Below are 66,019 nucleotides of genomic sequence, written 5' to 3'. Positions count from 1 at the left end.
AAGTGCAGAAGCCAATATACTTTGTGAGCAAAGTATTGCAAGGGCCAGAGGTAAGATACCAGGCCCTAGAGAAAGCAACCCTGGTAGTGGTGTTCTCAGCAAGGAGACTTCATCACTACTTCTAGAGCTTTACTCTCAGCAAGGTCCTGCAAAAGCCGGATGTTGTGGGAAGAATGGTACGTTGGGCAGTGGAACAATCAGAGTTCGATGTTCAGTACGAGCCCAAAGGCCCTATCAAAGGACAAGTCTACGCAGATTTTGTGGTAGAGCTCCCCTCGGCAGATGCACACCAAGAAGAAGCCAACTTCTGATGGGTGCTCTTTGTAGATGGGTCCTCTAACCAGCAAGGCAGCAGAGCTGGAGTTATCTTGGAGGGACCGAACGGGCTATTGATCGAGCAAGCCCTACGGTTGACCTTCAAGGCCAGCAACAACCAAGTGAAGTATGAAGCCCTGATCGCTGGCAAACTATTAGCCAAGGAGATGGGTGCGTAGAGTTTGTTGGCAAAGGGTGACTCCCTACTAGTCACAGGTCAGATAACATGGGAATACCAGGCTAAGGACCCTCAGATGGTCGCATACCTAGGGTACGTCCAAGTTCTGAAGGGATCGTTTGCAGTGTTCGAGCTGGTACATGTCCCTAGAGAGCAGAATGCCCGAGCTGACTTGCTAGCTAAGCTCGCCAGTTCAGGCAAGTGGGGCAAACAAAGGATCGTCACACATGAAACCCTGAAGACATCTCGAACCTTCACCGCAGATAACCTTATGAGGGTCCATCAGGTCAGTACGTCAAGAGGAGGGAAGAGGAGTCATTGGTCATTGACTCAGGAGACATTGAGAACGCCCAGGATAGTACATATCCAGTTCTTGGGGAGGAATCATTGCAGGTATGCTTGGTCGAAGGAGGAGAAACTTGGATGACGCCCTACAAGCGCTACCTGGCTAATGGGATACTCCCACTGGAACCCACAAAGGCCAGAAAAACAAAGAAAAATTCGGCTAGGTACACTCTCATCGACGGAGAGTTGTTCAGACACGGGTTCATCCACCCAATCTTGGTAAGTGTGAGTGGCGACCAATGTGCATGAATAATGGCAGAGCTCCACGAAGGATATGCGGAAGTCATATCGGTGGTCGATCTCTAGCGTCGAACACCATTTGGGCGGGGTACTATTAGCCAACCATAAGGGAAGATTGCACGAGGTACGCACAATAGTGCAAGCAGTGTCAGCAACATGCTGACTGGCACAAAGCACCACCAAAAGAGCTCAGGTCGATTTACAGCCTCTAGCCGTTTCATACCTAGGGAATCGATATCTTGGGACACTTTCCCTTGGCGATACGACAGATGAAGTACCTCGTGGTCGCCATAGAGTATTTCACGAAGTGGATAGAGGCTGAGCCAGTGGCACAGATCACGGCCCACAAGATCCAGCACTTCGTGTGGAAGAACATAGTATGTCGCTTCGGGGTACCGAAACGATTGGTGTCCGACAATGGCACCCAGTTCGCAAGCCAACAACTAAGCAAGCTATGCACAGAAGTTGGAATAAAGCAGGTGTTCGCATCAGTCGAGCACCCTCAGACGAATCGGCAGGTCGAGTCTTCCAACCGAGTCTTGCTTAGAGGTCTGAAGAGAAGGCTTGAGAAGACCAAAGGGACTTGGGCAGAGGAAGTCCCTAGAATTGTGTGGGCTTACCACACCACTCCCCAGTCCACCACTAGAGAAACACCCGTCAGCTTGGTGTATGGTTCGGACGCGATGATTCCCGTGGAGATCCAAGAAAACTCCCCACGCTTCCCGAACTTCGTGGCTGAAGAGTCCAATGAAGAGAGGAAGGTGAACCTGGATCTGCTGGATGAAGTCAGGGAGGAAGCAAGAATTAAAGTTGAAGCCTTGAAGAGAAGGGTGGAGTACAAGTACAGCTCCAAGTTGAGATCTCGCTCGTTCCAAGTCGTCGACCTGGTGATGCGAAGGGCCCACTCGTACCAGCTGGAGAGCAAGTTGTCCCCCAAGTGGACTGGTCCTTTCAAAGTGACAGAGGCCCTTGGGAATGGGGCGTACAGGCTTGAGACGTTGGAGGGAGGCGCAATTCCTTGTACATGGAATGAGACCAACCTCAAGTTTTATTTTAGTTGAACTTTAGCATTGTACATAGTTTTTAGGGGACATTCTTTTTCCCTTCCAAGGGTTTTTTAACAAGGTCACCCAATAAATTTGGATTGAAATATATTCTCGAATGTTTTGTACAATGCAGTTACGAACCGTTCACTAGCGTTAGAACTCTTGAGGGCGGGAAAGGTAGGTTCGCAGAGAACACTTCCCCCTCGAGTGAGAGCGCCAAGGCTGAACGATATGGTTCGACCAGTGAAATCCTCTTTTTCCTTTGAGCGAAGATGAGGTTAGTTACGAACCGTTCACTTGGGTTAGAAGTCTCGAGAGCGGGAAGGGTAGGTTCGCAGAGAACACCTCCCCCTCAAGTGAGAACATCAAGAATGAACAAGTATGGTTCACTAGTGAAACCCTCTTTCGCCTTTGAGCGGAGATGAGGCCAGATACAAGCTATTCGCTTGGGTTAGAGGTCTCGAGAGCGGGAAAGGTAGGTTCGCAGAGAACACCTCCCCCTCGAGTGAGAACCCCAAGGCTGAACAGCGCAATTCACAGTTAAAACTTCCCTTGACTTTATACAGCAAGGACGAGGTCAGTTCAGAACCATCCCTATGGGTTGGAGGTTTCAAGGGTGGGCAGGATGCCTAGTAGGGAACGCACCCCCCCCCCCTTGAGTGAGAATGCCTGGGGTAAGAAGTATGGTTCGCCAGTTAAAATCCTCGTCCGCCCCACTAGGGTGGGGGCGAGGTCAGTTATGAACCTTTCCGCCTGGGTTAGAAGTCTCGAGGGAGGGTAGGACGATTCGCAGAGAACGCATCCCCCTTTGAGTGAAAACGCCAGGGCTGGGAAGCACGGTTCACTAGTTAAACCCTCCCTTGACTTCATATAGCAAGGATGAGGTCAGATATGAGTTTCTCCTTGGGCTGGAAGCCTTGAGACTGGGCAGGACATTTCACAGAGAACACCTCCCTCCCTCGAGTGAGAGCGTCGTAATGGAGACGGTATGGTCCGGTGGGTGAACTCTCCCCAAACCCATTGGGGACAAATACGAAGTTCCCATTGGATTAGAAGACTCGAGGCGGGGATAGCGCAGAGCGTACCTCCCTCTTGAGCGAGGACGCCAAGGCGTAGACAGCACGGCTCATCGACGACACCAGTAGAACCTCTCCTTACTCAGAAGAAGTAGGAGCAAAGTCATCAGCAGTTCTATCTCTTCCTTGTCTTATGAAGCAGGTTCGAAGAGTGACTATAAAGAGTTCTCTCTCTCCTTTGTGTTATGGAGGTGAGGTCAGGTAAAGGTTTGTGTGCACGCTGCCGCTACCTTAAACCACAATGAAGAGAGTAAGGCAGAGCGGGTGGTGGACAAGTGCGCTACCTAGAGTATGGAAGATCGTCAGAAGCGTTGTTAGTAGAGGTTAGTGCGAGCCACGACAGTTAACGATCAAGACGAAGAAAGCAAACTAAAGCAAGATAAAGATGTAGCAGTTAACAGGCCAAGATCAAGACGGCAGTTAAAGGCAAGCATTCATAAATATGAAAGTATAGAATGTTCATCAACAGGCCAAATACAAGTTAAGCAAGTGGAACCTTAGGCGCGAGCTGCCCATCTACAACCCGGTTCGACGTTGCGACGGGTGAAGTGTCCATCTCAGGATGCACGCAGGCAACCTGAGCAAGGGCATCCTCGAACCCTGCTGCGTAGGCGTCGGTGGCATCTTCGATGAGCTCTGCCTCGATCTTCTTGAAGGTTTCAGCCTGTTGGGCAAGTTGACCCTCCACCCTGCCAAGTTGCACTTTATGGTTGGTGGCCCTCTCTTCAAGCTTAGCCATCTTGGCCTTAGTTTCCTCTGCCTGTTCCTCCAGCTCAATCACCCTGGTTCGGAGGGGCAGGATCTTTGCCTCCAGTTGGACAGCCTCCTGACCCTTGTTGAAGAGCTGCCTCTTGGTATCTTTCTCTGATTGGCGTAGGCTGCTCAGCTCTTAGGTCAGGGCGGTTTCGCGAATGGCAAAGACCCGAGTTTGTTGGGCAAGCTCCTCCTTCATCCTCTTCTCCACCAGAGTCAACTCTTCTTTCATCTTTGCCTCCGTCAAGGCAAGTTCCTCCCTCATCCTCGCCTTCACCTAGCTCGCGAGGGCACTTGAGTTGACAAGGAACTCACCGAGGCCATGGCCCATACGCTCCCTCAACGCGTCTTCGTCCAAATCCTTCGTCGCCCCTTTCTCTTGGAAGCTCTTGAGGGCGTATTGGAGGACAGCGGGTAGCTCAGGAGTGGGTGGCGCTTGGTCGTTTCCAAGCGCGCTCTCCCCATCACCTTCGAGCGCGAGGAGAGGAGGCACTAGGGGATTATCCCTATACGATGGAGGGTGGCCATCAGTGGCAGATTGTTAGGTCGTCATAGTGGCTACTCTTCGCCTTTTAATGATGATGCCCTCCCTAGTGTCCTCATCATCATCTGAATCAATCGCCACCACACCTTTGTTCTTCTTGAGGGGGGCTGGAGTAGGCGAGGCCTGGGCAGCGGCAAGAGGAACCGCGGCAATAGGAGCAGAGGAGGCTGAGGCACCCACGCCATCAAGTGTCCCTTGACTACGGGCAATCACCTCGGCCAGCATATTCCATTTCTCCTCGTTCAGTACCATGCTTGCACCAAGAGGTTGAGAAGATTCGTCAACGAGAAATACAAGAGTCACAATTTAGATCAGTAAATGCATAAGCATGAAGAAACAGAATACACAAGCATGAAAGGCTGATAACAGATATGCACAACAAAGTGGAGAAAGAAGTGAACAGGTACCGATGTAGCCCTTGAGGTCAGAGGAGTTGAACTCGTGCTTGATCAGTTGGGCAGTGTTGACTAGACTTGCAAGGACCTGACACACAGTTCCTCAAGGGTCTTGAGCTTCAGCTGCTCCACCCAGTAAAGGGAAAACCCATCCAGTAGGGTGGGGTCGTGGTCGGTGCAGCACACCCTAAAGAACTTCCCTTTGAAGCCTTTATAGGATTGCTGGAAGAGTGTGAGGAGGACTCTCCCCGCCATTCCACTGAAACTCACCCAAAGGTTCTTCCCGGGGCTCTTAGCCTCGAAGAAGTGGAGGAAGACATCAACGGAAGGAGGGTGCCCAAAGTGATTGCACAGTATGGCGAACGCCCAACTGTTGGGGTGCAGTTAGGCAGGGGCCACATTAATCTCTGTCAATAGGGCCCTCTCGAAGCCCGTGAGTGGTAGACGGACTTTAATCCGTTTGAAAACGGTGGACTAGAGGATGAAGAAGGGTTCTCCGTTGTTGACACGATCATCCGCGAATATGGGTTCGCCCTTTGCACAGGGACGAACCGAAACATAGGCGCCACTCTCTCTCCCAAACACCCGTCCCTTGCAGTCAGGCTCGTCGTCCCGATGCTTCCTCACATCCTCGTTGGAGGTAAGAGTGGAGGTCTCGGCGAGGAGTTCAACGAAGGCCCAAGGGTTTTGGACTTTGTAATCTACGTTGGAAGGAGGGATGGAAGTGGTTTTTGTTCGAGCAGCTAAAACATAGAAAAAAAGAAGGAAGAAACGAGGGTTTAGTGGAAGATGATGGCGCAACTCGAAAAAACCCAGGAAAAACAAAGACTCAGAAGAAAAACAGAGAAAACCTAAAATGCATAAATTTAAACAGTCCCAAAGCAGATTATCGCTTGTATGAGCAACAGAATCGTAAGAGAGGGGCAATCAATGCATAAATATCATACCTTTTTATCGAAGTGGGTTGGAAGTTCTGAGCTTTGAATAAGGAAAGGTGAGAGCTTTCAAAGAGAAGATGAAACGATCGAAAAATGTTTCAGAGAAGTGATGGAACAGTGATGAAGCGCGCGTTTATGAATGCTTAACATAAACGAGGGAGCGCAAGCGGCGTTAAGTCCTGGCCGTTGATCCAGACACGTGTGTGAAGATTAAATCAGGTACGGAGAAGTGTCACTTCGGTGCACTGTTCACGTCCCTTCACACAGTGCCACGTAGGTCGCCACGGGCGAGGACTTAGTCTCTTCGCTGAACAAGTTAATAGCTCGAGACTGGGGGGCTTGTGTACTGACTAGTCCTCGGACGTCGTTGACCGCTAGTAATGGTGGGCCACGTAAGCTGGGTCCCACGAGCGGCATGGGCAGTGTCTCGCGAGCGACACAAGCCAAGGTGTCGAAGAGTGGTCAGACGTTGATCACCAGGATGTGCTGATGTGTCCTCGGCATCAGAGTGAAGGCGATGTGACATCAAACATCGGTGACTCAAACAACAGAGTTGGGCCACGAGAGGTGGATCTCAGAAAGCACACCAGTTATCAGTAAGGAGAAGCCTAGATCACGAGGGGTCCATGCGTGTGGTGTGAATAGTGCATTCAGGCGTAGCACAAGTAAAGAACCACTGGAAGCACTAAGGCCCATGAGGGTTACGTTCCAGGGGTAGACTGCATACATGGCACGTGAACAGCTAGGGCACTCCCAGGACGAATGGCCCCAGAGATTAGGTGCATAAGTAGGTACCCAGGTGGCCATCCCATCAGAGGTTGCACTCCAATAAGGGAGCCTTACACGCTAGATTTCCCTAAGAGTGGGTGATAGCGGCGCTAAGACATACCCTCAAAAACCCTCAATACGGGTGTCGGAAACAGCGAAAACCCTAGACTATATAAAGGATAGTAACGAACCTAACAAGGTACGCAACATTTTACGCGATACACACACAATTTTACACAAAGCTTTTACAACTAAGAGTTTTGGTGTTTCCGAGCCCCAATATTGACTTGAGCGTCGGAGTGCAAACGGCATCTAAGGCGTCCCTTTGTCTTTGCAGGTTCAGATGTTTAATTGAAAAAAAACACGAACGAACACAGAGAGAATTGGACGTGTGATCATCATTAGACATACGAATGCAATCGAGTCAACCAGCAGAAACAAAATATATATATATATATATATATATATATATATATATATATATATATATAATATTATATTAATGAGAAAAAAGGGAACTTCATGTCTTTATATTTTAAAAATAGTAATAAAAATATTGCATACACAGATTGTGGGATTACATAAAATATAGATGATTTGTAATGTATTGGATTCATTAAATGTATGAGTGGAGTATTTTTTATTTTATTTTTTAATTTTAAAATATAATTAAAAATAAAATAAGAATATGATATATATACCGTACATGAAAGAAATTTTTGTATATTGTTATATATGCAGATAATATTAAATATAAAAAAATGTTATTGTTTTACTTTTTGAATAATACTAAAATTATTCTGTACACAAAAATCTTCTAAATAAATTCTATTTTATTTTTAGCTATAATATTCTGAAGGAAATACTAAATACCAGTGAAGTTTTAATTAATTAAAATTATTAAATTTAAATACTCAAATTTAACTTTTTTAATGTGATAACATTAACAAAATTAATTTTAATTTCCAATTTCATTTAAACATAAAAAAAATTAATTTGTACTTTTAATTATCTCGCAGTAAACAAATTACAGTTATTAATGCAGTAATTTTTCAAAATTTTATTTATTTTTAGTATCTATTTTTATAAATTAAATATAATATTTTGTTATATGTACTACGCTCTCCATTACTTTTTGAGCGTCATTTAAGAAAAATATAACAATATTTTTCTTCATTTAATCAAATATTTATATTCACTCTCTTCCAACATTACATCATGTATGATGTAAATCAATTAAAAATTAAGATAAATTATGATGAATCATAAAAGAATAATTAATATTGTCTCAAATATTGAAAAATAACAATTAAATAGGGACAAAATTTGTATCACTGACACTTAAAAAGCACCAGAAGAAATATTATATACAAATTATTTTAAAACACAACCCCTATTATAGAAAAGAAACTAGTAGCTCATCCATTCTACTCTGAAAACCAGATCAAAATGATTATTAGAAATGCTATGACTACGACCTCAAAGAAAGTAGCTTGAAATCCTGTTGAACCATCATCACTTTCTCAGTAACCTCAATTGTGATCACTTGGTGTTACATGACAGCTTCTAAACTACACCTCACTCACTGTTTAGCCTGCTCAAATGATCAACAGAAACTTATTAGCTGTAGCACAAATATGCAATAAATATTCTTAACTTGAGAAGTAGACAATTTCATTAAGGAATAGCATAGTATAAATAAACATAAACAATAGTAATCTGGTCATTGGTCATTCATCCAAATCACAAGTCAGAGCATAAAATATTGGAAATACCCACATGCAAGGTAGCAGCAATTAGTAGTTGTGTTGTGTATATTCTAAGTCATGAATGAAGTTCACATTTGCCATAAAAAGTTCTTAATTAACAAAGAACACACAGCAAGAACATTTAAGTTTTGTTTAGATGAAAGACAAATTTAATGATACCGAAATTCTGTGAGGGTAGAATCACCAAATGCTTTAACTTTCACTGATAACTCATAAGAGGTTAAATCTTGAGTGATATGAAAATTCTTCATCAGTACTGTTCATTAGTCTCAAACAGACAGGTAGTATACTGTGTAAGGAAACAAAAATAAAAGAAACGACAATGTACCTGTGAATAGAGGAAGGTACCAAGAATTGCAATGGCTGCACCAAGAGCATTGACAGGCTGAATTGGTGTGTGGAAGATAAGGATTGAAGACACAATAACCGAAATTCTCTTCATTGTGTTCCCTATGCTAAATGTTAAGGGAGAAATCTGATCAAGGGACATGTAAGATACTTGATTGTACAAGTGGTAAAAGACACTCTGAGCAGCTACCCACCTAGAAAAATAAAACCCAGTTCATCAAGTGGCAATCACAAATGATCAGTAACCAATTTCCCTACAACTATCAATATCATAGCAGGAAAACAATTTTGGCCCATAAAACACTGTCAAATTTTAGAGAGAAAAAACTACATTCAAGGGCTGTAAATTAGCCATGTTTTAGGACATTGTCAATTATTTGACTTGTTAGAAGTAGATCACCTTGTTTGTTCATCACACACTACAGAATGAATTGCTTATTTACATCAAAGAATGTTTCACCTTCTAGAAAACGGTTTCCAATTGCCAGTTCTGAGACCTGTATGGGCACAATGTTTATATTCTACAAACACTTACAGACAAAAATATAAAATTACAGTTCCAACAATTTGAAGAGATAAAGGATAGTAAAATTGGGACCTATCTGAGAGTTGAAGATTAGTTTACCTACCAGACAAAATTGGGACCAATCTGAGACAAGGCTGTTTGCCAGCCTGCAGCCCACAGCTTTGGGCCCTCCACAGCAATGGCAAAAGGTGTGAGAATCAATAGTGATAATATGGAAAGACAAGCATAGTAATTCATTCCACTAACAGACATCCCTTTCATTCCCTTCTTTGAGAATATATTCCGAAAGACAAAGGCCAAATTGGATATCATAGCACCCATAAATCCTGAAACATGTGGTGAGGTCGTTTTAGAGCATTGAACTCACAAAGATCGATGAACTAATTGCATATTTAACACATCTTATCAACTTTGTCCATTATAAGAGAACATAGACACTATTAGTCACCATCTGAATTTCAAACATGAAATTTTTAGTAAGTAGTTTTACCAATCATATTGAAATTCAGCTCCGTCACAGCAGCAAGTGCGCAACCTCCTATAATTGGCAGCAGTGACAGGTAAACCGGCACAGGGAATGCTTCCCCAAGCAAGAACCTAGATACCAGGACACTGAAAGCAGGCTCTCCACTCTTGATGATGTGGGTGAATGAAACTGCAACTTTGGACATACTCACAGTAGCTGCAACATGACCAATTGTGTGTGCCACAGCAACCTGCACACTCAAAATTTGAAATTCCCCAATCAGCACTTCTAATTCACAATTTTATTTCTTCTGCCCCTATTCTCTTCATGCAAATACTGTGAATCTAAGATTGAATATTGAAAATGATTACAGGAAAGAGGGCCTTCCAGAACTCCAGATTAAGTTTTGGAACATCAGCAACCCTTGTGGCCCATGAGATTAACATCATGAGAGAGCCAGCAGCAAGGGACAAAGTGGAAATAAGCCAGGGGTAAGGAAAGGCATTCAGAACCTTCTTGTTGTATATGTTGAAGACAACATTCAAAGCCCACCAGGTGGCAAAATACAAACCAATTTTGAGTCTCTGGGTTGTTTCTGTCCCTGCTTCTTCGTCAGAAAGCTCAATGTTAAGCTCCAGTGGGCGTGACCTGTCTGCTTCATAGGCCTGGCACGCTGTGACCCTCCTTCTGAGTTCTGGTGGCAAAGCAAAGTTGTGAGCGGATGAAATGTGAAGAGGTTTGAGGGAAGACATAGAGGGTTGGTTGGTGTGTTGAAGATTGTGGATAGAAGGTAAGGTGCAGAGTTGAGACCTTGGAGAAGCAGGGTTGGTGAGAAGGTATGCTGAGTACTTCACCATTGCCATCATGATGCTTAACTTGGGTATGTGTAAAAGAAAAAGAGGTGAATTTGTAGGTGAGAAGAGAAGAAAGAGGTATGCGTTTGTTTGTTGATAAGAAAGAGGTTAAAGTGAGAGAATGAGGAAGAGTTTAACGGTTACTGCGAGGGAAGTGGTGAGGAAAAAGAGGTTATTGAACCTTGGAGTTGGAGGGAGTTGAGAAGAAGATACAGTGAGAAAATCGAATACAGTGATGGACTTTTGTTTGCATTAGGCCATCACAAAAATGTCTTTCACCAACTCAACAAACTCAACAGTAGGGTGTTCATTGGATTTTTCAAAATTTAATCGGTAGATATAAAATCTATATCCGATCAAGTTTATTTTGATTTTTTCAAATTCATTTAAAATAAATTAAATTTAGATTAAATCCCTTTATTAATTAAGATTAAATTTATCTTGATCTTGACACGGGTTGACTTGGTTCAACATGGATCAAGGCGATTCGGTCTAGACCCAGACCGAATCAGCTAGACTTGGATCGATTCAGGTAGACCTGAATCTGGGCCGACTCGGCTAGACTTGGACTTGGATTGGTTAGACCTAGACCTGGGCCGACTCCACTCGACCTAGTACCAGGCCGACTCAGCTCGACCTGGGCCTGAGCCGACTCGACTCGATATGGGCCCGGGTCAAATCGGCAAGACCTAGGCTCGAGCTGACTCAGCTCAACCTTGACCCAAGCCAAATTAGCTCTACCTAGGCCCACTCGTCTCGACAAGAGCCTGAGCCCACTCGACTCAACATGACCCGAGTTGACTAAGCTCGATATGGGCTCAGGTCGACTAGGGTCGAACTGGGCCTGGTCCGACTCAGCTCGACATGTTACTAGGTTGACTCTGCTCGACCTGGGTCCGAGCCAACTCGACTCAACATGAGCCAGGGTCGACTTGGCTCGACCTCTGCCCGGGCTGACTTGACTCAACCTGGAGCTTCGCTAATTCGACTCTACTTGGTCCTGGGCTTACTCGACTCAATTCAACCTGGACCCGAGCCGGCTAGATTCGATTTGACTAGGGGATATGCCAACTCGTCTCTACCTAGGTTTAGGCGAACTCAACTCGACCTGGGCTCGATCCGAGCTCGAGTCAACTTAGCTCAACTTGGGCTGGTGTAGATTCTGTTCTACCTGGGCCCGGATCGATTTGGTTGGACCTGGTCCCGTGTCATCTTGGCTCGACTTAGGTCAGATCGATTCAACTCGACGTAAGCCCGATCGACTCGGCTAGACCTTGGCTTGGGTCGACTTAACTCGACCTGGGTCCGAATTGTGGATCTAGGCCAAATTAAAATTCAACCCAAAATCCATTTTGGATAATCCAATTTTTTTTTATCTAATACATATCCATTTAAATAAATTGAACTTAAAATTCATAAATAAAGATTTGAAATTTAGATAAATCCATTTAAATAAATTAAAAAATATTATAAATCTAAATAATTATGAATTAAATTTAGTAATTTGAATTTTTTTCCCTACCATTACTACTAAGCATATAGTCAATGACATTTGCTGGCAAAAACTACTAAAGAATAATCAGAGATCTAAACTAAGAATAATCTACTCCAATCACATAGTTTTTAGACATTAATGATTAAGTTAAACTTGCATTCATGAAAATGATGAAAATTATCTACATCCTTAAACCACTTGTTACAATTCATGATCAAGAATGTACCGCCCTGGTGGTCGGGTGCGATGACGTGGCACCCTGCTACAGTGTAGGCGTGTTGACAAGGCGCCAAGTTGGCAGGTGGGAAGGAAGTCGGGAGGCACGTGTAGTCGCCGATTGTTAAGCTGGCGTGTTCCGATCTCCAGTTTACCAGAATAGGCGATCGCCAGGTTGAGGATGAAGTCGCCAGACGCAGACTCAGGCGACCAGGCAGTCGGAGATCGCCAGAACAAGCACATCGCCGAAGATAAAGGAGAAGCAGATTATGAAGGCGGCCGACGAGACCACAGGGAAGGTGTATGAAGGCCCTACCTCGCCAGTTTCAGTAGAGATCGCACTCCTGAGTTAGCTATGCACTGGGCAGTACCATGCATAGGTGACTTAGCCAAAATGAGAGTAGAAGCAGCGCCAAGTCAGGGAGCCTCCAGATGATGGCACGTGTACAGTTGGATACGAGCCACGTGTCCAAGTCTGTAACTGCCAGGAGAGAGAAAACCACCAGGTATATAAGAGTTCTTAACAGATTTTCTAAGGTACGCACGTTCAGTTCATACACTTTACGCTTGCGAGTGACAGAGCTGTTTGTGAGAGAGAGTTTGCACGGTTCCAGTTCTTAGTATTTGGTGATACCGTCACTGACTTGAGCGTCGGAGTGCGATCGGCCGCAGCGGCGCCGTATCGTTTCTTTGCAGGTTCTTGAGATAGATCCAGAGGAGGAACGGAAGTGAAAAGCGGCGCGCACGTCGATCCTTTGACGAGGCATTCTCCAGCGCTCCGGTCAACAGGCAGGATCATCAGGCGCCCACCGTGGGGCCGTGTAAAACGTGCTCCCATCCACAGCGTGAGTTCGTGGAAGTTTTCGAGGTTTTCGGCGTGGTTGTGTGCTGGTGCAACCGTCGTTCTTGGTTTCTTTGAGTTTCGTTCGGTGAAAGTTTGCGTTTTAAACCATTTGTTTGGCTTTTCGATCGGTGGTTTCGAGTTCTTTCGTTTGGTTGTTTGGTTCTTGGGGAAACGGTGGTTTTTGGTGAAGCTGCGATCTTCTTCGAAGGTTTGCGGTGTTCTTGAGTTCTTGCGCAGTTTCTTGAGTTTTCTCCGGTTGATCGCTGATTCGATCGTGGTTGAAGTGTTATTTGCTGTATTTCTGTGGTTCGCTGAAGTTAATGAGAAAGATGAGAAGCAATCGCTCCAGTCCCGTGGCTCCTGTCGCTGCTGAAGGCGACACCGCCATGACCATGGCGCAGATGGCAGAGATGATGCGCTCGTTGCAGGCCACTGTAGAAGCCTCGCGCGTCGAGCAGGCAAGGATACATGAAGACCTGGTCGCCTCTCGCGCCAGGAACGAGGAGCTCAGCAAGGTAGCTGAGGAGCTGCGTCGAGCTCTTTAGGAGCAGCAGGTTCGTTCTTCTGCTGAAGAGGTGGCACCGTCGACGCCGCCTCGTGTTTTCCCAATGCCTTTCATTCAGGCGATTACCGACACGCCAATTCCCACGAGCGTGGTTCCGGTTAAAGCTGTTTTTACCGGCGTGGAGGATCCAGAAGCTCATCTGACCACGTTCCACACGCAGATGATGCTGTCGGGAGGGTCGGACACTGTCTACTGTAAGATGTTCGTGAGCACGCTCCAGGGAACGGCGATGGAGTGGTTTGTGAGCCTGCCTAATGGCCACATAGCTAATTTTCAACAATTCTCGAAAATCTTTGTCGAGCAGTACATTGTGAATAAGGCACCGCCCAAGGTGTCCTATGATCTGTTTGATATAAGGCAGTACCATGGGGAGTCCCTTAGAGACTACCTCAATCGCTTCGGGGCGTAGATGGTCAGATCGTCGGCCAAGGATGAAGAAATGCTGGTCTATGCTTTCAAGAAGGGCGTGCAGCCAGGGCCATTCTGCGAGGCCTTGATCAGGGCTCACCCAGCGACGTTTGCTGAAGTCAGGCGACTAGCGGTGGCCCACATCGCCGACGAGAGTGAAGTCGCCGAGAAGAGAGGCAGCGTGGCTCCCGCCAGACCACGCGCCCAGACCAGGATCCAGCCGCAGAGAGTGCTGGAAACGGCCGCAGCGGCCAGAAAAGACCAAAGGACTCGCTATCCTTACGATAGGAGAAATAAGGGAAGAAGCCAAGCACGCCAACCACCAGCACGCCAACAGCCAGCACGCCGAGAGTACAATCGCCCGCCTAAGCACAAATTCGTCATGGGACTAGCGGACCTGATCGCTATCCCTAACATATCTGCTAGGTTGAAGGCGCCCGAGAAGGTGGGCGACAAGGTGCTGGGGTCAAAACCGGACGCCTGGTGCGAGTTCCACCAGTGCTTTGGCCACAACCTGGACTCGTGTTTGTCTTTAGGATACCAGCTCGACGACCTGGTTAAGAGCGGGTTCCTAAACGACTATCTGCTGGATAGGAGGACGGGGGGAGCATCGAGTTCCCAGCCAGCAGGTGGAGAAGCCCAGCAACACGAAATGCCAATCCACGGGGAGATCCACACCATTGCAAGGGGTTTCTCAGGTGGTGGATGCACCGCATCGCAGAGGAAAAAGTATGCGCGATCGGTGATGGCAGTGGACATGTTTGAAGATCACTCACCGGAGGTGGATATTACGTTCACAAAGCAGGATCTTCGGGACGTTGTGCCTCATGACAACGATCCCATAGTTATTTCGTTGATAACAGCAGGGAGGAAGGTCCACCGAGTTCTGGTGGACCAAGGAAGCTCGGCAGACGTGATGTTCTGGCCGACTTTCACGCAGCTGGAATTGCCCCTTGACCAGCTGAGGCCCTATGGAGGGTGCTTATATGGATTCGCTGGTGACCAGGTGGAGGTCAGGGGGTACATTGAGCTGAGAACCACGTTTACCGATGAGGCTGGGTCGAGGACGGAGAAAATCAAGTACCTCATCGTAAACGCCCCTTCGGCATATAACATCCTGTTGGGAAGGCCCACTCTTAACAGGATAGGCGCAATTCCATCGACTCGGCACATGAAGGTGAAGCTGCCGTCCATGGAAGGGGTGGTGATCACGATCAAGTCGGACCAGAAAGAAGCGAAAAGGTGCTATGAGAATAGCCTGAAAAACAAAAGGTCCGTGAGCTATGTAACAACCACCCCACCTCCCGGTGTGAAGCCCAGACCGCCGGTAGCAGAGGATATCGCTGGAAGGGATGTAGAGATGGTAGACGCTGAGCTGGGGGAGAGAGAGGCTGGCCCGGAGGAGGAAGAGGCGCGGAATCGCCCCGAGGAAGCGAGGGAACTGGGAATCGCCAAGGCGGTGATCGCCAGAGAATCCAGGCCCAAACCCGTCGAGCAGTGGCTCGAAAAGGAGATCGGGGGGAAAGTTTTCAAGCTCGGAAGATCTCTGGAGGTCGATCTCCAGGACCAGATCGCCAAGGTGATTGAGCGGCATCTGGACGCGTTTGCTTGGTCCGCTTCGAACATGCCCGGGATCGATCCCGACTTCTTGTGCCATCATCTGGCGATGGACAACATGGTGAGACCGGTGCGACAAAGGAGAAGGAAATTTAATGAAGAGAGGAGGCAGGCGATCAAGGACGAGACCCAGAAACTCCTCGCTGCAGGCCACATCAGGGAAGTCCAGTACCCTGAATGGTTGGCGAACGTCGTACTGGTGAAGAAGAGCAACGGGAAATGGCGCATGTGCGTCGATTTCACCGATCTGAATAAGGCTTGCCCAAAGGATTTGTATCCTTTACCAAGCATTGATGCCCTGGTTGATAGCGCTGCAGGGTGCAAGCTGCTGAGTTTCCTGGATGCCTTCTCGGGCTATAATCAGATCAAGATGCATCCCATGGATGAAGAAAAGACAGCCTTCATGACGGAGAGGTCGTGCTACTGCTATAAGGTGATGCCGTTTGGGCTGAAGAACGCGGGGGCCACGTACCAGAGGCTGATGGATCGAGTACTTGCACCAATGCTGGGAAGGAACGTGCAAGCTTACGTCGATGACATGGTCGTGACCTCGCAGGAGAAGAGCAGGCACGTTGCAGACTTGGAAGAATTGTTCACGACGATCGCCAAGTTCAAGTTGAAGCTTAACCCGGAAAAATGCATTTTCGGCGTGGAGGCTGGAAAGTTCTTGGGTTTCCTCTTGACCGAAAGGGGAATAGAGGCCAACCCGGACAAGTGTGCCGCCATCTTGGCGATGAGAAGCCCGGCTACAGTGAAAGAAGTCCAGCAGCTGACAGGTCGGATGGCAGCCCTATCTCGCTTCGTGTCAGCGAGCGGAGAAAAGGGACATCCCTATTTCCAATGTCTGCGGCGCAATAACAAGTTCGCTTGGACGAAAGAATGCGAGGAAGCTTTTGTCAAGCTAAAGGAGTATCTGGCGAGCCCGCCGGTTCTGTGCAAACCACTGGCGGGTACCCCTCTCAGGTTATATTTCGCTGTGACTGAGAGGGCGGTGAGCGCGGTGCTTGCCCAGGACCAGGATCAGGCTCAGAAGCCTATTTATTTTGTGAGCAAGGTGTTGCAGGGCCCAGAAACAAGATATCAGGCCCTTGAGAAGGCTGCGCTGGCTGTGGTGTTTTCGCCGAGGAGGTTGCGCCACTACTTCCACAGCTTCACAATACTGGTGATGACTGACCTGCCCATCCAGAAGGTCTTGAAGAAACCTGACGTTGCGGGGAGAATGGTGAAGTGGGCAGTGGAGTTGTCAGAGTTTGACATTAAATATGAGCCCCGAGGCCCGATCAAGGGGCAAATCTTTGCAGATTTTGTAGTCGAGCTCTCATCAGAGGCGACGCGGGTTGAAGGAGATGGCTTCCGTTGGGTACTCTCGGTGGATGGATCGTCGAACCAGCAGGGTAGCGGTGCTGGAGTCATATTGGAAGGACCCAACGGCGTGCTGATCGAACAATCGTTGAGATTCGCTTTCAAAGCCAGCAACAATCAAGCAGAGTATGAGGCGCTGATCGCCGGGATTCTGCTGGCCAAGGAGATGGGAGCCAGAGTGCTGATGGCTAAGAGTGACTCGCTGCTAGTCACAGGGCAAGTAACAGGCGAGTTCCAGGCTAAAGATCCACAAATGGCGGCTTACTTGGCGTATGTGCAGGAATTGAAGAGTTCCTTTGCCTCTTTTGAAGTGGTTATGTGCCCCGAGAACAGAATGCCCGAGCTGACTTGCTTGCTAAGCTCGCCAGTTCAGGCAAGGGGGGTAGGCAGAGGACAGTGATTCAAGAAACTCTGAAGACGCCGAGGGCATTTGTAGCAGATCACCTGGTCCTTCAGATAAGCAGGTCGACGGAGAGAGCAGCGAGAAGCCACAAGTCTTTGACGCAAGAAACTCTGAGATCGCCGAGAGTTAGAGCTTGTCGAGGAGAGAAGGTGGACGTGATGCAGGTCTGCGCCACCCATGAGCCAGACACTTGGATAACACAGTACAAGCGGTGCCTGGCAGATGGCCTCCTCCCGCTAGATCCAACAGAAGCTAGGAAGGTAAAGAAAAATTCCAGCAAGTATACATTGATTGATGGCGATCTGTACAGGTTTGGGTTCACTCACCCACTCCTGGAATGTATACACGGCGAAAAGTGCACGAGGATTATGGCAGAGCTCCACGAAGGAATATGTGGAAGTCACGTCGGGGGTCGAGCTCTGGCCGCGAGGACTCTCCGTGCAGGCTACTATTGGCCATCCATGAGAGAGGATTGCAAGAGGTATGCCCAGTGCTGCAAACAATGCCAGCAGCACGCCGATTGGCACAAGGCACCTCCCGAGGAGTTGAAGTCGATCTATAGCCCTTGGCCGTTTCATACTTGGGGAATCGACATCCTGGGACCTTTTCCACTGGCGATCAGGCAGATGAAGTACTTGGTGGTGGCGATTGAGTACTTCACCAAGTGGATTGAAGCAGAACCAGTGGCCCAGATCACCGCGCACAAGATCGAATGGTTTGTGTGGAAGAACATTGTGTGCCGGTTTGGAGTGCCTAAGCGCCTGGTATCAGATAATGGGACGCAGTTTGCAAGCCACCTGTTGAAAAAGCTTTGCGAAGGGGTTGGAATTCAACAAGTGTTTGCATCCGTCGAGCACCCTCAGACGAACGGCCAGGTGGAATCAGCTAATCGGGTGTTGTTGAGAGGTTTGAAGAGAAGGCTTGAGAAAGCCAAGGGAAGTTGGGCTGAAGAGGTGCCCCGTATAGTCTGGGCGTACCACACCACCGAGCAGTCAGGAACCCATGAGACCCCGTTTAGCTTGGTCTATGGGTGTGATGCCATGATTCCAGTCGAGATCCAGGAGAGCTCGCCGAGATTCCAGAACTTTGTAGAGGAAGACTCGAATGAAGAAAGAAGGCTGAACCTGGATCTGCTGGATGAAGTCAGGGAGGAGGCAAGGCTGAAGGCTGAGGCGGTGAAGAGAAGGGTCGAGCGAAGGTACAACTCAAAGGTGGTGCCAAGGCAGTTTAGAGAAGGCGATCTAGTGATGAGGAAGGCCCACCAGTACGAGATGGAGAACAAACTATCACCCAAGTGGACTGGGCCGTTCAGAATAACCGAGGCACTCGGGAACGGAGCCTACCGCTTAGAGACGCTGGAAGGGGGGGCGATCCCTCGTACCTGGAACGCCACACACCTGAAGTTGTACTATAGTTGAGAGCTTTGTAAGTAAAGACAAACACAAATGTTATATTACAAATGTCTCTGTTAAAACAGTTTCAAGGGGGCACTCTTTTTTCCCTAAGGAGGGTTTTTAATGAGGCCACCCAATAAAAGAAGAGTTTTCGAAGTATAAGGTGTTTTCAGATTGCATGTGTGCTATTTTCAAAAGTTTTGAAGAAAGACCTTGTCATTCGTACATGATTTAAGGCAAGAAAAGATATATCGCGTGCTTTCTAAAAAGTTTTAAGTCCTCATCGTTTCTCGGCGATTAGAGGCACCAGTTAAGTTTTAAAGTCCTCATCGCTTTTCGGCGATTAGAGGCACCAGTTAAGTTTTTAAGTCCTCATCGTCTTTCGGCGATCGGAGGCACCAGATGGAAGACCTCAACGCCCTCGCGCGTTTTGAGGCAAGTTAAAAGTCCTCCTCGCCGTTGAGCGAGTGCAGGCGAGAAAGAGAAAAAGTCCTCCGTGTTTCTGGGAGCGAGAAGATGTAACTCCTGGGGCAATGTCGAGGCAAGTTAAAAGTCCTCCTCGCCGTTGAGCGAGTGCAGGCGAGAAAGAGAAAAAGTCCTCCGTGTTTCTGGGAGCGAGAAGATGTAACTCCTGGGGCAATGTCGAGGCAAGGTAAAGACCTCCTCGCCGTTGAGCGAGCGCAGGCGAGAAAGAAAAGGTCCCAAGTGCATCCAGGGGGGAGGAGATGTACACCCTGGGCGAGTTGAGGCACCAGACAAAGTCCTTCTCGCCGTCGAGCGAGTTAAGGCCATTTAAAGTCCTTCTCGCCGTCGAGCGAGTTAAGGCCATTTAAAGTCCTTCTCGCCGATGAGCGAGTTCAGGCGAGTAAAAGTCCTTCTCGCCGATGAGCGAGCTCAGGCGAGATAAAGACCTTCTCGCTTATATGCGGGTATAGGCAAGATAAAATCCTTCTCGTCTTGAACGAGTTCAGGTATGGCGAAGAGGGTGGAAGAAGCTTGAAAGGTGGCTAAGGTAGGTTCGAAGAGAGCGCCTAGCCAGCCGGTCTTCAGCTCTGAAGTTCAGGGGGGTAAAGGAAGATCCCAAAGGGCATTTCTGCCCCAGATAAAGAAATGACTTCCAAAGCATGAGGCTGGGGAAAGCTGGTGTTACCAAGAGGTTTTGGCGATCGGGAAAAGTTCAAACGACGGCGAGAAGGTTTAGAGACTTGTTTGATAAAGCAGGTTGGGTGGGACGTTGTTCGAGCCAATGATTAAGTTACAGTTCGCTGCTTGAAGGGTATTCCTGTAACGAGGTTAGTTGCCTTAAGAGTACAAGTTGTCTAAGGTGATTTTTGCTTAAGTTTGAGTTGGCTCGAGGCGGTTACGTCAAAGGTCGCGTTCGCAAAATCACTAAGTTAAATCCGACAAAGTTAAACATACAAAGAAGGCTACAGCGCTTAAAAGAAGTCAAGTGAGAGAATATCCAAGTTCATAGAGCGCTTAAAAGAAGTCAAGTGAGAGAATATCCAAGTTCAGCAATTGAAATAAGTATCTGTTCAAAACGCCTATGCAAAGGTTTTTACAAGGTAAATACAAGTGAAATTATAAAGAAGCAGATGGGGTGGAGTTGGTTGAGTCTTCGGCGGGAACGACCTTTCCATCCACTACTTCGTTGTTCAACGACACCATGCTGAGGTCGAGATCAGGGAATAAGCATGCGAATTGCTCCCGAGCGGCTTCGAACCCAGCAGTCAGAATCTGAGCAGAATTCAGCTTAAGTTCTTCAAATTGCCTTTGAAGTCCTTCAGCCTGTTCCTTGAGCTCTTTGATCTGCTGCTCCTGCTCTTCAACCTGTTTTTGGAGTTGTTTGTTGGTCTCTTGAGCATGAAGAAGGTCGTCAGTAACCTTCTTAGATTCTGTTCGGGCTTGGGCCAACTCGGCAACCATTTTCCCTTTCTGCTTGTTTGCCTCGGCGAGATCAGCCATGGCGTCGTCCCTCGCTTTCTCTACTTGCCCAAGTAGCTTCTCGCGATCAATCGACCTCTGCTCCAGCTTTTGCACCCTGGCGGCGTCAGCTTGAATGTGAGCCTCCAGGTCGCTCGCCTTGGTGCGCAGAGGCACGATCTTGCTTTCTAGTTCAACTTTTTCTTGGGCAAGTTCATGGACTTTGCGGCGAAGGTCAGCAGCTTCCTTGCGCGCAAGCCTAAGCTCGGTATTTAGGGCATCCTCTACTCGGGAGTGTTCCATTTCCGCGAGCGTCAGGCTGAATGCCACTTTCTCCACCTCAACCTTCATTGTGCTGTTTTCGGTCTTGAGGTGGTAGACATCGTCTTGGAGCCGCCTGGTGGAGCTCTCCACAGCCCTCGTTATGATCGATGGGATATCCTCTGCTATGGTTTTGAGTTTGGCAGTCAGAGGTTCCCACATTCTTGTGACTTCGAGGGAAAGGTTCGAAGCTTGGAGAGGCGCCAGGGGGGCTTGTTGAGGGTTCTCGCCGCCACCTTCCTTAGCAGGATCTTCAGTGTTTGCTTCCTGGCGTGGCGACGCAACCGGGGATTCGGTAATTAGAATTGGAGAGGTGTGAGCAACCTCATCCCCGGTCGGAACGTTCTCTGCAGCTGAAGCATTTGAAGGGGGGCCCCCTCCAGCTGAGATGAGAGGCGTAGAGGCACTTGGGGGGTCCTCCAGAAAGTTTGGCTCTTGAGCCTCAGCTGCTGGTAGCGCGGTGGCCAGGGGAATCGCCTGGACTGGTGATGAAGGGGCCGGTGGTGTTGGTGATGAGGGAGGAGGAGCAGGTGTTGATGGTGGTGTTGAAGCTGGAAGAGGGGGTGGGGCAGGTGGTGAAGGTGGTGCCACCCTTTTCCTCTTTGTGACGAGGCCATCCTCAGTGACCTCGTCGTCCTCTTCCTCCTCCTCTTGGACGACTTGGGGGGCTTTTCGCTTTGGCCTTTTAAGGACTAGTTTCTTTCGTTGGGTGGGCTCCTTAGGCGGTGATCGCCCATGAATGATGGCCTTCTCGACCGCCGAGTTGGGCACCGTCTGGGAACCGGTCGCCAACCCGTGGTTGCGGGCGAGCGCCTTCAAGTCAGCGAGCATGTTCTTACCCAACATGGTATCTGCATGGAACGAAAGTGCGTGAGTTAGCTCCAAGGGGAAAAAAAAGATTAGTGTACAAGGCAATGAGACAGCAAAAACAGGCATATGCAGAAAAGATAAAACCAAAGTCTTGTGTGTGTCGCACAAGACGCCCAGAAACAATATCAGAAGCAATGTCAAGACAAAAGTGTAGCGTCCTAACCTATTTGGAATTCCAACTGGTCCTCAAAGAACTCGAAGGAAATCAGGGTGGGGGTCAAGAATGTTATGTGGGCATCTGCCACCCTCTTCCAGAATAGGCAAAGGTTTCGGTCCAAAGCTCCCATGCTATCAGGACTTCTGGGCCTCCTGAAGCAGCTCTTGGACTCCTTTTTCCCCTTGTCCACCCAGTACAAGGGGAAACTGTCGAGGAGGGAAGTGTCTTTGTCATTTGCGCGAACCTGGATGAACTTCCCCTTCCAATCCTTGTACGACTGCTGGAAGATGGTGAAAATGGATCTCCCAGCAATGGCATTCAGGCTGACCCACAGGCGATCTCCTGGGTGCTTGGCCTCAAACAGGAATAAAAACACGTCTACTGACGCAGGCAACCCCAGGTGGGCGCACGTTATCTCGAAAGCTTGGACAAACGCCCAGCTGTTGGGGTGAAGCTGGGCGGCAGCGATGTTGAGCTCGGTTAAGAGTTCCCTCTCAAATCGAGTAAGAGGGAACCTGAGTTTGACCTTCTTGAAGAAAGTGGTGTAGACGAAGCAGAAGGGCCCGTCGGCGCTCACTTTATCATCGGCGCACACTGGCAGAGCGGCGGGGCAAGGCAGCACCATCATTCTCTCATCGTGCTCCTTGTGAAACGATTGGTGGGCCTCGTCCCCATTGGTCAATCGCAGAACCGCTCCCGCAGTGTTCACCGACGAGGTTTCCTTTAAGAGGGTTGGGTTAGCCCATGGGTATAAAGTCTTGAAGTCTGGCAGAGGGATGGGGGCTCCTCCAGCGTTTGGTGGAGTCGCCTGGGCCAGAGCGGTTTGGGAAGACGCAGGCCTCACAGCCTGCGAAGAGGGAGCACCACGAACTTGCGTTGAGTCGTGTGCTTGTGAAGGAGGGTTTCGCGCTGATGGAGGGGGGTTCGGGGTGATCTTCGTGCGAGTCATGATAGCAACTGCAAACGAAGAAGAAAGAAAAAAATAATCAGGAGGGTTACAAAGGCTGACTCGATCATAGAAGGAAGGTGAAAGACGAACGAATGCGAGTTCGTTGCGACGATCGACAAAGCCCTAAGTTACGCAGAAGGAGAAATGGAAAAACAGCCCACAGCGTATGCACCAGACAGTTACAGGATGATGCAAATCGGTGAAAATGCAAGGGAACCCAGCAGATGAAGGAAAGTAGTTACCTTTCGATGATCAGGAGAACGTTGAAGGGAGGTGGTGATCTAGAGCGTCGAGGAACGTCGAGAGCTTTCGCAGAAGGAAATGAGAGCGTATGCAAGTGTGAAGGAAGTGATGGAACAGTAGGAGCGTAAGGGGTTTAAGGGTTTTCGAAATGGTTTTGGGAAGCGCTAACGGCAGATGAAGATAGCCGTTGATGAGAGCCACGTGTCGAACGATGCGCGAAGGGTTTGGTGGAGCGTCAGAGCAGCAGAAAGTACTATCGCTTGGAATTCTGCGTCCATGCCACGTAGACCGGTGTTAACGAAGGCTTTTTCAGTCTTTTCGCTAGACAAGTCTTCGCTTAAGACTGGGGGGCTTGTGTACCGCCCTGGTGGTCGGGTGCAATGACGTGGCACCCTGCTACAGTGTAGGCGTGTTGACAAGGCGCCAGGTTGGCAGTTGGGAAGGAAGTCGGGAGGCACGTGTAGTCGCCGATTGTTAAGCTGGCGTGTTCCGATCTCCAGTTTACCAGAATAGGCGATCGCCAGGTTGAGGATGAAGTCGCCAGACGCAGACTCAAGCGACCAGGCAGTCGGAGATCGCCAGAACAAGCACATCGCCGAAGATAAAGGAGAAGCAGATTATGAAGGCGGCCGGCGAGACCACAGGGAAGGTGTATGAAGGCCCTACCTCGCCAGTTTCAGTAGAGATCGCACTCCTGAGTTAGCTATGCACTGGGCAGTACCATGCATAGGTGACTTAGCCAAAATGAGAGTAGAAGCAGCGCCAAGTCAGGGAGCCTCCAGATGATGGCACGTGTACAGTTGGATACGAGCCACGTGTCCAAGTCTGTAACTGCCAGGAGAGAGAAAACCACCAGGTATATAAGAGTTCTTAACAGATTTTCTAAGGTACGCACGTTCAGTTCATACACTTTACGCTTGCGAGTGACAGAGCTGTTTGTGAGAGAGAGTTTGCACGGTTCCAGTTCTTAGTATTTGGTGATACCGTCACTGACTTGAGCGTCGGAGTGCGATCGGCCGCAGCGGCGCCGTGTCGTTTCTTTGCAGGTTCTTGAGATAGATCCAGAGGAGGAACGGAAGTGAAAAGCGGCGCGCACGTCGATCCTTTGACGAGGCATTCTCCAGCGCTCCGGTCAACAGGCAGGATCAAAGAACATGTAAAGTGTTGTTTGAACAATAAAAGAAACCATAAAAAAATAGTATGAAGTTAAGATAAACATTAACTTCTGAAAGAATGATCATGCAATCGTTACTTTTGACAAACAAATGCTAGATTTTTTAAATGCGGACTGCATTTAAAGAGATTTGCCGCATTTAAAGAGATTGAATAGAATTCTAAAATTTTATTTTACATCGTAGTTGTAAATTATTATTTTTTTAGTTGTAATATGTTGCAATTCAAAATATCAGCAATCTTTTCCAATCAATATTGGCATGTTCCGTAAAAGGTTAATATTTGTTTTCGGTGAAACAAGACTCCTGCCATTGGTTGAAATGAATGGTGGCAAACTGAATCGAATGATGATATGCATGAACAGTTCTATGGATTCAATTCAATTCAATTCAAACTGTAACAACGTGAGCATTTTTTAACAACCAAAGGGAAACAAAGTCAAATGATTAGGTAATAATTTTTATGGTGAGAGACATGTTCCTTAATTTTGCACGAACTACATGAATAGTACAAGAGGGTGATAGAAACCACTTTTTCCCACTGAAAACCAAATTTGAAGCTGGAAACTTGTGAGCGGAAGTAGAGCACAAGTAATAATTCCTCAGCAAAGAGTTACAACGAATGACCAAATTCCAGGGCTAATCTAAACCCATGGAATATTCGGCAATTGGTCATAAGGACTAAAGTGTCATTGGACTTGGACATGTTCACTTATTTGTAATAACAGTAACAAACACAAACCAAACTGGTGGATGCTGTTGAATTTGGATAACGTGGCCCAATCCTCCAAAATACCCGGATATGCATGTAAGCAAATCTGCACACACACATTGCTGCTTCCTCTCTGCTTCTTCTATAGAACATAAATACACACACAAGACAACCTTCGATTACCAACTACGTAAATTCCCATTTTTCTCCCGGCAAAAATGGCAGCCTCTGCCGTCGGCCAGATAACGGTCTCCTCAGTGCAGTTGCATGGAATGGGGTGTGGTCGGAACTGGAAGCTTGTCAAGTTTTGCAATGGGGAACTTATGGGACGTAAGGTTCAGTTAAAAACTGGTGCTTCCAGAAGTGCTTACACCAAGAATGTGAAGCCTCAACACCGTATATGCATGTCTCTCACAGCTGACCTATCCACTGAATCCAAGGTCTACCTTACTCCTTTTATTTCCTTCTCTTCCACCACAAATACTTCTCATTTTTACTATAATATTTCACTTTTTAAAGGAAAAGATAGTGAAAGATATATCAGTTTACATCTGTAATATCATACAATACAATTTCAAAATTTATCAATATTTTAGGTCCACATTTTATCAAAAAATTATTTATCATTTCTGTTGTAATTGGTGCAGGGTTGTTATATGAGTAAACATGTCAATAAAATTTAGAGTCAAGGGATAGAAGAGTTTTAGGGCAATAGTACAAATATTTACTGAGTTGAAGCGAGTTGTTCAATATATCATGGCCCATGCTTCATGGTTGGATACTTAGGTCCACCATATCACCAACATTGTATACTTAACGGGACTCAGTTTTTTGTACCTTTTTTATTTATTTATGCGGAAATAAAACCAATGACATTCATTTTAAATTTAATCTGTTTAGATACCAACTAGAATTTGTCACTTAATTCACTTGAAAACTAAGAAAATTGTTACTTAATTCTCATAACACTTGATTGACATGCATACATCAAGTTTTCAAGTGTACTGATGTTTAAAATATACATAAATTTTGTAACAAGTGTTATGAGTCGATACCAAGGTCGCAAAAGCACTTCAATTTTAATGCTGTCATGTGGGTTTATGCATAATCTGTGAGAGTTATATAGTGTGTGCAACATAGCATTATTCCGTTTTGAACAAGATGAATTGGAATATGGGGTACATAGTGCAGTTGAGAGATCTAGAAATGGAAAGAAGAAACGCAAGGACAGTGTTGGCAGTTATACTTGGTGGAGGAGCTGGAACCCGTCTCTTTCCTCTCACTAAGCGACGAGCCAAACCTGCTGTAAGTTTATTTTCCTTTTTACTTTACCATTTTCATAGTTATTCTATCAACTAATGGTGCCTATATATTTATATATGTGTGTGTGGAAAATAAGTGCTGAAGAAAATGAAAATGGGACTAATGGGATATGATATCATAATGCTGCTCTTACATCTAAGGAGTTTGCTATGGTAGGTTCCTATTGGAGGTGCTTACAGGCTGATTGATGTGCCAATGAGTAACTGCATCAACAGTGGCATCAATAAGGTGTACATTCTCACTCAGTATAACTCAGCCTCACTCAACAGGCACATTGCACGTGCTTACAACTCTGGTAATGGAGTCACCTTTGGAGATGGCTACGTAGAGGTATCTCCCATCATGTTCCATCTCTTACTTGCTTGCATTTTACGTCAGTTTATGCATACGGGCTGTTAACAATTATGCTCGAGTTCTTAATGATCTTAAAAAAAAAAGACTATCAAGTAGTAAGAACTATGCTCCTGAAGGTTACAAGAGTGCATGTTCTCTTTCAGGTTCTTGCAGCAACCCAAACCCCAGGGGAGGCAGGTAAAAAGTGGTTTCAAGGTACTGCTGATGCTGTGCGACAGTTCCACTGGCTCTTTGAGGTATTAAGTTATAGTGATTGATGTAACTACAACATCTATATAAAATCTCTTTTTTATGATCTCAGTTATGTAATTTTACATTTTTGGGCTGGGAAGTGGAGATTGGAGATAGATCAGTGATGTGGAAGAGATCTCGTTACTTGTTATGACAGACCATAGACTACTCTATTTCAGATTGCCAAAGTTCCAAATCATTTTATAACTCGAATTTCCCAGGCTTTGCTTGTTAAATGTGGTTTTGCTGCTATCCAACTCCAGGGTAGTAGAACATTCCCCTTGATTCACAATTTAAGGTGTTGAGATGTACAAGTCAATCAAGGAACATTTAGATGAATTCTGTTTTCAGGGGAAAGGGCTTTATTTTTTTTCCCTATCACGGCAAAGGCCAAGAAGAATCTAAATGCTAGTTTGGAGTTCAGTGTGAATATACTTCCATGTTCATGTTGTAGGATCCAAGAAGCAAGGGCATTGAGGATGTCTTGATTCTTTCTGGGGATCACCTCTATCGAATGGACTATATGGACTTTGTTAGAGTAAGGCACTGTGCCATAAAATCAAATAATTCTTCCCCCTTTCAATTCAGCTGATGCAATCAAATTATTGACTCTCACATGTTTCTACTCATTTTCATACGCAGAATCATCGGGAGAGTGGTGCGGATATCACTCTTTCTTGTCTGCCAATGGACGACAGGTAGGTTGCTTGCCTCACACATTCTAACTTTCCAATTACTTCAACATAGAAATTAGTGCAAATGTGTTGATTAATAGGCTGTGTCGTAAGGGTTTGGTAGACAATGAATTCTTATTGAAAGTTAGTAGTATTAAAGTGATTCTTTATGTTAGTAACTGGTCAAACATAAAGATTGATAAACGAGGTGACACATTTGGAAGAATTACAAAAAGAGGAAGAAACCCATATGAAAGAGGAAATAATAAGATCAAACAAATGGTGTGCAATATCTAAGAAGAAGAATCATAAAAAAAAAAAACTATTGGAATAAAGGTAAACCTCAGAGTATTATAATTACAATAGGTTTGGGTATTTTCAAAACAATTTCCATTTTGGAAATCAAAATCACAATTCATTTGCTGAAGCAGAAAATGGTGAAGGAAACTTGTTCTTTATTTGCAAAAGGCAACTCAATAGCATAAAAAGTATGGTATTTGGATAATGATTGTAGTATACGAAGATAGAAAAAAATTTGTTAACATGAATTCTTCACCTAACTAAAACGTTAAATTAGGCAATTAGGAATGTGTTGAAGTAGATTGTAAAGGTAGCATGGAGTTACAACACAAAAATCAGATAAGGTCATTCATGATACCTTTATGTGCTAAAGCCAAAATTAGATGAAAATATGTTGAGTATTTTGAAGCATTTATTCTCTTTGATTTGAGAATCCAGATTGCAGAACTTTTTATTCAAAAGGAAGAATTTTTGTTGTGATGAAAATCACAAATAGCATATGTTTCACACTTTCTCTTAGTTTCTTAATTACGAGAGAAAATTCAACTTGATGGTTAGAGAGGAAAATAATTATTGTCTATGACATCCTCATAAAGTCCTTCAAGTTCAAGTTCATAATGTTCAAGCTCAACTCATCAAAAAAATTAAGAGTTTGAGTAATATTTATGCAATGTGCAATTGTTTTGGAACCATAAAACTTTGGCAAGGCAATTGAAGAAAAATCTTGGAGTAAGGTAATGCAAAAAGAATTTGATGTAATTGAAAAGAATAAGAGATGGGAACTGTCTTAAACGCCAAATAACAAAGAAACTATGAAATGAATAAATAAAGTAAATGACTCAATATAAAAAATAAAACAAGGCTTGTTCACAACAATCCAGTATTGATTTTGAAGAGGCTTTTGCTCTTGTGATGTGTTTAACCGTTGGAACTTTAATTTCTCTTGCAACTCAAAAAGAGTGAAAATCATTTCAAATTGGATGTGAAATCAGGGTTTTTAATGGTGAATTGAAATAAGAGTTCTATGTTGAGCAACCTCAAGGCTTTGGATTGAAGGCCAAGAAGAGAAGATTTATAAATTAAAGAATTTTTTGTATGGGTTGAAAAAAGCACCTAGAGCAAACAACATTTACATTTATTTCACAGAGAAAGACTTTAAAATATCTTTAAATGTACTCCATAATAAAAGAGAAAAATATTAAATAGAGTTCAGGATTTTCTGCACAGTTTGATAGAAAGTGAGTTCCTTGAGTATTAGACATCAATGTCACCTCCGAAATACCACCTACAAAATGTCCCATATGCTTTAATATGCATGATCACCACCATCTATAGCTTGAAATCACAATGGTTCATTTTCTCTTTCTTGTATCCGACTAACTTGAAGTATTCTTATGAGTTTGTTAATGTAATGAATGAGACATTAAAGCCAATCCATGTATGCAGGCTAAATCTGAATTAGAAACTAGCATTTTTTTTCTTTAGCATTTTTACGACAAAAACCCAAATGAAAAATCAACCCAAAAGATTAGCTGAGTCAACAATTTCTATCAATATCTAAGCTTAGTGATATTCATCATATATTACTGTTCTAAACTCTTTTGTCCAACCATGACAGCCGTGCCTCAGATTTTGGTCTGATGAAGATAGACAACAAAGGAAGGATCCTTTCCTTTAGTGAAAAGCCTAAAGGAGAAGAGTTGAAAGCAATGGTACACTTTATGTTAATTATACTAATAGTAATAACACTCCCGAAAAGTTCAACAACTAGAACCACTGCTAATACGTACTGCCTTATAATTTAGCAAGTGGATACAACCGTTTTGGGCCTTTCGAAGGATGAAGCTCAAAAGAAACCATACATTGCTTCCATGGGAGTGTACGTCTTCAAGAAGGAGATACTTCTTAATCTACTAAGGTACTGATCAATATCTAGCAAAATGTTAGGCTTTTTCCTTTGGTTCACTTCATCTATTAATATATTCTATAAAAATACAGAAATATGCACTGAGAATAAATTGATCTTGTTGCAAAGCTTGATTGTTAAGTGCTACAAATTACTTTAATTTAGATGGCGCTTTCCAACTGCAAACGACTTTGGATCAGAGGTTATTCCTGCCTCAGCTAGAGAATACTATATGAAGGTAGGACTGAAAAAATCATTGCATGAGAATCTTTTCTGCTTCTAATTTACCTATCGTGTGACAATCTGTGTGCAGGCTTATCTCTTCAACGATTATTGGGAAGACATAGGAACCATCAGATCATTCTTTGAGGCAAATCTTGCCCTCACTGAGCATGTGAGTGTCAAATCACCTTGTTGAGCTTCAATGAGTTGATTGTGTTGAGTTCATTAGTTATTAGTGGAAGGTCGTGCTAGAGGTGAACATAAGAAATAAATTGAACTGTTAAATGGAAAAACTTAACTACAAACAGTTTTTCATCTCATCCTTTTCAATTTCATTTCATAGAACTATTTTCCTTGTTCAATGATTGAGATCCAAAATCTTTCTTGCCTAAAAGAGCTTACTTCTGCGATTTTTCAGCCATCCAGGTTTAGCTTTTACGATGCAGCAAAACCAATGTATACGTCCAGGAGAAACTTACCACCATCAAAGATTGACAATAGCAAGGTCAGTTCTTCAAACTTGCTCGTGAGAAATTTTGTTTGTAATTCAAACTAGACGTACCAAGGCCTTACTGCATGGAGAAGAGTGAACTTAATTCGTTAGGCATACAACCAAAACAATTCATTTAACACACTGTTGCATCCTATATTATCATATGCAGAATGCGGTACCGACAAATGTGGAGGAATTCATGTGCTTAGATGTTCAACATTTTATTTTACTTACCTTGTTGTATCCCCATCCCACACCAGAGAACCACCTCTTTTCTGCTTTTAAATCTCAACCACAACATTGTTATTTGTCCCTTCATGCAGATTGTTGATTCAATCATATCACATGGAAGCTTCTTGAATAATTCCTTGATAGAGCACAGTGTTGTTGGAATCAGATCCAGAATAAACTCAAACGTTCATCTAAAGGTTTGGTGCATCAATTCTACCATCTAACCATGTCTACTTGAAAAAATTTACAAGATGACGATGTATATTGTTATAAACATTGCCATATATACATGAGTTGTTATGGTACATCAAGTCTCAAATTTATAGGTTAACATATATATCTTTTGTTCAGCAGAAATATAATAGTATTCTCTGTAGAACATAAAATTTTTCTTAGGTGTGCGCTCATCTAGTTCTATAACTTCTGATGCATTACACTTCTTTGCAGGATACTGTGATGCTTGGTGCTGATTTCTATGAAACCGATGCAGAAGTGGCAGAACTCTTAGCTGAAGGAAGGGTTCCAATAGGAATAGGAGAAAATACAAAAATCAAGTATGCATTACAATGCTCACTATCTTAACCATTACTTTCTCACGCTTTACTCACTTCCCACATTTCTGCAGGGACTGTATTATTGACAAAAATGCTAGAATAGGAAAGAATGTCGTAATAGCAAACTCAGAGGTATGCTCTTGAAACTACTCTAAATATGTATAGCATTACAAGAAGACAACGTGATACACCTACCAATTCACTAAATCACTGTATAATAACTAATTAATCTCGCTTAAATTCTATGACAAGCAAAAGAACCTCACTTCAATTTTCTCTTACAAACCCTGAAATAAGTGAGACAAACATATTCTTTTTACTGGGATATCATGAAAATTCACAATAGTTTAAACTAAAAATAAAATCATTTAGATACCACAAACGAGATTGTGATTTTTTATATGAAAAGTGTACTAAATCTGCCTTTAATGACTTACAGGGCATACAAGAGGCTGATAGATCTTCAGAAGGGTTTTACATCCGTTCTGGGGTTACCATTGTATTGAAAAACTCAGTAATTGAAGATGGACTCATCATATAATAAATTTGCCCGCGATTTGTTTGCCCCGTTTCACCATGAATTTAAGGATGGGAATGTTTTAAATTTTATGAATAATAATTTTAAAAAAAGGATTTAAACATTAAATATCAATGTGTTGTCGAAATGATAGAGATAATTTCACATCTCATATCTGGTATGTACTTATATATAATAATTATCAGCCTCAATTATACATTTTCACAGCAGTGTAATATATACAAGTTTACATACACAGTTGCACTGAACTTTTCTAGATGGGCTCTTTTAATGAGGAAAATCATTGATTTTTTGGAATGAGTCAAGTATGAAAAATAATGAAATGAGTTCAATGATGATGAAGAATGAGAATAGAATTTAGTGAAAATTCACAATCAAGTTAGTAAGTGAATAAGAGAGAAATAAAATTTCAATTTCCACTTGTTATTTTTATTTTATCTAAATAAGTTTTACTAGACAAAAGATGATGAAATATTTTTTTTATAAACTTCAAAACAGGCTTATAAAAAAGTTGATATAATAAAAAATAATCGAGCAAGTGCTTAATCAAATTACTTAAATGTACCCTTTATGTTTGTTTAATAAATATTTTTCTCAAAATTGCGTAAAAATAAACTATCCTCCCTTCTTCTGTCTAACATCTTCCGAACATATCCAAAAAAAAAAAACTTTCAACAATATCTTTACTAGAATTTTAATTTTATCCTTCTGAGTGCAGCTGGAATTCCACACACTCATTCCTTCTTGGCAGAGTCCGGAATTTTTTTCTTTTCTTCAGTAGCTTGTTATTTTAATATTCTATGGGTACCCCACATGATGAAGATCATCCAGAATATAAAACGTTTTTAAAAGCTAGAAAAAAATAGAGTCAATTTGAGGCACACCATATTTATAGTCGATCAGATTAAAATATGAAACTTTAGCAAGGTTTATGAAATAATAAGCTCTTCACAGTCGAACATCAACTCATTTTCATACCTCTGGAGAACAAATCGCTCATCTGGAACAATAATGCTGGTAACAGTACAATTGATGTCAGAAAAGGGTTTTCTACATGTTCGGCCTGCTCGATGAAGATAATCAATAGCAGTCCTTGGCAGATCAAAGTTGTAAATGTGAGACATTTCTGGAAGGTCAAACCCCCTAGCAGCTATATCTGTTGCTACAAGAAGATAGCCACCTCCTTTTCTAACCTCCTGAATCAAAGAAACAACATAACTGTTGTTACCAACCATTTCCCCTCCTCAACTTTAGCTTATCATTTACTCACAAAATACACATTTTAATGCTACTGCCTCCGACAGGCTTAAGAATTTTGAAGAGAAGGTTTAAATAGAAGTCAAATTAAGAATTCGAAATCTAGTAAGTTTTAGGCAAACGACTGGGGTGACTCTTGAACTAAATTTTCCCCACTTGTAGTCAATGTCATCATCCCCAGCCAATACTCATCAAAGAGTTCCCTTAAATTTTGGTTGACTAGTTTATTTCCCAAGGCCAGGGCAGTAATGTCAAGGATTCAAGGCTGAAGAATGCTACCAACACACCTCTTAAGACTGTTTTCAACACTCTATTTCCTATTAATTGTAATTTATGTGCGTCCCCCACTAGTTAGGGAGTGGGATCCACCATATGGAGAATGAGAGTCACATAGTAAGACCCATTCATCTAATGGGAAATGAGAATGTGTTGCTACTATTTCTTGACAAGGTTTTATTAAAAATTAACTATAATCAAAACTTATTTTGAACCTAGCTACAAGTTAGACTGAAGGATGACTGTTAAAATGAATTTAGATGCAGAATACAGTGGTAAAAAATGCACGGAGAACAGATAATTAGGGGGTTACCAAAGAAACGTTCTATCAATATCAATCCACTGATTGACACTTACCAACAGTGAAGCTGCTCGTGAATTGAAATTCATTTTGTCTTCAAGGAGGAGGACATCTAAATCACCTTGGTATGATGTCTTCAAAAAGTCAATCAGAAGGGATGCTGATGGAGCCTTTCCAGACTTTTTGGACTTCTCAGACTGCATAACAAAATATGTAATATTTAGTCAATATTTCACATAATACATGACCAAGTCTAACAGATATTAAATGTAGATATAATATGGGATAATCATTTGAAGGGCACTAACTGTTAAGTAATGATCAATAGATGCAACCAAGTCCTATAAATATGAAACTAAGCAGTGTTACAGGGAAATTATCATAACAGAAAAAAGGACCTTACGTCCTCTAAAATGTAAGTAACCTCATGATAAAACCATAGTTATACTATTAAAGGAAAAGAAAGAATAGGGTAAATCCCTTGTGTATATTGAACACATAGGGTTATGTTTATATAGGAAAAAGAAACATATGGGCTAAGCCCATTACATAAATATGAGATATCTAACAATATCTATAATATCTCATAATATCAAATAATATCTAATTATATCTAATAATATCTAACACTCCCCCTCAAGCTGGTGCATATAGATCATATGTACCCAGCTTGTTACAAATGTAATCAATCCTAGGTCCTCGTAAGGGTTTAGTAAAAATATCTGCTAATTGATTATTTGAATTAACAAACTCAGTCTTGATATCTCCTGATATAATCTTTTCTCGAATGAAATGACAATCAATCTCAATATGTTTTGTCCTTTCATGAAAAACTGGATTTGAGCTAATATGAAGAGCAGCCTGATTATCACATATCAGTGTCATTTGAGTAACCTCTCCAAATTGCAATTCTTTAAGTAACTGTTTAAGCCAAATAAGCTCACAAGTAGCCGAGGCCATAGCTCTATATTCTGCTTCTGCACTAGATCTTGCCACAACACTTTGTTTCTTGCTCTTCCAAGAGATCAAGTTATCACCAATGGAGACACAATAACCAGAAGTTGACCTTCTATCAGATGGAGATCCTGCCCAATCAGCATCTGAATAACAAACGACTTTAGTATGGTTATTATGACCATATAACAAACCTTTTCCAGGAGAGCCTTTAATGTACTTCACTATACGAATGACTGCATTCCAATGATCTTCACATGGAGAATTAAGAAATTGACTCACCACACTGACTGCAAAGGAAATATCAGGACGAGTAACAGTGAGATAGTTCAATCTTCCAACTAATCTCCTGTACTTCTCAGGATCTGAAAGAGGCTCCCCCTGATTGGGTAGAAGCTTGACGTTGGGATCCATGGGAGTATCAACAGATTTCGAATTCATCAACCCAATTTCCTCCAAAATATCTAATGCGTATTTTCTTTGAGAGATAACAATACCAGTATTGGATTGTGCTACCTCAATCCCCAAGAAATATCTGAGTTTGCCAAGATCTTTGGTCTGAAAGTGTTGACAAAGGTGTTGTTTTACTTGTGAGATGCCATGGTGATCACTGCCTGTAAGAACAATGTCATCAACATATACTACAAGATAGATACAACCAGCACTCGAGTGACGATAAAAAACTGAATGATCGCCTTCACTGCGAGTCATACCAAATTGTTGAACAACATTGCTAAATTTTCCAAACCAAGCCCTAGGAGACTGCTTGAGGCCATATAAGGATTTGCGAAGACGACATACCAATCCAGAAGACTCCCCCTGAGCAACAAAACCGGGAGGTTGCTCCATATAAATTTCTTCCTGCAAATCCCCATTAAGAAAAGCATTTTTAACATCCAATTGATAAAGAGGCCATTGTTGAAGAGCAGCCATAGCTATGAATAAGCGAACAGAGGCCATCTTTGCTACTTGAGAAAAAGTATCACCATAGTCTAAACCAAAAATTTGGGTATAACCCTTAGCCACAAGACGAGCTTTGAGACGATCAATAATACCATCAGGACCAACTTTGATAGCAAAAATCCACCTGCAACCAACAACAGATTTCCTAGATGGTAAAGGAACAAGTTCCCAAGTTCCATTATTCTGAAGCGCATTCATTTCATCAAGCATGGCCTGACGCCAACCAGGATGGGCTAAGGCATCACCTACAGATTTTGGAATGGATACAGAAGAAATAGACGAAAGGCAGGTATAAAAGGGTTGAGATAGTCTATGGTAACTCAAAGCAGTATAATGTGGAGAGGGATTACGAGTAGAACGTATACCTTTACGGATAGCAATAGGAAGATCAGGTTCAACAGTCGGAGGTTCAACTATAGGAGCCGGAGGGGGATGAGGTGTTGGCACCAGAATAGAGTCTGCTGATGGACGATGAGATGGTTGACGACGACTATACACCTGAAGAGTTGGCGGCGGTGGTGAATTGTTAGGTGCACTAGGCACAACAAGAGGAATATTAACTTGATTAGATGAAGAAATTGAAGGAGAAGGACAAGACTTAAAGTAAAGGGAAGATTCACTGAAGGTGACATCTGCTGAAATAAAATAACGGTTTAAAGACGGTGAGAAACATTTATATCCTTTTTGTGATCTAGTGAACCCTAAAAAGACACATTTGTGTGACTTAGGAGATAATTTATCAAGACCAGGACTAAAATTATGAACAAAACATGTGGACCCAAAAACTTTGGGAGGTAAAGAGTGGAGAGGGTCATGTGGAAATAAAATAGAATGAGGAATTTTGTTATCTAAAACTGAAGATGGCATGCGATTAATGAGATAACATGCACTAAGAACAGCATCACCCCAAAAACGCTGAGGAACATCACCATGGATTAAAATAGTACAAGTTGTTTCAACAAGATGTCTATTCTTGCGCTCAGCTACCCCATTTTGTTGAGGTGTATAAGCACATGAAGTTTGATGAAGAATACCATGAGAAGCCATAAAATTTTTAAAAGAATGAGAAAGATACTCACGTCCATTATCACTGCGCAAAATTCGGATGGAAATTCCAAATTGATTTTTAATTTCATTGTAAAATATTTGAAATATAGAAAACAACTCAGAACGGTTTTTCATTAAAAATACCCAAGTACATCTTGAATAATCATCAATAAAAGTAACAAAATACTGAAATCCTAAATTAGACTTAATACGACTTGGTCCCCAAATGTCAGAGTGAACTAAGGCAAAAGGAGATGAAGCACGTTGTGAGACACTACGAGGAAAAGAACTACGAATTTGTTTCCCTAACTGACACGACTCACACGATAAAGTAGACACATTAGACAAACTTGGAACAAGCTGTTGCATCTTGGCAAGACTAGGATGACCCAACCGAGCATGAATGAGAGATGGAGAATCCATAATTGCGCCAACATGTGCAGAGATCTGTAGTTGATAAAGTCCATGAGACTCACATCCGGTGCCAATCATCCGTCCCGAACTCCGGTCCTGTAAAGTAACAGAATCTTTGGTAAAAGAAATAACACAGTCAAGGGAACGAGTGAGACGACTAATGGATAATAAGTTAAATGGAGACCCAGGGACATAAAGAACATTATCATTAGATAAAGATGAAAAAAGATTAATAGTACCAACACCATGTGATGGTACCCTATATCCATTGGCCATGGTAACTGAAGGTAAATAACCCGTAGTAGATAGGGAAGAGAAAAAAGATTTATTACCAGTAATGTGATCAGTGGCACCTGAATCTAGAAACCAAGGGCCATGGGAAGTGGAGTGAGTGAGGCCAACAAAAGATGTACCTGAATGTGCAACAGAAGCCGTGGAACTAGGGTTCTGACGATCCTCATACCATTTAAGAAATTCATTGAAAATAGCAGGCTGGCTTGGGGTATCAATTGAAGTATGGTCCATGGTAGAAGGTTGCACAGGGGCAATTTGAGCAACCGCAACAGATCTAGGAGGACGACCATGTAAGGCATAACATCTGTCAATTTTGTGGCCAAGTTTGCCACAATGGTCACACTTGTGACGCCCTTTGCCCGGCTTGTGAGGGTGAGTACGATCATTATGCTGAGATACTAAAGCAAAAGAGTCATCAACATGAGACGTTATATCAGCGGTGTGTTTACTTGGCACGCGCAAAAGGGTAGAACAAGTGGAAGTAAAATTGGGCACAATAGGAGATCCCAAAATTTGATCACGAACGTGAGAATAATCATCAGGAAGACCATGTAAACCCAATAACATGAAGAACTTGGATCTTTGTTCTAGTTCTTGAGAAGGAGTAGAGGCAGGAGGTAATAACTCATTAAAATCATGAAGAAGAGCATGAAGTTTACCTAGATATTCTGCCATTGTACCATCAAGACGTTTGGGAGCAACAATTGTGAGAAGATTTTGACACACACCATAAAGACGTTGAGTATCATTGGTGTATAATAATTTTGCTTGTTCCCAAACTTCTGAACATGTTTCATAGGTACGAAAAATTTGTTTTAAAGATGAGTGAATGGTCGATTTGATAACAATGCATAATTGAGCATCAATTTTCGACCAACGAACAACCTCATTTTCAGCAAGAGTAGGATGAGTAAGATGATCAACATAACCTTGACTCTTAAGCCATAATTTAATATCTGATGCCCAAGTGTCATAATTGGTTCCATCCAATTTGTCAATGGAAAGATGAACATTGACGTAATTAGTATAAATAGATGAATCCGGCATAATGACTGAAGAAGAAGCCATAGTGGCAGCGGAAGCGGAAGAAGCCATAAAAGATAAGGACAAATCCAGTCACCGGTTAATTGGCGGGAGCAACAAAGATGAAGGCTCCGACAGCGATTCCGGCGAGATTCCGGCGGCGGCTCCGGCGAAGGTCCGGCGAGACAGTGGGGTGGTGGCTGGAAAATTCCAGTGAATAGTGGGTTCACCAATAAAAATTGAACCCTAAACCCTAAACTATAATCTTATGCTCTAGATACCATATTAAAGGAAAAGAAAGAATAGGGTAAATCCCTTGTGTATATTGAACACATAGGGTTATGTTTATATAGGAAAAAGAAACATATGGGCTAAGCCCATTACATAAATATGAGATATCTAACAATATCTATAATATCTCATAATATCAAATAATATCTAATTATATCTAATAATATCTAACACTAACTCTATAGTTTGTTACCCAGGTGCTTGTATTTTGTCAAAACTAAGCAAGATTTTAATCAATGATCATCAGCAATACAATTACTCTCAAAAGTGAACCTTGCAATTTAGAGGATCTTGATCCGAGAAACTGTTCAACAGCTCAAGCACTAATGACAATCACAACTACTTGAATATAAATGTCAAATGGTTTATACGTGCAAAAGCAATTATTAATCCAACAGTACAGGCACAAAATAGCAATACCTCATGGGAAAGTATTTTATTAGGGAATGATAATTATGCAATTTATACTGTTTCTCATGCCTGGGACTACCGAAAGTAAGGCATATAATAATGTAAAATGTTTAAAATTTAAAGTAAACTTCCTCTACTCCAGATCGTGACCTACTGATTGCATAATCTCATTGATGCAAAATTGTTATTCCATAATCTAACTGAAGGAGGAGAAGAAAGTTTTTAGCATACCTGCTCAGCAACAAATATAATGCCAGATTCAGGCGCATCAGATTGTACCAAGGATAACAGGGTTTCTAATTTTCTTTCGGTTTCACATCTCTGATGATTGAAATAGCAAAAGAATTTAGTTAATAGCAAACATAAGTACTTAATAAACAAGAGACTAACAAAAAGTTGAAGTTGAAGTTTAAACAATTTTATATACATCTTTCCAAGATCTAAGGGTGACAGTCTGATATGCGAACCAAGCATTGAAAGAGAAAGACGCATACATTTTTTATATGGTAGAACTAGAAATACACAAGGTTTATTTATTCTATAAACAATATTTCTTACTATAAATCTATGATATAGGCGAGATGGCATGGGCTCCACAGCACTGACATGAATATGGACCACATCTCTCTGAAAAACAAATAAAGAAGTCAGAGAGAAAGTTTAAGGTACCTGAAAGACAGACACACATACAATCAGACCAACTTACCTTTGTCCATTTTTGCTGCAGACAGTCATGAATAAATCGGTTATGTTGTGGTATAGATGCACTGGCAAAGACTGTCTGACGGTTATTGCAAGATGAATATGAAGTCAAAATTTTTCGAAGAGAACTCACTTGCTTTGAAGAATTGAAAATACAGTCAACCTAAGCAGAAAATAATACAAAATAATAAGAAATAAATATTTATGAAATTGCTGAGGAGAAGAATGAAGAACAGAAGTTGGCAATATATAATTCCAAGTCTTGTAATTTTCATATATCACAATTGGTAATTTCTAAAAGGTGAAATGTTGATTTCCACTCATGGTGATGTGAAATAATGAAATTGAATATGCTAAAAAACACTTTCAAACTACCTTCAATTTACTTCACTTAGCTGAGCCCTGATATAAATAACTTTTTCAAAGCAATTATAGTTGGGTGGTGGTCTGCAGTCATATTTCTTACTTTTAAAACATGCAGAGACAACAAAAACAAGACATCTGAAAATTTGCTTTTACATTTTACTAAAAAATGTATAAAGACTAGGTGATTTAAATTTAAAATTTAAAACTCTTGCCTCATCAACAATCAGCACACGCACAGTTTCAAGCGAAAAAGTATGTCTTTCAAGCATTTGGCATAAACTCCCAACTGTTGCAACCACTACTGTTGGTGGCTCTGCCTGAAATTTGAGAAAGTTAAACAAGCAAATGGAGCAGGAAAAGGGTCTTTTCTATAAGACTTAATGATGCCAGCGACCAGTTAAGAGAATATAAAAATCAAAGTAAATGAAAGCAGTGTGTTCAAAATGAGCAGTCGTATATCATTCTCATGTCATATGTAAAGGTTTGGGATATATTTGGGTAAACAACTTAAGCACTTATTCAATAAGCTTTTGTCGAAGAGTTTATCCATAAACCAGAAGAACTTATCTTGATAAGCTTTTCCATGAAGCTTATTGAAAAAAGTTTAACAGAGCTTAAAGAAAAGTCATAAGCCACTTCCCTAAGATCAAATAAGCACTTCCAATAGTAAGAATTTATAATATTTAAAACATAAAATTGTATATGCTACACTATACAAGAATTAAGGACTACAGCACTTTTAGAATATTCAAACCATTTTCCTATAAAGGTCTCAAGCATAAAAAAAAACACAAAACTCAAGGAATTGGTCATTGATGCCTAATCTGCAATGCTCATCATCCTATCCGCTAACCATTTGCATTATAAACATATAGAGAGTGCACTCTATTTCAACAACTTTATAAAAAAAACACAAAACTCAAGGAATTGGTCATTGATGCCTAATCGGCAATGCTCATCACCCCATCCGCTAACCATTTGCATATAAACATATAGAGAGTGCACTCTATTTCAACAACTTTAGTTAGGCTTTACAGTTTATTTATTGGGCCGAACAGCAAAACAACAGAAGACTCAAAAATATACCTAAGAACATAGGTTATCATTACTTTGACCAATCGGTCACATCTACAAACTTAGATAACAACTACTCGCATTAAAGAACTCTCTTAAAAATCACAACTGTTTAACAAATTCAATTAACTTTAAGCTGTTAAATGTTTTTATTCCAAATTATCAGTACCCTAAAATTAATTGATAGTACAGTATCTATAATTCAAAGCATTTGCATCCATGAATATCCGTGGCTTCCAAAAAATGGAAGAGAGTAAAGTAATAAATTAGAGAATAAATTAATTGTAGCAGGAACATAGTTAGATATTGTACAGAAGAGTCAATAAAATTTACTCAGAAGGTAGAAAAGTATGAGAAGCAAGAAGAAAACCCATTATCTCTCAAATAATCCCCAAAATAGATTAAAAAAGCGGACATCCTGTGGTATTAAGTAGAATTCAAAAATTGCAGCAGCATTCAATTGTTAAGTCACTGAATGTATTTGGTTAAAAATACAATACAATAGAACTCATTGAAGAAAAATACAAAAGGGTTCTACCTTTAACCAAGTCTTGTGTCTTTTTAGTGTTCCTCCATCTAGCAGAGCCATGATGGAACATGACTTGTGCTCCCCAACGACTCCAGTTGGCTTTGCAGCCAATGTCCTAGCTACCTTAGTGACCTTATAATTGAAATTGGTTCATGCTTTAGCACTCAGTAGTGGCCCTTTCCAAGGGAATTACCCCTGACATGTTGCAGTAAAAATAAGCTACATACTATTACGACATCACAGCTCAAGAACACTCTTACTTGCATTCCGAGTTCCCGGGTGGGCACAACGACTAGGGCTTGCACAGAGGATTTTGCAGCATTGATGATGGAGTTAATCAAAAGCAGGTATGTGAGTGTCTTCCCAGAACCTGTCTAAAGAAGAAATGAAAATAAGCCTACACATGAACATGGATCAGCACGCAAGTAAAAACAAAAAAAGAAAAGGTGTAAAATATAAATAACCTGAGCATGAAGAATGCAGTCACGCCCGGAAAAAAGGTAAGGCAAAGCTTCCCTCTGGATATCTGTGGGCATTACATATCCAATATCTTCCATCCTGTAACATATTCTTCAAATTCTTAGCACAAAGCAGAGAAGGAAAAGAAAGAAAGAAAAAAACGAGAAAGGTCTTCCAATTGCCTTTGCAATATATGTTCAGGAACGTGAGCTTGGCATAATTCTCTGAGAGTGGGAGTGGTGAGCGCTGTTGGGGTTATGGGAGAGGTATCGAGAACGGCTTCTGGAGTTCTGAATTTGGAGTTGCGATTAAGGTTAGTAGTGTAGGAGAAGTGTTTGAGAAAATGGTTGTGAGAAGGAAGGACGTAACAAGTAGGAGTTGGTTTTTCATATGAAAGAAAACGCTGAGTGGGAAGAGGCGACAACAGTGAGAGCGTGGCGGTGTCCATCGCATCTGTAGAGTAGATAGACTGACAGATAGACAACCTGATGAATAACTCTGTTACTGCGCCTTGGGCTTTCTTTGGATTCAGTTGGAAAAACTAAGAAAAAAGAGAAAGATATTTCAGAAGATGCTATGAACTGAGAAAAAGGGACCATGTCATAAAATAAATTTTGATCTATATTAATAAATTTAAAGAATAATTTATAAAATAAATTAAAATAAAAAAGTAATTTTTTTAAATATATTTAACATAAAATTAAATTTAAAATAAAATACAAAATTTTAATAAATAAAAGTATATTAAAATAAATTATCAAAAATTAAATAAATATTTTTAATACTTTTATTTTAATTATTTAATTGCTTTAATATAAAAACTCTTAAATTTATTTTATTACTTATTTTAATATTTTTATTTTAATTGTTCATTTTATTATAGTCATAAAATTTATTTATAAATATTTAATTATTCATTTTATTATATTTATTCAAATATAATCAATTAAATTTAAATATCTAACTGATTATGTTTGCACATAATTATTATGTATTTGAAGATAATTAAATATGGTCCAACATTTCTTTGAGAAAAGATAAAAGATATGAAATAAGTATTGTCACGGATTTGATTTTTATTCATTTTTTTTTCCTCTTTTCTAAAACATGTTTTCAAGTATATGATTAAAAAAAATTAAAAATATTTAATTAAATATTTATTTTTAATATTTAAATATTTTTATTTTTAAACGATTATGTATATATGTACCGACCAGTCCTCGGACGTTGTTGACCACTAGTAATGATGGCGCCATGTAAGATGGGTCCCACGAGCAGCATGGATCAGTATCTCGCAAGGCACGTGCGCCAAGATACCGAAGAGTGGTCAGACATCGATCACCAGGATGTGTTGATGTGTCCTTGACAATGTAGAGAGATCGGACATCGGTGACTTGAACAGCAGAGCTGGGCCACGAGAGGTGGATCCCAGACCACACGCTAGTTATCAGTCAGAGAGAGGCCTAGGTCACGAGGGTCCATGCGTGTGGTGTGGAGGACGCGTTCAGGCGTAACACGAAGCAGAGAACCGCTGGGAAAGATATGACCTGTGAGGGTCACGTTCCAGGGGTGAAACTGCATGCATGGCACGTGAACAGCTAGAGCACTCCCAGGACGATTAGGTGCACGAGTTGGTACTCAGGTGGTCATCCCGCCAGAGGTTGCATTCCAGTAAGGGAGCCTTACGCACTAGATTGCCCTAAGAGTGGGTGATAGCGACGTTAAGGCACTCCCTCAATAAACCTAATTATGGTTAGCGGAATCAGTGGAAACCCTAGAGTATATAAAGGGTATTATCAAACCGAATAAGGTATGCACAGTTTTACGCAGTTTAGACGCGAATACACACACAGTTACACAGAGAGAGCTTTTCTTACAGCTTACTTTCGGTGTCTCTTAGCCCTACACTGACTTAAGCATCAGAGTGCAAACGGCCTCTAGGGCTTCCTTTGTCCTTGTGATTTAAGGTACTTGATCGAAGAAGGGTACGAACGAGAGTAGGGATTTTTGGGCGTGTGATCGTCGCAGGCGCGCGAAGATAATCGAGTCAAATGACAGGAACATTTTGCGTCCACCGTGGGGCACGATCTAAAACGTTGTCCCATCCACAAGAACAAGAAAGATCGAGAAAGATGAGAAATACGAGGCAAGGATCCGTTGCCTCGAATGGAGGCGAAAGCCTCACCCTACAACAAATCATGGAAATGATGTAGGCTCTCCAAGAAATGGTGGTTGCATCAAGAGCAGATCAAGAACGCATCCATATTGATCTGGCTGCCTCACTGGCAAGAAATGAAGAATTGCAGAGAGCCAACGAGGAATTGCGTAGGGGGTTGCGGAATCAAAGGGGGGAACGTGAGATGGAAGATCAAGAAGCCACAACACCACCCATGGAATTCTCAATGCCATTTTCGCAGGCGATCATGGACGCCGTGATACCAGCCACGTTCGTGGGCCCTAAAGCCACCTTCACGGGTGTAGAGGACCCAGAGGCTCATCTCACGGCCTTCCATACGCAAATGATGTTGGTTGGGGGTTCTGACGCGGTGCGATGCAAGTTGTTCATGAGCACTCTGGTGGGAACGGCGATGGATTGGTTCATTAGCCTCCCTGATGGCCATATAACGTCGTTCACGCAACTGTCCAAGCTGTTTAGGGAGCAGTACATCGCGAACCGGGCTCTCCCACCTATCTCTTACGATCTTTTTGACGTAAGACAATATCAGGGAGAGTCCCTGAAAGAACTCCTCAACCATTTTGGGGCACAGGTGGTGAGGTTAAACACCAAGGATGAAACAATGATGGTTGCATGATGGAAGAGGCCCCAGCACCAATCCTTTGAGAGGCCACCAAAATGTCACTTTGAGGCAACCACTAGAGTCATGGTCAAAAAGGGGTCAAGAGGACACATTTTACATGTCATAAACTCTAGTGTGGAATAGCTTTTTAAATTCTTGTGAAAGTAACATAGGAATTTTCTTTTGTAAAATTGTTTAATTTGTAATTAGGTTGAAATTTGGCTCCTAAAAACCAACCTAAGTTAGATTAGGGTTTCTAGAAACTCCTAATCTAACTAAGGCCGGTCACTTTAGGCCAGTTAGCATCACATGAGACACACCTTATCACACTTGTCATGTGAGCTACAATTGGCACCAACTTTCAAACTCAATTAGGTTTAATTTTCCCTCACTTTTCTCTTGGCAAGTCCAGCCTCCAAGTCCTATATAAGGAGTGATTTGGCTCATGTATTTACAAGATTAATTTAATAGTGAAATGCTGCCAAAATTGTGTCATTCTCACTCTTTGCCTAAAATTTCTTAGGATTAGGCTTTTAATCTTCCGAAACTTTTCACCTTCCAAAGAGAGTTGGCCTCACCACTCTCAACTTCCTACTTCTCATGCACCTTCAAGATCACCATCACTCTTAGGAAGATCTTGTTCCACCACCAATCCGTGAAGCTTCCGCAAATTCACTCAAAAACCGCAAAGAAGAAGACACAAATCCATCATTTGGTATCATGAGCATAGGTTCCACAAGAGCTAAGTGTCTTCTTACAATTTTATGTTTGTGTTCTTCTTATTTCCATGTTGTTCATCACTTCTTCATGTTGTCTTGCTGTTTTTTGCTTTTTATTTGATTTAGTTGCTATTTGAAGCAATTCAATCGGTGCAAAATGTTCAAATTGTTCTTGAGCTTCTTATTTTCATATTTTGTGTAGAAATCTATATCAAATTGTGTTGCTGTTTTGATTTTAGGTTGTTTGAGTCTTGTTTGAAATTTTATTCGGTTCATATGATGTGTCTTAAGTCATTTTATTTTCTGAATCCTATGATGTTTTGTCTAGTCATGTATTTCCTAATTTGTCATCAAATCCTTGTTGTGCTGAATTTGTTGATAATTTTGGTTTCTTGATTTGATTTGAGTCCAGAATTATATTTTTGTGTTTGTTGATCCTTTGGTGCATTTTTATTTTAGTTTGAGTTCATATTTGTATGCTAGTTCCATACAAATTCATATACATCTACTCCATTGTGTTTTTGAAGTTTCTTATTCTGTTTTTAAATTCCAGAATTAGGACTCCTCTATTTTTCAAATTTTGCACTGGCTGTTTTTTGTTATGAAATTTTAATACGTTGAAGAAAAATTATGAAAATCTGAATTAATACAGTTTGATGTGTTAGAAAATCAAGAAAAAAAGAATCAGATGAAAAGACAAAATATAGGATTTATCTTTTGTTGATTTGTTTTTGTGTTTTTTGTTTTTCTTTTATTTATTTGAATTTCTTTTTGCTTTTGTTAAAATAAATAAGCTCTTTAGGATTGTCTAATGGCTGACATGTTTTATAATTGGCTGACATGTTTTATAATTCTTGAAAATCTTGGTTTCTTTATCTTTGTTGTTTAGATTTTCTTAAAAATTGATAAATAAGTTGGTTATGAGAAATTTTGGGTTGAATCTTTTGATAAACTGTCCCTAGTGAGTTTTTGAGCCTTAATTAATATATCATAATTATTTTTTTTAGTGTGTTTTCACTCATGTTTGCTTATACTCTAGAACTTAGCTTGATTCTTTGTTTTACCACTGTGATTTACGTGCATGAACTGATATGATAGAGGCATTCTTTGTTTAAATTAACCCACTAGCCATATTAGCCTACCTTTATGATAATCCATTTGTTAGCCCTTTGAGCCTATAACCTGTTTCTTATTTTTAACCGTCATTACAAGCCTCAAAACAAAAAAGGTGAAGGAGCTGAAGATGAAGATGAAGGAGCTTTGAAATCATTTGGGATTAGGTTTTTGAATAAGTGTGGGGGTGTATGTCATTTTCATAGTTTACCTCTTTAGTTTTAAAGAAGAAAAAAAAGAAAAAAAAAAGGATAGAAAAAAAAAGGAATACAACAAGAAAAAGAAAAGCAAAGCAAAATAAATAAAATAAGAGTGGATCCTCTAATACATTGGATTGATTGTCTACTATATGAAAAAAATTATATCTTGAAATAAAAAAGAGGAGTTGAAGTGTCATAATACTTACACTTGTTTTTAGACCTACCCACCATTGCTCCTTTGTTTTTCTATGGTTTTTAAGCCTCTTTTTCCCCTTTTACCTACCTTTACCTTAGCCTCACTACATCCCTTATAAAGTCCTCTTGATCTTTGATTGCATGTTTTTCGATGGTTGTGAATATTAGAGTCTTGATAAGCATATGGTAGTGTTTGTCTGCATGGGTGATGAGTGTAAATACAAACCCTAAACACTTGGGAGTAGGAGAGTGTTCATTTGATAAAGACCAAATAAGGGAGGATTTTACTAATGGAGGAAGAGATCATTCACCCAAACATTTGATGTTCTTCCTTCTAGTCTTCTCAAAAATTAAAGAAGAATTAAAATAAAGAGAGGACCAAACCTAAAGCCAAAAGAAGACTCAAGAATGGGCTTCAATTAATATCTCTCTTTATAGTTTCTTTTGTATAAATTTGTAAATAATATAGAATAGTGTTTAGGTAGGTGCTAAGAGGGAAACCTAAAGATACCTCTTGTGTAAAGCATCTTTAGATATTAGCTTTAGAAAATTCTAGAAAGATATCCCTTCCTCCTTCACTTTAGGCACTAGAAGTGGAAGAGTTACAAGGGAACTTTAGTTAGCTTCTTTTGTAAGCCTCTTGTACTTTCATGACCGGTCCTTCTCCTATATAAGGAGGGCTTGAGTCTTTCTAATACATATTTGATATTTTGAGTGCAAAAATTCTCCTAAATTGGTGAGTGATTGAGAGACTTGTGTCTTCTCTTACCTAGTCTTATCTTGAGAGCAATCTTAGAGCCTCAAGTGGCGGCATCTACACAAATCTTGGAGCTTTGCATCCTCCAAGTGGCGTGTTCCTCTCCAAGGACTCCAACCACCTAAGTTATCTTCTCCCTTCCATCTTATTCATACATTTCCATGTCCAAAATAAACTCTAGAAACATGTCTTAGGCTTTTCTTGCACTTTTTGTTCGGTTCAATTGTTCCATTTCTTGTTTTGTTCGGTTCATTTCAGTTGTTAGCAATTTTTAATCGGTTCAATAGCTTTCTTTCATGCTTTTGTTCGGTTCTTTTGTTTTCTAGGTAGTTTTAATCGGTGCTTTTACATTCTTATACATTTCAATCGGTTCATTTGACAAGAAATGGGTTTATACATGAGTTTTGGTTTGGTGGCTTAAGATTTGGTGAGTTCTTGAATGAAAGAACATTGATCCAATTCTAGAAAAGTGCCTATTCATATTCCAACTCAAGTTGACTCCATAACATGTTTATAAAACATCTCTATCTTGTTATTGGAATCATATCATGTGGTATCATGAGTCTTAGGTTTGTTCTTGTTTGTGTTTGAGTTGTTTTGGCACTTTTAATTCAAGAACTGTCCATTCTTGTTGTTAACTTTCTGTTTTAGGTTTATTTTGGGTATTTCTTGTTGTTTTTTTGTTGTTACTACATTCTGTTTGTGTCATTTTGATTTTTGAATCCATATAAGTTTAGTCAAAGTCATGTTTCTCCAAAAATGTTATCAATTCTTTGTGGTCCTTCTGTTGTAATTTTTGTTTCTTGATTTTGTGTTAAGTACAGTTTTATGTGTTTGTTTCTTCATCCTTTGGTGCAGTTTCTTTTTAGTATTAAGTTCATACTTGTGTAATAGACCTATACAAATTCTTAAACATCATTTCTATTATGTATTTGCTAGTTCTTCATTCTGTTTTTCATTCCTGTTAGGTTTCTTCTGTTTTCTTGAAAACGTGCTGACTGTTTCGATTTATTGCAATTGATTTGCTTACTGGAAATTTCTGAAATTCTGGATTTGAGTTCTTCAAAGTGTTATAAAAAATAGAAAAAATAAATACATCAAAATTCTAGGTACAAAAAAATGATAAATGAAATACGATCAGTGTGTAATTCTGCCGAAAAAAATACGGTAATCTGGCAGTAATTTTGCAAAATTTATCGCAATTAATTGGCTTATTGTTTTTGTGTAATTCCAGTGCCATTGTTGAGATAACATCTTGAACTTACTGTGGTTACAATTTCATAATTCAGTTCGCTTTATATAATTCCAGATAAATTTGTGAAGTCACGCACAGTTTGTACCAAAATATTTTCCAGTAGTTGTGTTTTTTTGTTTTTCTTCATCTATTCTAGTGCTTTTCTCTAGGTTTCTTTTGTGTACCATCCTTTTCATTGAGTACCTTATTTTCTTGCTCGTCTTTTATTCACATTCTTTGTGTTTGTCATAACTCTTGTATTCCTTTTGTGTACCCTTTCTTGTTTACACCTTTTGTTGTTTGTCTTTTATTGTTCTTTAAGTTTTGTGGTGCTTTGGCTTTGAGATAGAGTGCTTTTGCTTTGACATCTTTCATTTGAGGTTACTAAGGCCTCGAGAGCAGATTGGTTGAGGGAAGTATTCTTTCTTGGAGTGACTTGAGTGACTTTTAATTTTCAGTACATCTCTATAATTGTTCTTTTTGCTAACCTTGTTTTTCTTAATATTGTTTGTTATTGTGTTTGATGTTTTCTTTGTAAAATGGATACATATTCAAGTGCTGAATCTTCCAAGCCACATTCTACTCATAAGGCTTATGTTCTTAATGAGTTAAAAGAAGCAAAACAAGCCCTTACTCTCAAAGATGAAGCTATGAAAAGATTGGAAGAAAGATTAGCAAAAGTTGAATTAAAGCAAGAAAGATCTTCACATTCCATTCATGGAAGACATCATTCTTCTAGGCATTCTTCCAAAGATTCTTCCAATGCTCACGGCCATGGAGAAAATTATAGGAGAAGGAGGCATCATCATCATTCCCATGGAGAAAGTCATCACCGTGAACAAAGACATCACCAAGAAGCAAAGCCTCAACTTTCTTTTGTAAAAGTACCTAGCTTTAATGGTGATAGTGATCCTAATGTGTATTTAGATTGGGAGGCTAAATGTGAACAAATTTTTAAAGCCTATAAGGTTGAGGAGGACCAAAAGGTGAAAATAGTCGCCTTAGAATTTGTAGATTATGCCATGAAATGGTGGCATAGCCTTGTAACGGACGTTTGCTATAACAAGAGACCTCCCGTGGTCTCTTGGAACGATTTGATAGAGTGTATGCGCCTTAGATTCGTGCCACCACACTTTAGGAAAGACCTAATGTTGAAGCTCCAACGGTTTTAACAAGGAACGCTAAGTGCGCATGCTTATTTTAAGGAGTTAAAAACGCTTTTACTTAAAGTACACATGAAAGAAAGTGAGGAAGCTATGATAGCTAGGTTTGTGACTGGTCTAAGAAGGGATATTCAAGATATTGTTGAACTTCAAGAGTATTCATCTTTGGGATCTTTGGTTCACCTTGCAATGAAGGTTGAATCCCAACTTGCAAAGTGTTCCTGCTAGGGAGATGGGACCTAGAGAACTATTGAAGTCTTTTTCCCCTTCCTTCGGTCGGTCAGGTGACTGGGTGGTGAGCTGGGATTCTTCTCGTCCTCCTGCTTCCCCTTCGGCACTCGGCCTCGGTTGAACACCGGATGGTGGGGGTACCTGCGAAGGCACTCCGACGCTCAAGTCAGCAAAGCGGGTGGTCAGCTCTCAGGTAGGTGAACAGTAATAAATGACATACCTTACTCCTTGGGATGCGTGCTATTTATATTATTCTAATGGGCCTACCTTGTTGGGCCTGTTTATCGAGGTGGATACCGCTTAGGGTTGCATTACCTAATTCCTAATGATAGATTAACTTCACCGATATTGCTTTGAGCGTTAACTGTAGTAGGGGTCAGCCATCGGCCAAATCATCATGGCATGGGTCGGCCATCGGCCATATTCCAGTGGTCTCGATTGTGTCGGCCAAGCCTTCTAAGGTCTCGGCCTCTCGGCCAAGTCTTCTGAGGTCTCGGCCAGGTTCCCTTGGTCTCGGTCAAGTGGACTCGGCCTCGCCCATACCGGTACACAAAGAAAAATTCTTTTAAAACTTCTCCCAATGATGGCTACTACAACAATTCTTGGAAAAATAAAAAAACTTTTTCAAACCTTCCTTCTAAAGATTCTTCTTTCACACCTAAAGAGTCTAAGCCTTCTACTTCTACTCATATATCACCAACCAAATTGTCTAGTAAGAAATGTTTTAAATGTTTGGGATATGGTCACATAGCTTCTAATTGCCCTTCTAAAAGGAATATGTTTGTGCATAATGGGGTAATAGTTAGTGAGCATGATTCCAATTCATCCAGGCGTTCTTCACCTTCTAAGCCATCAAGTGAGATTGAGAGCAAAAGTCCTTGTGAAGGTGACTTATTGATGATAAGGCGAATGTTGGGAACAATTCCAAAATCTTTGGATGATACCCAAAGAGAAAATATTTTTCACACCCGTTGTCTTATCAACAACAAGTTATGTTCCTTGATTATTGATGGGGGTAGTTGCACTAATGTGGCTAGTACAAGAGTTGTGGAGAAGTTAGTCTTACCCACTATCTCTCATACCAAGCCTTATAAATTGCAATGGTTAAGTACCGAAGGTGAAATCATGGTTAACAAACAAATCCTCGTTAACTTTGCAATAGGAAAGTATAAAGATGAGGTTTTATGTGATGTTGTGCCCATGGAAGTAACTCATCTTCTTTTAGGAAGGCCTTGGCAATATGATAGACATGTTTTACATGATGGCCTATCCAATACAATGTATTTTTCCATCCAAGGGCACAAGGTTATCTTAAAACCCCTCTCTCCCAAAGAGGTTCATGAGGACCAAATAAAAATGAAAACTAAAAGAGAAAATGAGAAAGCAAAAGAAGTAACTATTAAACTGAGTCACACCACTTTATCCACTAAATCAATCATGTTGACTCGTGCTATGCCTCAAGTTGAACCTCAAAGGTATTCTTCTTCTTTATCTTTTTCATTACCCAAGGTTCCTATTTCAACACCAACTTGGTTAAAGAATGTTAGGGATGATTTTTTCATACCTCCTAATGGTTTTTACCATTTAAGAGGACTTTTTCCAAAAAATATCATCATTCCCAAACAATTTTTTCCAACTTGGTCTGTTTATAGGTCCTCCTTTTCTGAACTCCCACTGCTTACAAATTCCAAGTCATGTTTGCCTTTTTTTTTATTCAACTGTTAATTGTACAAGTAAACTGACTTTGTTATATGCAGGGATTCAGAATTCGTGGTCAAATTCTCTCCAACTCGAGGAGTATGATAGAGATCAAATAAGGGAGGATTTTACTAATGGAGGAAGAGGTCATTCACCCAAACATTTGAAGTTCTTCCTTCTAGTCTTCTCAAAAATTAAAGAATAATTAAAATAAAGAGAGGACCAAACCTAAAGCCAAAAAAAGACTCAAGAATGGGCTTCAATTAATATCTCTCTTTATAGTTTCTTTTGTATAAATTTGTAAATAATATAGAATAGTGTTTAGGTAGGTGCTAAGAGGGAAACCTAAAGATACCTCTTGTGTAAAGCATCTTTAGATATTAGCTTTAGAAAATTCTAGAAAGATATCCCTTCCTCCTTCACTTTAGGCACTAGAAGTGGAAGAGTTACAAGGGAACTTTAGTTAGCCTCTTTTGTAAGCCTCTTGTACTTTCATGACCGGTCCTTCTCCTATATAAGGAGGGCTTGAGTCTTTCTAATACAGATTTGATATTTTGAGTGCAGAATGTCTCCCAAATTGGTGAGTGATTGAGAGACTTGTGTCTTCTCTTACCTAGTCTTATCTTGAGAGCAATCTTGGAGCCTCAAGTGGCGACATCTACACTCATCTTGGAGCTTTGCATCCTCCAAGTGGCGTGTTCCTCTCCAAGGACTCCAACCACATAAGTTCTCTTCTCCCTTCCATCTTATTCATAGATATCCATGTCCAAAATAAACTCTAGAAACATGTCTTAGGCTTTTCTTGCACTTTTGTTCGGTTCAATTGTTCCATTTCTTGTTTTGTTCGGTTCATTTCAGTTGTTAGCAATTTTTAATCGGTTCAATAGCTTTCTTTCATGCTTTTGTTCGGTTATTTTGTTTTCTAGATAGTTTTAATCAGTGCTTTTACATTCTTGTACATTTCAATCGGTTCATTTGACAAGAAATGGGTTTATACATGAGTTTTCGTTTGGTGGCTTAAGATTTGGTGAGTTCTTGAATGAAAGAACATTGATCCAATTCTAGAAAAGTGCCTATTCATATTCCAACTAAAGTTGACTCCATAACATGTCTATGAAACATTTCTATCTTGTTATTGGAATCATATCATCATTGAAGTTTTGTCAATTTTGATTCAACCTTCAATTTCAATTACCTGCTTGTATATTAAAATATAGGAATTTCAATTCACATTTTTCTTGATTCCTTGATTTCTTGAAATTATATCATGTCTTTCATTATGAATTCTTAGAATTTGCTATTTGTTATTTGCATTGTTTTCTTTTCTTTTTAAACCTTAGAATGTTTTGCCCAGGAGTGAAAAAGGATAAGTGTGGGGGTATTTGATGAGCATATATTTATTCACACTCAATAGCCTTATTCATAGATTATTGGACTATAATAATAAATAAATCCATTGTTTTAATTAATATTCATATAATTGGGTTTATTTGGGCCTTAACTATTATCTTTGGTAATTTTGTGTTTTTAGGGTAAATTATTTGAAGCATCTACCTTTGTGAATGGACCAAACATGCAAAAGTTCAAGTTGCTTCTTTGAATCAAAACAGAAAACAAATTTTGAGGAGAAGAAAGAGAAAATAAGCTACAAGATTCCAGAAACAGAATTGGAAGCAAATCTTCTACAAAATAAAAAGAATTATGGAAAGTGGAAACTGTTTACAAAATCTAAAGTGGAGTATACGCATGGAACAAAGTGGGTATTGATTAAACCAGTAGACGCATGTTTTACTGGTGAGTTTCAGTTGAATTAGATTGGCGCATGTTCAATCTAGTTTAACTGTGTTGGAGGATTTAGAAAAGATTAATCTTTAGAGAACCTATGAAGAATTCAATGGTGGAAGAACTTAGGATCAACCGCATTTTATTTTCTATTTTAATCTCTTTTATATTTTCTGCACAACTATCTCAAACCCCCTTTTTATCTTTATTGTTATTGCTAACTTTTATTGCTTGCAAATAGATTTTAAACCCTGATCAACTAATTTTACTATTGGATTCGTTGGGAGACGAATTGGGGACATTTGTCCACAATTATACTATCATCTCTCTAGTGTTAGACAAGTCTACGCTAGAATCATATTAATTTGACAGCAAAACGACAGCTATCACCTATCCTCTACCAAGCATCGATGCCTTGGTAGACAGCGCCTCGGGCTGCAAGATGCTCATCTTCTTGAACACTTTTTCCGAGTACAACCAAATCAAGATGCACCTCAGGGACGAATTCAAGACGGCGTTCATGACCGAGCTATCTTGCTACTGTTGCACAGTGATGCCCTTCGGACGGAAGAACGCAGGCGCCACTTTAAAGAACTCGTGCCAATCCTCTGAAATCTCTTTTATCTTAGTTGTAAAACCCAGTTTCCTCAATTATGTGAACAACCTTTAAAGCTAGAACAAACTCTCTTTTTATAGGAAACATTTTATAACAAACTTTCAAAAAATAGTTAAAGCTGTTACAAAAAGAACAGGTTGAAAATAAAATGAACAGACTTATTTTCAAAAGCAGTGAGAGATTTTGTTATATGTAGGAGACTTAGTCAAACTCCCTGCTGCAAGGATAAAACTATGGAAAACCGTTTAAGAGAAACATGGCACCAGACTAAAAAGAATCTATTCATTTAGAGAAGAACAGATTCATTTTCAAAACGATAACAACAACTTTTTAACAAGTGAAACACAATCGTTTTGATGGAATGAAAACTTAGTTAAGATACTTGATGCATAAAACATGATTTTCAAAAACACTTAATCAAGGCATCAGTTGAAGAAAAGAATCTATTCATTTAGAGAAGAATAGATTCATTTTCTATGTAGTAAAAAATATATTTTGCAAAACATGTGAAAAAACATTTTCATAAAACTTGTGCTTGCTCTTATCACATGGTCAGGGGTTAAGAGGTGAGTTACCCAGCAAAAAGCCTACTTTAAACAACCTCTAATCTATACCTAAGACATCCTTAAAGCAAAATACAAACACTAAGGAAAATTACACATTTGGCTTCATCAAACACTTTGTCTTGAAGGGGCAGCATCCATCTACAACATACGCAGGTCACCCCGTCTTCTCTTAGGGGTCTGGTAGTGACAGAAAACAACCCTCTCTTCATTTTAAGGTTGTTTTCGTAGCACTTCTTCGCCTCCTTCTGTTCAGACTTAATGGTGATCACCACACCTTCAAGGGAAGGCAACTTTATATTCATATGCCTTGTGGAGGCAACTGCTCCTATCCTGTTCAAAGCTGGCATACCTAGCAGTATATTGTAGGCTGAAGGAGCATTAACAACGAGATATCTGATGTTGGTAGTGCGCGAAGTCGTGTCGTCCGTGAACATCGTACTTAACTCGATGTGCCCACGAACCTCTACCTGGTCCCCTACAAAACCATACAAACATCCGGTGTAGGGCCTTAATTGGTCCGTGGACAATTGTAACTGGTTGAAGGTCGTCAAAAACATCATGCCGGCTGAACTTCCTTGGTCCACGAGGACACGATGCACCTTCCTTCCTACTGTGACTAGTGAAATTACTACCGGGTCATTGTCATGGGGAATGACATCTCGGAGGTCGGCCTTCGTGAAGACGAGGTCGACATCGGGGGTTTGGTCTACCTGTTGTACCTTTACTGCCATCACGCCTCGTGCGTACTTCTTTCGATGAGAGGCAGTGCACCCTCCCCCTTAGAATCCTTCTGAGATGGTGTTTACCTCCCCGTGGATAGGCACCTCGTGCCCCTGGTCCACCCCTGTAGTCACCAACGCCTGGTCGTCCTGCGGCTCTTGAAGATAATCCTTCAAGAAACCACTTTTCACCAGCTCATCCAGTTGGTATGCCAAGGCCAAGCAATTACGTATGTAGTAGTCACTTGCCTGGTGGAACTCACACAAAGCGTTCTTGTTGGGCCCCATCTTCCTATCAGTCTTTGCTGGTATCTTCGGTCTTGCCGCTATGTTCGGGATAGTGATCAACTCCTTGAGCTCCACTCGAAAATTATGCTTTGGAGGTGGGTCCCTTCGTGCACGAGTCCCGGTCTAGGCCCGTTCGTAGGGTTTTCCCGCCCACTTCTTTTCTGTGGTCGCCTCGTGCACCCTCATAGGCTGAGGTCGTGCAGCCGCTCGAGGTCGGACAGGATCGATGAGACCTTGTTTCTGCGTTACTCGATCATCTGCGACGATTTATGCTAACGTTCTACGTCTTATCTCCGTGAATGTCTTCGGGTAGAACCTTAGCAGTGATTCACTGAAAGGCCCAGGTAACATTCCCTTGACAAAGGCATGCATTGTCATGGCCTCATCAGTGGGTTTCAGCCTCACCACTTCAACTTTGAACCTGTTCAGGTAGTCCTTCACGGACTCCCCCTCGTATTGTTTGACATAAAAAAACACCATAAGAAAGCCGGGTGGGGGCCTTGTTATCAAGGTACTTCTCCCTGAACAGCGTTGCAAACTTGTCGAAGGTGGTGATGTGTCCGTCAGGAAGGCTAACAAACCACTCCAATGTTGCGCCTGACAGCATGCTCATAAGCATCTTGCAGTACACAGTGTCAGACCCTGCTATAAGCATCATTTGGGTGTGGAACGCCATGAGATGGGCATTTAGGTCCTCTACACCTGTGAAGGAGACCTTTGGGCCTAGAGACGTTGTTGGTAACGCCGTATTCATGATCGCTCGTGAGAGCGGCATGGAACATGCCCTAAGAGGTACAAGTGGGGCACGTTCGTCCGCTGCGTGCTCCCCTACTTGTTGCAGATCCCTGCGCAGCTCTTCATTGGCTCTGCACAATTCTGCATTGTCCGCTCATGACGCCGCTACCTCTGCTTGGAGGGCATGCATCATATCCAAGATTTGTTGTGTGGTAACGTTGTCCCCTTCGGGGGGTACAGTTCCTGCGGATCCAACAGTTGCTTGCCTCGTACTCCTCATATTTCTGGTAAAGACTCTTAACGTGATTGCGAGTGGGACCTTCCTTTAACAGACCCCACGGTGGGCGCCAAATGTTCCCGCCGGTTGACTCCCTTCACCGGTTGACTCTAACAACTTCTTTGGCCCTTCGATCTTGCCTGAGAATCGTACCTTCTTGATCAAGAAACCTCTCACCTGCAAAGACAAAGGGGCGCCCTAGCAACCGTTTGCACTCCGACGCTCAAGTCAATATTAGGGCAAAGAAACACCAAGTGTGTATATTAGCTTCAGTCTTAGAAACTGTGTACCTTGCTAGGGTTCTTTACACCCTTTATATAGGCTGAAAACTAGGTTTTACCTTTGTGTTGTTACCCTTATTGAGGGTTCCTTGGAGAATGTCGTTGTGCCGCTATTTAGGTAATCTTAGCGTATCTGGCACATAGAACTTCCCTTAATTGGAGTGCAACGAATGACAGAGTGGTCGCTTGGGTACCAACTTGTGCACCTAATCTCTAGCGTCATTTGCTTCGTGGGTGCCCTAAGTATTCATGTGTCATGCATGCAACTTTTCCTGGAAACCCTAACCCTAATGGGCCTTAGCGCCTCCTAGGATTACCCACACGTGTTGCGCCTTCATGCGTCATACACACCACGTGCATGGATCCCTCGTGACCTAGGCTTCCCCCATACCTCTTGTCTTTAACTGTTATCTTAATAAAACTCTAGGGCCCACCTTACGTGGCCCTCTACAAAGTCCTGACGACCGATGTCCAATCTTCTCCCTCTACTGGTGAGGTTCAATATCAATCTCCAACATCAAGCTTAGAATACCAATGTTCAAAGACCAATCGATCCCCTAGTGGGTATGTCTTGGGTCCACCTCGTGGCCCCCCTTCCATCACCAAGCATCGATGCGCGATGTCTGAGGTCAGTCTCTGGATCGATGACCGAAGACTGGTCGGGACATTTTTTATCAGTTATTTAAGCTTAAAAATAAAGTGTTTTTTTTATGATAAATTCTTAAAAAACAAAAATGACCAATGTTTAGTTACGGTTGCTATAGAAAACCATTAAACATATCTCTTCATGTTTTTTTTAACAGCTTTTGGGGATAAATTACTATAAATAAGATATCAAAATTTTAGCTTATTTTCTGTTTTACTTTCTAAAAAACGTGTTTAAAAAGATATAAAATAATATAATAAATATTTTTTATGTTAAAAAAGTGATTTAAAAAAACTGAAACAAGTTTACCCATTATATTTTAGTTTAAACAAACTAGTCGTAATATTTATATTTTAACAATTAAAACCCTAAACTTTAAATAAGTTATCAAAATTTTAGCTTATTTTCTGCCTTACTTTCTATAAAACGTGTTTAAACAAATATATAAAATAATATAATAAATAATTTTTATGTTAAAAAAGTGATTAAAAAAACTGAAACAAGTTTACTCTTTATTTTTTAGTTTAAACAAACTAGTCGTAATATTTATATTTTAACAATTATTTCAATGAAGTTCGATGATAAAATCTAAATGTTAAAAAGACTTTATACTTATAAGCAAAATTCTATTTTTAAGGATGGAATTTTACAAAATAACCAACTTACACGTAAAACTTATTTAAGCTTTAAAACATGGTCAATGTTCTCGCCTGCTGACCTTGGTTTAAGCGAGTTTGGACTCCGAGTTTAAGCGACTTTGCTTGGTATGGTTGAACCGAGATGTTAGCGCTTCGTGACGAAGGGGGCTTCATCTGTTGATCACACTCCGACGATCAAGTCAGTGAAATCATTCAAACTAGAAAATTTTGTATCAGTATAGAGTTTTCAGAAAAACTTACCTTTACTCAAGGTCTTAAACCCTTTTATAGACATTCCTTCAACAGTTTCATCAACAAAAATATAATTTCAACAACAAGAATATAATCTCAACAGCAAGAATATTTCGTTAGTGTGTACCTTTATTTTTTGGGTACAATGCAACATTTTTCTTAACAACTCCATCGAAAATGTATATTCGCTTAACTACTACAGTTATTCACCATTAGGTCTTGCTTTTAGTTATCTTTTCAATATAGGTTGTCAATTATTTGGGTCGACCTCATGACATGTCATTGGTTCTATATTCATCCCAGGACGAGCTACTACACTTAAGAATTTGAGTCAAAGACCCGAGCATGTCCGACCAGTATACAACCCTCAGGCTCAAGCCGAGCTTGACGAGGCGTAGAGGCTCTTTTGCACTAACGGCTAACATGACACATTATCAACAGTGTGTTGACCCTAGCGTTTCGACTTCCCATTTTTCAAAAATAATAAGTCTTCCCTCTTCGTATTTATCACTCTTGCTCCCACACCTGCGTAAGACTTCTTTACGTAAATCACTTCCTCCTTTCCCTTCACTACACCACCTTGCTCTGCCGCATCTACCGGAAAAACAGGTATTTTCATTCCTTAATCCTTCTTTGGTCAATGGTTATTGCTAGTTATTTATTTCGATTACACCGTGCATTTCATTTACTAGTTTGTACTGCGTGTATGCTTTTCTGAATTGTGCTTAGTATTTCCATTGCCTTCCCTGTCTTAGTTGTCTTTGAAGATGGACTATAGTTTTGCTTATCCCTAGGCAAAAAAGGAACTCCTTAAAGAGACCTTTGTTTATACCACCCGTTTGAAAATTAGAGAGCTTAGGGAATCGGGGGGTTGTCTAAGCAAAAAACATGAAAGTTTAGTAAAAGTAGTTGAGTGTAGGGAAGGCGAGCCTATATGAAGTGACGAGTCGTCAGACCCTGAGGGTCCATTTTGCTTTTTTTATGCCACATTCTTCACCAAAGTTTTACTTCACCTTCCCTTGTCAATCTTTGAAAAAAAGCTATTAATTGAGCTGAACATGGAACCCGTTTAGCTACATCCGAATAGTTGGGCATTCATCCGAGTTTTCATAATTTTGTGTTCCCAGCTCGGCATTTCACCGACTGTGGAAATCTTCCTTTATTTCTTCGAACTCAAACATTCTAGTCGTGAGTTGTGGGTTTCTCTAAATGGTGCCCCTGGGAGAGGTCTGCTTACCCTCTTCCAGTCATCTTATAAAAACTTTAAAAATCATTTCATCAAAGTCCACGCCTCGGCAGGAGATCTATCCCTATAGAACGGCTTCCCTTTGTATTGGACACCCAATCCCTGATTCCAAAGTGTTCGACGCTTGGAAGACCTGTCCCAAGAGACCAAGGCATTTGTGAATTCTTGGAAGGTCTCAAGGTCGTCTTCGGCACGCCAACACTCTTGACCAAGGAATATCTCCCCAGTGCTCTCAAAGCCTATATCGGTATATCTCCATTCGCACCCTTGAAAGGAAAACTTACTCCAAGACCTCTAAGTATTTTTATTTTTGCAGATAACATGCTTTCTAACATCAACAAGATCGAGATGGTCGAACGTACCAAAAAAATGAGGGCAACTGCGAGCATGAACAAGGATCTTTATTGCAAAAGAGGAAAGCTTCAACTGGTGTTGCTCAGGTCCAATCCGATCAGGACGAGCAAACCACCTCAGGCCTTGTCTCCAAGAGGAAAAGACTAGAGACAACTCCTCTTATTGAACGTTCCCACTTGGATGGTCGAGCCCCCCATCAGAAGATCATCACCATCCAAGAGTGCGAGGTCGAAAGCTCGCACAGGAAAAGCTTATAGGACCCCAATTTCGACGTCCCAACTCATGGTGAGTCGTTATTTTTGCCTGTCAAGGACAAGGCTAGGCTGATGGCTCATGACGACGACCACCTCCGTCACGATGTCGACAAGCTCCTCGGTCAAGCAAGTGCCTTGACTTGCCTAATCAACGTCAAGGTAAAAGATCGAAAAGGGCTGAGGAGTAGAGAATTAAAAAGAACATGGAACTTCATCAAGAAGTTGAATGCCTCTGAGTTAAAGTTAACAACTTGGGTGTTGCTTTGGCCGACAAGACCTAAGAGGGACTAATCTTGGCCGAGGAGAAGGGTAAACTTTCAAATGAGATTGAAAACTTGAAGAAAGAGTTGACACGCAAAGGGGAAGAACTTTCTAAAGCATCTGACTCCTTCAAAGAGGACGTCACCCCAATCTTACCTTGTTGGATTTGAAGCTGCTTTGGAGTAGGATGTCGTTGTCCACCCTACTATCGACTTCTTGGAGCTAGACCCGGGCAAAACGTGGTTGATGGAGAGCTAGTATAGGATACTTAATTTGAACTTTTATGGGCTATATTAACTATTTACTTGTAACTATTAAACTCATTTTTGCTTGGACTCTTTGTTAACATTTATTCGACACTTCAAAACTTTAGATATTTCTAAGATGATTATTATTTTTTGTAATCAAAAGGCTTTACTTATAGCGATATGAATGTATGCACAAATGCTTTGTCGATTGAGCTAACTTGCCTTTTACACCCTAAACATAACATGATCAATGTAATCTTTACTAAACTAGTTGGACGAAAGGCGTAAACGATATCAGTTCTTCAAGAAAGGCTAACCTTTTAAAAATCGACACCTTTCATTTGCTTAGATATTTTCAACACAATTCGTTTAATGAGTCATCAAAAGGTGTAATTTAAGCTCGGTCTTGTCAAGATAATGAGCTTTGACGATATATATCACAAATCGGGGTAGTCTTACCACACAATTACCATATCCCATTCCATGTTAACCCATCTCACAGGGCGTCTGCTCGGACAGCTACGTTTGTTCTGAGATAGGTCGTCTTACCTTGTGTTATTTGGATAACTACACCTGTTTAAACTAATTCATCTCACAAGGCGTCCATACTCGGGTGACTTCATTCGTTATGAGTCAGATTGTCTTACCATGTTCTAAATCAGATAGTTCACCTGTTTAAGCTAATTCATCTCATAGGGCGCCTATACTCAAGTAATTGTGCTTACATCGAGTTAGGACATCTGACTATGTGTCATCTCGAACAACGTCTCCCGCTTAAACCAATTCATCTCTCGGATGAAAGTTCTACCACGAAGTTTGCATATACCTGGCCTTTAATTTGCCCTCACGGTTCATACTGTATGTGGAACTCATACAACTCAACCGCCCAACGAACCATCCTACCTGGGATGTCAGGCTTTTGCAAAACCTTACGGATGGGCAGGTCGGTCATTACAATCATAGTGAAGTTTTGAAAGTAATGACGAAGTCACCAAGCTGTGAACACTACAGTTAGAGCAACTTTTTCGATAGCTTGATATCGAACCTCCGATCCTTGTAGCACCTTACTTATGAAATAGACTAGCTTCTGGATCTTCTCCTGCTTTTGCAAAGTAACTGAGCTAATAGCCCGATCTGTTAGTGAAAAATATAAACAAATAGGGATTCTCAGAGTCGGTTTACAGAGAACTGGGGGACTAGCCAAGTATTCCTTTAACTTGGCGAAAGCTTTTCACATTCATCAGTCCATGCAAAACGGTTGTTTTTCTTAAGACATTGGAAATAATGATACCCTTTATCTCCATTGGCTGATAAGAAACAAGACAGGGCGGTCATGCGTCCGATTAGTTGTTGCACTTCCTTCACATTAGCCACACTTCTCATTTCTATGATCGTTGTGCATTTATCCGGGTTCACTTCTATACCTCTCTCGGTTAATAGGAAATCGAGAAATTTCCCTGCTTCAACTTCTAACACACATTTATTAGGATTTAACTTCAGATTGTACCTTGTTATCGTGGCAAATAGCTCTTCCATGTCAGTAACATATTAATCTTCCCTCCCTGAGGTGATGACCATATCATCTACATATACTTGGACGTTGCTCCCAAGCATTGGTGAGAGGATCCGATCCATGAGCCTTTGATAGGTCGCCCCAACATTTTTCAGGCCAAAAGGCATGACCTTGTAGCAATAACTGGCAATCTCAGTCATGAAAATCGTCTTTCTCTCGTCTTTTGGGTGCATACGAAATTTGGTTGTACCCTGAAAATGCATATAGAAAGATCAACAAGCGACACCCTAAGGCATTGTCAACCAAGGAGTCCATGCTCGGTAAAGGGTAAGAGTCCTTGGGACAAACCTTATTTAAACCGGTGAAGTTAACACACATAATCCACTTCCCACTCGTTTTTTTCACCATTACGACATTTGCCAACCACTGAAGGTGTCGTTTTTCCCTTATGTGACCAACAACTAGGTGTTTTCGAGTTTCTTCTCGGATGGTGAGATGCTTTTCCTCATTGAACTTCCTTCATCCTTGAACCACGAGTTTAACCTTTTCATCCATCGTTAGCCGATGACATAAAATTTTTGGATCTATTCCAAGCATATCCGCGGACGATCACGCAAAACTCATATTCTCCGAGATAAAGTCGACTATCTTATCCTCTAGTTCCTTACAAAGTGAGGCGCCAAGCTTGAACTTCCTTCCATTTATCTCCCTCTCTCGAACTTCTTTAGCGGACCCAGGTCGCCTCTCGTCGCTAATGTCAGCCTCTGTTGCCCATCCTGGCTCTCCTGGTTGGATAGTAACTGCGTAAGTTCCCCTGTGATTCTTCAAACTACTTTCATAACACTTTCGAGCCATCTTTTGGTCGGCTTTGATCGTAATTACCCCTCCTTCGGACGAGGGCAACTTCATCTTCATATGAGTGGTTGAGGCCACTGCACCCAACCTATTCAAGGAAGGTCGACCTAGAAGCAGGTTGTATGCAAAAGATACGTTGACGACGATGTACTTGACAATGATCGTCCTAGCTGCACTTTCATGAGAGAAAGTCGTCCTTAGTTCGACGTACTCTCATACCTCTACCTGGTCACCTGCGAAACCGACCAAACAACCATCATAAGCCCTTAATTGGTCAGGGGATATTTGCAAATTTGTAAATGTTCCCTAAAACATCACGTTGGCCGAGCTCCCTTAATCAATCAAGACTCTGTGCACTTTTCGTCCTACCGTGATAACATATATTACCACTGGATCATGCTCATGGGGAAACACATATTGTAGGTTAGAACTTGTGAAACAAAGGGAGGGCTCTGTGGGACGATCAAACCTTCTTGTATCTAGGGACATCACTGATCGGGCATATTGTTTGCGTTTAGAGGCTGAGTTTCCACCTCCAGAAAATCCTCCTACGATGGTGTTCAAGTCCCCATGGATCGAAGTTTCATGTGTATGCTTCAGGGATGCAGTTTCCCCTTTCAGTTCCTCCTAGCAACCTCAAGATATTCCTTTAATAAACCCTCTTTGACTAAGTTAGCAGTTGATAACTTAGGGCAATGCATCGCTCGATGTCGTGCCAATAGGCCTTGTGAAAGTCACATCAGATATCTCTTTGCGATCCCAAGAATCAATCTGTCTTTTGTGGAAACTTTAGCCTCTTCCCTACCCCTGCCATGCCTATGAGCTCTTTTAAGGGTACTCGAAACCTAAGCCTGATCGTCGTCTCCTCCCTGGCTTTTGTCTTAGGCTTATCCTTCTCAACAACATACGAAACATACCTCGGGTCCGTTTATTCTGGGTGGATGCTTCATTGCTCTTGGCAAAGTGATCTCGACTGTTTTCCTTGTATCTGGGTTGTTTCGACCGTGAGCTACCGTTTTTCCCGAGCACGACCTCTTTGGCCTTAATATGGGTTGCAACTCATTCACGCACATTGGATAACGTCTTCGCCCGATTCTTGATTAAGGAATCACTAAACGGGCTTGTGTGTCATCCCTTGCACGAAAGCAACGACCACCATATTGGAGTCTAACTAAGACTGCACAAAATCTATTCAAGTATTCTTTGAGTGACTCCCCTTTCCTCTATTTGACATTGAAAAGATCATACAATCATGGGGGGGTTGACCTTGTTAGTCGATAACTGCTCCTTAAACATTCTAGAGAAGTGAAGGAAACAGGTGATGTGTCCATCCAGGATTCCACTAAACCACTACAAAGTTGTTCCTGTGAATGTGTCCATGAACATCTTACATCGAACTGCCTCCGACCCTCCAGAGATGATCATTTGAGCCCTGAACGCTTTTAAATGACTCTTGGGGTCCTCTACACCAAAGAAAGAAGCGATCTTAGGTGTGATATAATGGGGCGACATAAGCTCTTCCATGATTTGTTGAAAGAACTGTTTGGGGTCATCTCTTGATGGCAAATCTGGGGAACGCTCTCGGGTAGGACGTCGACCATGACGGTGCATGTTTCCTCATTGGTCTTGCGTAGCTCCTCGTTGGCATGTGCATGTTCTTCCATATTTCTTCGGGAGGCTTTAATCTCTGCCATGAGGCGTGCCTGGTTCAGCCATGTTTCCTCGCAAAGGCGTTCTTGGTCAGCCCGAGCTTTGGCTCGTAGCCGTTCCTGTTTAGCCATAGCCTCCTCCCGAATTCGCACTTGCTCATGTCGGTATTCCTCATTGGCCTCTTGGAGAGCTTTCATGGTCTCCATAATTTGTTGCAAGGTTGAAGCCTCGCATTCTTCAGATCCTTGTGTTCCTTGTTTAGTACTTCTCATCACGTCAAATTACTCAATTGTAAACGCGGGTGGGTCAAATTTTACCGGGCCCACGATGG

The 66,019-nt window shown here is 41.5% G+C and overlaps 4 protein-coding genes across 8 annotated transcripts; 2 read left to right on the top strand and 2 right to left on the bottom strand.

Moving 5' to 3' along the window:
- Positions 1-7,857: 7,857 nt before the first annotated feature.
- LOC137806681 (glucose-6-phosphate/phosphate translocator 2, chloroplastic-like) lies at positions 7,858-10,877 on the bottom strand. 2 transcript variants are annotated; one of them, XM_068606913.1, is made up of 5 exons: positions 10,079-10,877; positions 9,732-9,957; positions 9,345-9,567; positions 8,696-8,909; positions 7,858-8,192 (listed from the first exon to the last, which is right to left on the bottom strand). In XM_068606913.1, exons 1-5 carry the CDS (start codon positions 10,571-10,573, stop codon positions 8,181-8,183), a joined length of 1,170 nt encoding a protein of 389 aa, XP_068463014.1. In that variant the 5' UTR covers positions 10,574-10,877; the 3' UTR covers positions 7,858-8,180. The 2 variants fall into 2 exon arrangements, with proteins under 2 accessions (XP_068463014.1, XP_068463015.1); XM_068606914.1 differs by lacking the exon at positions 7,858-8,192 and adding an exon at positions 9,176-9,212 and having other exon boundaries at positions 8,771-8,909; positions 10,079-10,810.
- Positions 10,878-25,043: 14,166 nt separating this feature from the next.
- Positions 25,044-32,074, top strand: LOC137806677 (glucose-1-phosphate adenylyltransferase large subunit 3, chloroplastic/amyloplastic). Of its 2 annotated transcripts, none has more exons than XM_068606909.1 (15): positions 25,044-25,652; positions 26,404-26,517; positions 26,692-26,865; positions 27,033-27,125; positions 27,575-27,658; positions 27,763-27,818; positions 29,713-29,806; positions 29,900-30,012; positions 30,166-30,238; positions 30,314-30,394; positions 30,641-30,727; positions 31,039-31,143; positions 31,394-31,500; positions 31,572-31,632; positions 31,940-32,074. In XM_068606909.1, the coding sequence occupies exons 1-15, from the start codon at positions 25,431-25,433 to the stop codon at positions 32,039-32,041; spliced, it is 1,566 nt and encodes a 521-aa protein (XP_068463010.1). In that variant the 5' UTR covers positions 25,044-25,430; the 3' UTR covers positions 32,042-32,074. The 2 variants fall into 2 exon arrangements, 1 of the variants encoding a protein (XP_068463010.1); XR_011080387.1 differs by having other exon boundaries at positions 25,249-25,652; positions 30,885-31,143.
- On the bottom strand, positions 30,542-42,954 carry LOC137806678 (DEAD-box ATP-dependent RNA helicase 58, chloroplastic). 3 transcript variants are annotated; one of them, XR_011080388.1, is made up of 12 exons: positions 42,582-42,954; positions 42,405-42,498; positions 42,201-42,314; positions 41,950-42,072; positions 40,550-40,654; positions 39,976-40,134; positions 39,828-39,896; positions 39,501-39,590; positions 33,929-34,069; positions 33,017-33,234; positions 30,950-31,787; positions 30,542-30,794 (listed from the first exon to the last, which is right to left on the bottom strand). XR_011080388.1 is itself a non-coding variant. In XM_068606910.1 (10 exons), the coding sequence occupies exons 1-10, from the start codon at positions 42,845-42,847 to the stop codon at positions 32,968-32,970; spliced, it is 1,428 nt and encodes a 475-aa protein (XP_068463011.1). In that variant the 5' UTR covers positions 42,848-42,954; the 3' UTR covers positions 32,911-32,967. The 3 variants fall into 3 exon arrangements, 2 of the variants coding, with proteins under 2 accessions (XP_068463011.1, XP_068463012.1); XM_068606910.1 differs by lacking the exons at positions 30,542-30,794; positions 30,950-31,787 and having other exon boundaries at positions 32,911-33,234; XM_068606911.1 differs by lacking the exons at positions 30,542-30,794; positions 30,950-31,787 and having other exon boundaries at positions 32,911-33,234; positions 42,201-42,310; positions 42,582-42,942.
- A 7,000-nt stretch (positions 42,955-49,954) lies between these two features.
- Positions 49,955-50,587, top strand: LOC137839119 (uncharacterized). Its single transcript, XM_068648247.1, has one exon. The coding sequence runs from the start codon at positions 49,955-49,957 to the stop codon at positions 50,585-50,587; it is 633 nt and encodes a 210-aa protein (XP_068504348.1).
- Positions 50,588-66,019: the final 15,432 nt, after the last annotated feature.

Source organism: Phaseolus vulgaris, chromosome 3 (genome assembly GCF_000499845.2).
Source record: "Phaseolus vulgaris cultivar G19833 chromosome 3, P. vulgaris v2.0, whole genome shotgun sequence".
NCBI classification, from domain to species: Eukaryota; Viridiplantae; Streptophyta; class Magnoliopsida; order Fabales; family Fabaceae; genus Phaseolus; species Phaseolus vulgaris.
Note: the sequence above shows the minus strand (reverse complement) of the source record. Positions and strands in the feature narration are given on the sequence as shown.

Coding starts and splice junctions, on each gene's coding strand:
- LOC137806681 (XM_068606913.1), bottom strand. CDS start 10,573: ATGATGGCAATGGTGAAGTACTCAGCATACCTTCTCACCAACCCTGCT. Junction 9,958..10,078: donor TCTGGAAGGCCCTCTTTCCT/GTAATCATTTTC, acceptor TTGAGTGTGCAG/GTTGCTGTGGCACACACAAT. Junction 8,910..9,344: donor ATTGGTCCCAATTTTGTCTG/GTAGGTAAACTA, acceptor TTATTTTTCTAG/GTGGGTAGCTGCTCAGAGTG.
- LOC137806677 (XM_068606909.1), top strand. CDS start 25,431: ATGGCAGCCTCTGCCGTCGGCCAGATAACGGTCTCCTCAGTGCAGTTG. Junction 30,013..30,165: donor ATACTTCTTAATCTACTAAG/GTACTGATCAAT, acceptor ACTTTAATTTAG/ATGGCGCTTTCCAACTGCAA. Junction 31,144..31,393: donor ACTCAAACGTTCATCTAAAG/GTTTGGTGCATC, acceptor ACTTCTTTGCAG/GATACTGTGATGCTTGGTGC.
- LOC137806678 (XM_068606910.1), bottom strand. CDS start 42,847: ATGGACACCGCCACGCTCTCACTGTTGTCGCCTCTTCCCACTCAGCGT. Junction 40,655..41,949: donor GACACAAGACTTGGTTAAAG/GTAGAACCCTTT, acceptor CTCAAATTTCAG/GCAGAGCCACCAACAGTAGT. Junction 39,591..39,827: donor GCCTATATCATAGATTTATA/GTAAGAAATATT, acceptor TTCAATCATCAG/AGATGTGAAACCGAAAGAAA.
- LOC137839119 (XM_068648247.1), top strand. CDS start 49,955: ATGGATACATATTCAAGTGCTGAATCTTCCAAGCCACATTCTACTCAT.